Source organism: Rousettus aegyptiacus, unplaced genomic scaffold (genome assembly GCF_014176215.1).
Source record: "Rousettus aegyptiacus isolate mRouAeg1 unplaced genomic scaffold, mRouAeg1.p scaffold_m13_p_6, whole genome shotgun sequence".
In the NCBI taxonomy this organism is placed as follows: domain Eukaryota; kingdom Metazoa; phylum Chordata; class Mammalia; order Chiroptera; family Pteropodidae; genus Rousettus; species Rousettus aegyptiacus.
In genome coordinates, this window is record NW_023416309.1 from 20,395,132 (window position 1) to 20,467,220 (window position 72,089).

The 72,089-nt window shown below is 34.7% G+C and overlaps 1 pseudogene; it reads left to right on the plus strand.

The window, feature by feature from the left end:
• Positions 1 to 32,174: 32,174 nt before the first annotated feature.
• Positions 32,175 to 32,293, plus strand: LOC118604210 (annotated as a pseudogene).
• The last annotated feature ends 39,796 nt before the right edge of the window (positions 32,294 to 72,089 follow it).

Sequence of the window (72,089 nt, forward strand, 5' to 3'; positions counted from 1 at the left end):
TGTTTCCTGGGATGCCAGAGTCGACTAATGGACAAATTCTCCCTCACAAACTCTTGCCACTATTTCGGCATACAAACTGAAACAGTGTATTTGACAAGGATGACTATAAGTAAAAAAAAGAATCTTCAAATGAAATTTTTAGTAAATGAAGTCTGCTCTGAGTAATAATTTTTCAGCTGGGAATATCCTAAAATAATACCCATTATTTAACCCAAAGCAGTTTTTATTTAACCCAAAGCAGTTTTTAAACTTTTGGAATAATACTGTGGCAAACACTGTGGAAGAGAAAATAAAAATGCTGAGGGACCAAATAAAGCCTTGTGAATGGAAAACACTTGCCTCTTACAGAATAAGGCTCAAGTCAAATAAAGGCAGCCTCTGAAGTGGATTTAAAAAATCTTCTTTAGTGACAAAGGGATTTAAACAAGCATAGAAAGATTTCTTAAAATGCCAGGTCTTCCCAACTTCTTATAAGCAATGGAGATTGAAGTGTTTCCTTCTTTTCTCTATTCATTGCAGGAGCTATTCATCTTCACCTGAAAGGACAGTGTATGGTACTACCTTAGACTGTTTCACTGCAATAGAGTCAATAAAATAACCTTCTGCAATTCTCATTTATCATCAATACTAAGCGTGCAAATCAACAAAGAAAGAAGGAAAGTCAGAGTCTTAATATCTTGCAGTAGCACCAGTATAGGCATAGGAAACTGGATATATTAATTTTTCCTTGCAGTTCCTTTCAAATATTTCAACAGTGTCCACCCAGGGCTGAAAATCTTGAGAGGTTAGCTACGTGACTGCAGTGTTGTCTTGTAGAATTTCATCTGGTTCCCGTATTACTATGGATGACCTAAAGTTGAAGATCAGCACTTCTATAGATATTAGCTTTCAGCTGACTGATGACATTCTGTTCTTGATAGATTTTTAGCTTCTACGCAGCCCAAATCTCCCTCCAGGAAATTGTAGGAGGAAACAGCAGCAAGAGGTATTCTTGATTTTTCTTGCTCACACACTCTCCACACTTATCTTGATAATATCCAATGCTTCACTTTTATTACCCAACCTTTCAGAAAAACCTAGCTGCTTCTGGCTCTTGCTTCATTCTTGATAGTCATTTCCTAGAGGTAGTTGGGGACAGCCAATTTATACGCAAATTGGCCTCTGGCAGTCAGACTGACTGAGCTTTACTGAGGTGAAGTTTAAGGCTGGAGTGAACCTATGGGACTCGAGCAGGGTCAATTAGGGAGAGTGTAGTAATTCATATTTCCTGCTAAGCAATTACAGATTGAGAGGTTGCATATGAACTCATGCAGCAATAGATTAAGATAGTAGAGTCATGTGCTCATATTCTCTTTTGTATAATACATTTGTGTAAAATTATTGCCCAAAATAGAATAACTTTTTCACTCTTCAAATTCAAATAACCAACCAGTTGAGTGAAGAATAATAAAACCAGAAAAATAAAATCAACATCTAACCTTGTAAACAGTTATTCAGAATCATGCATACCTAATATCAAATTCTGTGAAGAAATTTTCTTCACTGTTATCTTTTGCATTAATGTCCTAAAAAAAACAATCTAATAGGTGGATACCAAAGGAGTTTGTGGGACTCGATAATTTTAGAGATAGCTTCTAAGAGCCTGAGGCACTTATTTGGAAGTTATTAGCCCTGAACTTCTTGGCATTACAACTTCGTAGTTTTTATTTTATGTTAACTCACTTTCACCTGCGTGAACACCAGATGCCCTTAAGTATCCCAGGATAAGCTGCATTCCATCTGTTAATTTTGCTGGATACCCATTTCCCAGTCCTACCATATTGCTGTTAACTTTGGCTTTATACCTAAATGTTAACAATGAGAAATTAATCAGTATTGTTTCTCAGTTATTTTTCAAAATGGACATCTTTTATAGACAAAGCATTGTGAGATATCCTAGAAAAGTAAAGAAGATAAAACAAGTCACTTCTCTCAAAGTAACATTGAGTGTGAAAAGACAAAGAAAACCACAAATATACAAAGAGAACAGAGAATATTTGCTGAGCATGAGACATGGACTTATAGGGCAAGAGGTGCCCTCAATGTGAATTCTTTATAAATATTGAGGTTATGGGAATTTCCTTCTAAATAGGAAACATGGGGTTTTTTTTTCTCTTTTTATTCTTCAGTTATTTGAATGGGTTTATAAGCATATGATATGAAATTCAAAATGTGCAAAAAGATATTCTATGCAGGAAAAGAGTCTCTCCACCATTCTTGCTCCCACTCTCTTACTTCCTTTACAAAGATGCAACCATAATTTCTTAGAAATGTAGCTTTGAAGTTCAGTTCCAGTTTTATGATGATGAATCATCCTACTGATTCCAAGAGCCAGGGCTACATGATCAACAGAAGGTGCTAGCTAATATTTTAATTCCTAAGACTACATTTTTTTCTTTGTCAAACAAGAGCTTTTCTAGCTCCATGAATCCATGCACATTTTAAATGATTATATACTTGAGCAAACAATGTATTCGCTAGAATTCTGCTGTCTCCACCAAACCGCACTCTGATCTATACTTTAAGTATCTCAGGTTACATTTACTATGTCATCACAAATTGAATTTAGGCTAACATTTAACTTTTGTAAGACCCAAATTGATGCAACTTGTTGGATAAAGAAGCATTTATCTGTGTTTATCATGCGACAGGTATAAATCTCAACAAAATTAAGATTTATTCATGCCTGCTAATCTAATTCATTCTGCTTCAGCTGTTCTGAAAGCAGTGAATCAAAATTGATACCCATTCTGGTCCAGAATCATCTGACAAATGAAGACCCATGTTGTTAGATATTGTCATTTTCTTAATATTTATTGATTGTCGATTGAGAAGAAATGGAGAGGATATTTACTAAAATTAATATTAAATCAAATATACAAATATGAAAATCTGAGTTTCTGTGGACAATTCTATTTAATTCCAATGTATAATCATTATTCATTATTGTATTTTTAAAAAATACTTAAAAGAGTTGTTCTCAAATAGGTTAGCAATTTTTTTATGCTTTTACTGAGTTAAATTCTTTTTTTAATTAAATTTATCGGGGCAACATTGCTTAATAAAATTATACAGATTTCAAGTGTATAATTCAATAGTATGTCATATGTGTATTTTACTGTGTGTTCACCACCCAAAGTTAAATTTCCTTCGGTCACCATGTATTTGACCCCCTTGACCTCTATCGACCTCCCTCCCCCCCTGTATTTGACCCCTTTGACCCTTATCTACCTCTCTCTCCCCCCTTTTCCTCTGGTAACCACTAAACTGTTGTCTGTGTCTATGAATTTCTGTTTGTCTTGTTCGTTTGTTGCTTTCAGTTTTATAACCTACATGTAAGTGAAACCATATGGTTCGCAACATTTTCTGACTTATTTCACTTAGCAGAATATTCTCAAGATCCATCTACATTCTTGCAAATGGCAGTATTTCATCTTTTCTTATGGGTGAGTAATATCAAAAACATATCTCTAACTAGTTTTATAGATCTTGCAGTAAGTTGGAAGAGAGCAGAACATTAACAAATTTCCAAAGTCTAGAGGTCTCAGAAAAATAAAAGAATCTGTATTAAATATTTTCCACAACAAATTTGATTTTTAAATTAATTTAATCTGACAGTTATGAGAAGTTTTTTATAGTTACTCACTCACTTACTTTTATAAGATGAACATTAACATATTACATTTATTATGTTTTATTTGGGTTTTTAATGGGAATTGTTAGTATTAGTTTTTAATAACATTCTCCAAAATGAGGGTATTTCTACTAAACCATGTGGCTTGTGGAGCTAGAAAAAAGAGGTTTGCCCAACCATGATTTGTGTGAAGGGAGACGAGTGTCTGCTCAAGGACCTATTATGAACACCTCTGGGCTTGTCTTGAATCTGACAGCACCCTAGGCTGGCCTGTAAAAGCTGCACACTAATGGCCGATTCAGCATTACCTTTGAAGAATACTATCCAAGAGTTTCCAAGTCCCCAGCCAACTGCTCCTTTCAGTGGCATAATGAGGGCAGGCACCAGATTTCAAATAATGAAGATAACATTTGGAGAAAAATGTAAGTTGAAGATATTTACTTCACATATTTAGTCAAAAAAAAATGAAAAGATAAAATTAGGAGTTCTATACTGTGTTTTGTATAATATTTTATAATAAGAATGTAGTTTTATGTTGATTACAAGTTTAAAAAAGAAAAATTAAAAACATAGTTAATGAAGTTAGTGTCATATGGAATGACTCTGGCCTTGAGTTTTTAAAGATAGGAGAAGTCTCTAAATATTAGAGGGCAGAACAGAAAGAGCATATGGAGAGAAAGGAGATTTTTATGGAAACAAGGACCTAAGGAAGGCTCCTTACACTAGATCCTTAGACCCAAAAGGTGTGGAGAGCCTGTAATCTCTAAATGTCAGTTAGGATTATTGTTCTGTTGTATGTAACAGAAACCCATACTCCAGTGGCTGAACTAAATAGTATTTTTTTTCCCTTCTTACATAAAAAAATTATGGATTTCACAGTCTGGTGCTGGTGTGGTGACCACACAACAGCAGCAGTGCCACAGTACTTTCTATCTTTCCACTCCGTTCTTTACATCCAGCTTCTGCCCTCACTCTTGTCACTATAAACACAAGAAAAAAGAAAGAAGAGGAAGGAGAAATAGCTGCATCAAAGAAGCAAAATAGCTGGCAGATTTCTGCTTAAATTGCATTGCCAGAACTGTGTAATATCACCATCTCCCAGGCAGTCTGGGAAGACAAACATTATGGCTGTATACATTATTGATATCCTCTCTAAAATTCAGGTTATTTTAAAAAGGAAATGAGTGATTATATATTGATCAGATAATTAACAATAACTGACATATTTCAAACTTTTGTCTACCCAACATGGATATAGATATTTTCTCCTTTCCACAACTGAGATAAATACAGTCTTACACAGCTAGTGTATCCACATCAAATCCCAGGTTCTTTTGGTACTAAAACAGGTCTGCACATCTGGCAACTTTGAATGCATAAAAAAGTTATCCTCCCTCAATGTAACCAGTGTGAAAGGTACAAACCAAAACTTCTGTTCTAAATAGGGAAATGACTGGGAAGCAAACCAACTGGGCAACAATGGCATGTTGAATGTTCCTTCCCTATCTGTAAGCCTCTAGCCTCTCTCTGAGTGGATGATCCTCTTTGTTTACTGATCTTTACATTCCCAGGACCTACCATCCTAGAAGATCTTCCTTCCATCATCTTTCGTGGCCACATCTTATGTGCTCATTTTGGAGGAATACTTTCTGGAGGCTTCAGAAGTGTGTATGTGAGTGCCTGGGGATTATCTTCCCAGTTGAACTGTACAGTCAGGCACCTTTGACAACCACAAAGATCTTTCCAAGCTATGGTCTAAAAGCTATAGCCTTTCCATCTTCATGAAAGAATGGCTAGCTCTAGTCCAAGGTTATCCTTTTCGTTGGGCTTTTCTATGAGTGTCAAGATGAAATATCATCTAGAAACACATAAATTTTCCATTTTTCTCCTAAAACTATGGTCTTGGTCAGCCCATGGTCACCTTCGTAAGGAATAAGTAGCAGTTTGGTAAAATATTTTACAAGGATCACTAGCTCTATCCAGTCTGCACTATCGGACTGTTTGAATAGCTTTTAACCCTGTTTTCTCCACTCCACTCCACTCATTCTACAACATTTTTTTTTTTTACTTTCAAAATCCTAATTCCTGAAACCAATTCCTGTGTGTATTAAAATTATTTGAGGACAAAATAAAATACCAACTAAATATATTTTCCTTATCTAAATAAGAGGAATGTATTCCGAGTATGTTTTTCCTCCAAAAATACTTTTGCTTATAGCACAAGAAATTTGCAGGTAAATTGTCCATGTTTGAAGCTCTGGCTTCACAATAGGATCACTGTTACAGGCATTCCTCTGCTTTCCCCTCTGCCCTTATTCTCATGGGCTTCTGTCCTTATGCTGTCACCTCATTGTCATAATGGCTATTCCATTGCCAATAAGAAAAAAGGAGAAAGGAAAACACATATCTTGGGAAGGGGAGAACCTTTCTCAGAAATTTGAGCAAACTTTTGATCACATCACAAAAGTCAGAGCAGTGTGAAGTGACCATCTCTTTCTATAAGAAAACTCTGGTAAAGCAAGGCTTTTAGACAGATACATTGCTACCCCAAACGAAATGTTACTCTAATGAAGACAGAAGGGAAAACTAGATTTTGAGTTGGCAATTAATGGTGTCTACCACACCATGTACCCTACAGGATTGGGACATATGAGAAGCACACATCAACACTAATAGGACTGAATAGAAGGCCTAAAGAAATATTACCAAGGCCATGCATATACTAAGGATTGAGGAGGAATGATGAGAGGCTAGCTTCAGGCCATTGAAATCTGGTGAGAAAGTGAGAGTTTATGAAAAAACCCTCTTTATAGTTTTAATTGTCTCCATAAAATAGAAGGTAAGGAACTTACTGAGTAGACAAACCAGGTTAGAGTGTAGAAGGTACAGTGGAGTAAATATGAAGTAACTCCAAAAAGCAATGAAAAGTGGTAGCTCAAAGTATAAAAATCTGTCTCAAAATATAGACATCTTCCTGATTTGAACCTTTCTTCCAACAGCAGCAGTCTTTTCTCGGAATGAAAAGTTGTCCAGTCATACTTCCTTGAAAGATAGTCCAGTATATATGATTTGCTCACCATACTCCCAAATCCTCGCTGCTCACTTTCTCCATCTCTTTTAGGTTGTCTTTCACTTTAAGAAAACTATTTCTGTAGCCTGTTCTTCCATTCTATTGCTTTAATTAACCTTCTTCCTGAACTTGTCCCAATTATCTTCCTTTTCTTATTTCTCAGCATTGTTTACGCTATGGTGCAATGGTGGTCATAAAAACACCTTGTCAAAAGCAAAAGCATGAAAACATGGTACAAGTAAGTTGATTAAAAATGTACTGGATTGAAAATTCTGATGTCGGACCCTCATATTACAAATCTGAGCTCGCCTCATTACATCTCGTTATACTATGTTACTAGAGATCTATTTAGATTTGTAATGCGCTGTGATTTAAAAGATAATATTTCCCCTTTTAAAAATATTCCAGATAAATACCTCTCACATATGTGGCAGATGATTTCATCTGGATCTGGATATTTTTCTTTGTAAAGAGGAAACAATACATTATCATTGTTGTATTAGATTCTTCCTTTTGCCACTTAACCTTAGAATTACACTCTAATCATTAAAATTTATCCTAGTCTTCACATGCACCATATTGTTTTCTACAATGGGACCTTTGCTAATGCTTACTTCTGCTTTCAGTGTCTTCAATTAGCTTAACTGTCTTCAGCTAGCTAATTCATAGCATCTGTTCTCCACTATAATAAGGAGAATTTAAATAATTTTATATGGCCCTGACTATAAGATGAGGAGCAAACCTAAACTTTTCACATTTTTATTTTTAAACAAGAAAGTATTTTTAGGAAGTTCTTGCAATTTCTTTATGTGGAGGAAGAAAGAATACTGAGACAATTTTATTACCATACAACTTCTGTGGGGAAGCTTGTTGGTTATTTACTATGATCTTACTGTCAGAGCTAAAAATAAAAATAAAAAAAAATAAAAAATAAAAAAAAGCATGACTCTTGAGCCTGGGATCCTGTTAATGTGTTGTTTCTGAAGTTGGTGGGACTATGACTACCTTTTGAGTCTAATGTCACAATTTTTAGTTGTCCTTTTTCAATGTCTTAAATCAATCTTAAGTCACAAAAAATTTTTTTAAAAAATCACCTTTGCCTTTAGCAGGACCAGTTTTTCTGAAAAGACCTTAATCCCCTTTCAGTACTCAATGATGTTATAATATGAAGGGAGTGGGAGTACTCTGAGAAACAAAAAACTTTAAAAATACAATTATTTATTTTTTCTCTTAGGAATCTAAGAACAGCATTTATTCTTTATAATTATCAATCAATTCACCCATCAAATAAATGCAGAGAAATCATAGCTCTTAAAATTCTAGTTTCTTAGATATTTTTTAAATAGTAACATGATTGCGCTCATTCACTCTTCAATTACTAAGTAAATACTATTTTCCTCACCTTTTCTCCCTCCTCTCTCTCATTCTCTTACAGGGAAGACTACATCTTAATAATAGTACACCAAAACCAGTTCCAGTATTCATTACTATTTCCAAAATAGATCTCATTAAGGAAAGACTTGATTTCTTCAGTTGCCAAAAAAAAAAAAAAAAAAAAAAAGACTGGAGAATTTATCATCTTCAGAAGAGTTGTAATGGGAAAATTTCTTTTGGTGTGGTAAACATTTTTATGTAAGTTGCACCACTTACAGAATAGAGTACAAAAAACTACAATCATTAATATTTAAGGTGACAATTTGATACATTAGCTTAAAATAGATTTTTTTCAAGGACACTTGAAATAAAGCCTTAAAGAGATGACACACGAAAATGCGATAGAATCTTTACAAGAAAAATTCAGCATCAATGTTAATCAGCAAAGTCAACTACTTACAGTGAGTGATATAACAGTGACCTAAGGCAACCAGTGCAGACATTACTAAGTTCTTAAAAATTGTCAGAAACATGATTTTATAAAATTGATTCTAAACATAAATTGTATTATATTAAAGAAATCGGGCTCAGGTATCTGGATTTTTATGGATTTGAGTTCTCTAGGGGCAAGCATGAAAAATCAGTTGCTAATCAGTTGATCACTAGCTTTTGAGTCCCCTATGTCTACTGGTGCCTAACACCATACATTCCAAACATGAGCTCATGCAACCCTCATAGTACTGCTGGGAATTTTACATTATTTTATATTTTCCCACTTTACAGATAAAGAACTGGAATAAGACAGTCTCCAAGTCTTCTCCACAGTGACATAGCTGATAAATGACCAAGATGCAGGTAATAGATGATCAAGCTGGGATTCAAACTCAAAGACATCTAGCAACAAAACCCGTGTTTTTTTACTTTACCTATGTGTAAATTATAGAAGTGTAAGCCAAAGGACTTTGTTTTACCACGAACAATATGTAGGCTAACTAAGCACACAATCAAATTTGTTTCAATTTGTTTATTAATTTAAAAAGTATCATTGTGTACACTATTTTAGTGTTCGACTCATCTGTTAAGTGCTTTACTTAATAATACTATTTAACATTCACAAAAACCTTATGAGATCAATATTATTGCCAACATTTTATAAGCAGAAAACAAAGACTCTGAAAGGTTACATAAATTGCCCAATGTCACAGATGGAATTAGAATTAATACTCATGTTTGGTTGATTCCAAAGCTCATGTAATTAACCACTGCACTCTACTCAACTACTTCTTGTCAACAAATAAATAGATGATGATAATAAAATAATAATAATAATAATAATAATAATAATGCAGGTACGATTACAGAAAGCAGAAAAGTTTGAGCTTTTTCATAGTAATGATTGAAATATTTGACTTTATTAAAAAAATTGTGTAAGGAAAAATTCTCTCTTTATGGAATCTATGAAAACTGGGGCTATCTCTCCTATGCAACTTCATATGAAAACAAGAAAAGTCAATAAAGAACTAGCATTTTCTGATGCTCCATACTCTATGACAGGAACTTCACTTACATTATAATATTTGGTTTTTACAAAAGAAAAGCATCCTTGGGCTTATTTCTTGTTTGGTTGGGTGTAGAATATGTTATTATTTCCTGACAGATAGTCATGTGAATTTGGATAAAAAAAAATTAATTTTATGGACCACCATTTCCTCATCTGTGAAATAATGGGGTTAGAGCGATGATATGCAAAGTCTTCTCGGTTTAGTCTGGGTTTACTCCTGTTATTGTCATCAGGAGTATCCTGCTCTTTCAACTTCCTAGCTATATGGGCCGGGCTAATGTGAAAGTAGAATTTCTGCTCAAAGACTAAATGAGGTATTAAAAAATCGAATGTTCATGTAAAAATAACATTAAAAGACTAAAAGATTCTGAGTGTTGTGTTATAAATGTTCAGTAAAAACTTTTAATGAATTTCACGAGAAAATGTATTTAGAATAAGTGAGATAATGTGTTTTTTAAAATAGTGTTTATAGTCATATGGTTATTTTAAGTAAATCATATGATATACATGAGATCCTGATCAATGCAAGTATTCAAGAACCTGGATACATCTCTCAGGGTTGTAAAAGAATTTATTTTTCATTGAATGACAAGTTCCAATGAAATAAAAATTATAAAACAGTATCATGATTTTTTAAAATAAAGTCAAATATTTCAGTTAATTCAGAAAGAGGGCCTTCTTTCTGGAACTAAATTGGCCAGAACTTTGATCCCAACCTCTGGAACTGTGAAAACTAAATATTTGTTGTTTAAACCATGCAGTGTATGATATTTGTTATAGTAGTCCAAATTGACTACGACAGGTCCCCTACATGGTGAAATACATAAGCTGTGTTAGACATAGTAAATGGTATAAACTTTATTTTATGTACCTCAAGAATCCGTTAAAGAATTTTAGCCAGTCTTTTAATCAAATCTAGATTTACATTCATCACTCTGTCAACAATGTAGATGAGAACAAAACAGGAGGAAACTAGATGAATCATAGCTTTTTTAATAGTTTGGTTAAAAGTTAATAAAGCCCTGAAATAGAACAGAAGCAGTAGAAACAAAGAATTATTTAAGAAATAGAACGTGGTTTTATGTAGGGGTAAGAGAGAGGCGTATAAAATGATCCCTAATTTTTTATCTACTGTGACTAGGTGGTGAAATCTAAAACATAAGAAAAGTTTTGAAAGAGGAAGTTCATTAGGTCCTTGAGACCAGAGAACATGTCTTGTTCACTATTTTATCCCCAGCCACTAGCATAGATCTAAACATGAAGAAATGTCATAAAAAGAGAGATCATTAGAAAAGTCAGGAGAGTGAATGAAGTTCTATTCAATGTCCTTTTCTAGTATATTATTACATGTAAATAATGAGTCTTGCACACTGTAGTACTCTGATCTTCATGCTGCCCTTCAAAGGAAATGCTTAGAAGACATACTACAGAAGCTTTTCAAAAGGTCAACAAGGTGCCTCCAACGTCTGCAAAATCTTGATACCATTTGTCAAATGTATTTTAATTATTCTTAAAGCTATATTTGAAAATACTCAGCTATGAACTAGAATCATATGAGCATTTTAGATCCCACTAATGTATTTGTGTTTTTATTTAGACAACAAAAGTAAATGTTATAATTTTGGACTCACAATGTAAATCCACATATATATAACTTCTTTAATTTTAAAAAATATTTTAGGGTTTATTAAAGAATTTAAACTTAGAAACTCATTATACTATTTAAAAATACACACACACAGAACTCTTCATTTTTACAGACAAAATAATTTAGACCTAGAGAAGTAAAATAATATACCAAAGACACATAGCACATCAATGGAAGAGATAGAGGTAAAACCCGATTGTCCCAAATAAAAATACAATGCTATTTTCACTGTACCACACTGCTAAAGAGAGATGAAATTTTAATTTAGAGAATTACCTAGCACTGTCAGGTAGTTACTTTACCCCTTGTAGACAATGTGATTGAGTGATTCAAAAAGCTTTTATGGAAAATATAAAGGTCAAGGAACACCGTGTCATTTATCAGGGAAGCAAAAATTAAAGTCTATAAATTATAAACAAGGATAATGACTCTGATATAAAGAAGAGTCACAGTGAATGAATTAAATCCACATAAGTCTGTAGAAAAAGTCTGATTACAAACACATTATCAAAGTGAAGACGAAGGTAGTGAACAGATAGCGAACAAAAGAAAAATATTCTGCTTCTAATCTCTTCTATGGAAAATGCCTCTTATTTTTAGTTTCTCTTGCAACCTTTCCAGAGGTGCCTTCATTTCAACAGGCAACCAAGTATCATTCACTGAAACATCCATTGTGGAACATTAAGTGGCGGGCATGGGCCTCTGCTAAACATACTAAGTACTGAAGTCACAGAGAGAAAAAAGCAGTTCCCGCCCTTAAAGAGCTCACGCTTACAAGGAAGAAAAGATTCTTTCTTCCCTAATTATTGAGTGATTTCTATTTGCTTCTGCCCTCATCACTTTTTTTGAGGAAATAATGGGAATGATCAGTGAAGTGATTGCTTCATTAGGCATAAAAAGCTGATAACTCATATTTATTTTTATCTATTCATGGTTTTCACTTTCAATTTTGGTAAAACCAACCAGGTCCTTCATCCGCAGAGTACCATAATCACAGCAGACTCTATGTGTGTTAATCTGATTTTTCTTCACCTTAAAAAGACATACTATTTTCCTCTCTCCACAGTAAAAAGTGGTAAATTAGAATTGAGTGAGTGTACTTAATCTGTAGAGAGCCAGACAGTAAATAGTTGAAGCTTTGAAAGCTATCTAATCTCTATTAGAGCTACAACACTTTGCCACTGCAGTGTAAAAGCATCCATGGACAATATCTAAATGAGTATGTCTGTATTACAATAAACTTTATTTATGGGCACTAAAATTTAAATTTCAAATAATTTTACAAGTCACAAAAATATTTTTAAATTTTTTTCAACCATTGAAAAATATTAACTCATTCTTAGTGTGCAAGCTGTACAAAGCAAGCGAGATTTGTCTTTTAGAAGATAGTCTGCCCTCCTCTAAATTAGAACTTTAACTTCATTAACAAATTTTACCTAGAGCTATATTTTGATTTAGAGATTTCAGGGAAGCAACAGCTATCACAGAATATACATTTGGCTCCATGGAGGGTTTGAAATCATTTCCTGTTTGACCATAAGATGGTCAATAAATAGCAACTTTAGAAGAAAAGTAGTCCAATTCACAAAGAGCCCTGTACAACAAACAATCAGTGTTGATTATGTTAAAATTAACCTTCAGTAGCTCTGTCTTTGCCCACATTTATTGTCAGTGGAAAAGCAGCAGAATATTGCTCATAAGCTCACCAGTCTTGATGAGAGATCATGAGCTATGTCAAGCTTGTTGGGAAATGGTTTCCTCAAAACATTCACCTGATCAACTCCTGCTCATCAATTCATGGATTTAAAAACAAAACAAAACAAAACAATAAACAAACAAAAACTTCACTTGCAAAGTGAACAAACCTATTTATCACTCATTTAATGCCTTGGTTACTACAATAAAAAACTTACAATATGGAATTCAAATCAAATTGTTTTGGTACACCTGACCAAGATTCACAGAGAGAATAGCTTAAAATAGTTTCTAAGTTTTAATTTTGCAGGTCATGAAAACATCTCTCCAAGTCTTATGTAAGTTCCCACATTTAAGGAAGAGAGTAGGGAAATGTAGGTGTACCTAAGTTATGGCTAAGGTCCAAACTACAACTAACATCAAAATATTTTTATCATCTTACACATCAGTGGTAATTCTTATATCTTAGAGTAGAATCTCCCAACCTTTTTGGCACCAGGGACCGGTGCTCCTATGAAAAACTAATGCCTGATGATCTGAAATAGAGCTGAGGCGGTGATACTAGTTAGTGCTGGGGAGCAGGTGCAAATATAGACAAAGCTTTGCTTGCTTGCCCACCACTCACCTCCTGCTGTGAGGCTTGGTTCCTAACAGGCCTTAGACAGATACTGGGCAGTGGCCTGGGGGCTGGGGATCCCTGTCTTGGAGGAACTAACAGAATCTATTATGCCATTCTCTCTAATTAGTACTTTGAAACACCAGGTGTTATTAGCACTTAGAGGAGAAGACATAACTCCCTAAGCCCTAATAAACTAACACTCCATTGGCTCTTTGAAAGATTTATATCAACCAGCTATTCAAAATTAATGTCATGTTGCTTCTCTCATCCTTGGCTCTAATTTAGACTTTGATTATGACATCAGTTATAGAGATCAATTTTTAAATTTTGGAATCAACTCACATTTGAGTAAATACGATTTTTTTCTTCTTTCTACAGCCGCTGCATCAGAATATTCTTCTGCCTCATATAAACTAGGACCACCAAGTAGCTTATAAGTGGCAGAGCTAGAATATGAACTCAAGCAGACTGAACTATTTGATGTTCTTAACCACACTGATACATTGTCCCTCTCTCTCTGCATAGCTAATTACATATACATATAAGAAAGCAAGAACTTTTAGGAGGCTTTAATGCTCTAAGATATAATTGATGAGACTCTGAGGTTGAACTGTGATTTCAGAAATTGTGAAGAAGGGATAGTCTTGTAGGTGAATCATCCAAACTTCCTGGATATATCTGAAGGCAAGGAAAAGAAATTACAGAGACAAGAATAATGTCTGTATTGGTTATTGTTATTCTACAAAGTTTATTGACCACCTACCATGTGCCTGGAACTGTGCTAGATGTTGCAGAAGAAACTGCGAACAAAGGAGACCACAGCCCTGCCCTCTCGAAGCAAGATTGTATTATTAATGAAAATCAGATTATATATGCATAGACTGTATCTAGAAGGTACACTGGACATCGGAAACCCTGGTTGCTTAGGAAGAGCACAAGGTGGATGCAGAGGCAGGATAGACAGGAGACTTCACGGATACATTTTTATACCTATTAAATTTTAAAATATGAACATGTTACCTATTCGTTTTTAAACGACAACTTAAAAAGTATTTGAACCTCATTCATATTTAGAGTTTCTTAGGAAATTATGTCATTCTGAGCATTCTTTCACCAGAATAAGAATGCTTTCAATGTTATCTTCTCAAGTATGTTTGCCAAAACATTTCATTTGTAATACTTAGGGCATCTACAAATTGTCAGCTCTCTCTTTAGTTCTGTAGGGTACTTTCTTGCCATTTGTCTTCAGGCTGTAAAGACTGTGAAGTGACAGGGCTTTGGTCAGCTCAGATGGGAAAAATAAAACTATAGAGTGCTGTATACATGCTTCGCTGTCACCCACATGGCCAGAGTTAGGTTTCCCTGGGGCCAGTAAGAGAATGTGAAATTAGTTCTTTAGCAAGACTGTTGCCCACACCCAAACTGCTAGCAAGGCCAAGTGGGTTTGTAAAAGTTCAGAACTGAAAAACAGATCGACCAAGCCTAATACAAAAATCAGGAGGCCGGGGGTAAGCTGCAAATCACAGAATTTACAGAGACAAGATCATGAGCCAAAAGAGAATGAGAAAATGGATAAAGGACTCTCCAGTGAATTCCATGAACTCTACTAGATACTACTAGTGCGCAGTTGTCTTTAGAAGCCAATGTGCATATATTTTTCCATGTTGAGTTTAGGTAAAGCAGACAAAACAATACTACCAGTAGAGAGCTCAAGTGTCAATGGTGGAACACTTTCCAAGATCTCAAGGTCCACTGAAAATAATTTAGCTAGCTTACATATCACTTGCATTACTTAAATGTGCTACACCCTATACTGGTAGTCCCCAATCTTTTTGACACTAGAGACTGGTGCTCCTATGAGAATCTAGTGCCTGATGACCTGAGGTGGAACTGAGGCAGTGAAGCTAGCACTGGGGAGAGGCTGCAAATATAGATGTAGTTTCACTCACTTGCCCGCCACTCACCTCCTGCTGAGCTATATATATATATAGTTATATGACAGACCAGTATTGGTCTGCAGCCTGGCAGTTGGGGACCACTGCCCTTATCTCCATCCTAAACTTGTTTATATATATATATGTTACTCTTCCTACCAGTTATTTATAAAATTATTAGACATCACAAAACATCTAGAATAGTATGTCAAATGTTGTTAGGACTATTACATATTTAAATAAATACATCAAGAGTAGGAAGCACAAAGCCTCTGCTCTGTCAGAAATGCAGTGATTTTTAAAACACTTTTTAACTGAATATGGTTTTCTTTGAAAGAAACTTTGTTTTTCCTTGACTAAAGTAATAGATGATCACTAATAATCACTGGGGAAATAAAAAAGGAGAAAGGGGAGGAAGAAAAGAAAAGAGTAAGAGAGAAAACATTTCCACTAGTAAAATATTGGTGTACTTCATGTTATTGTTTTTATTAATTTTATACTCACATGCACAATTTACACAGATAAATGACAGACTGATGACAGATGATTGATAGACAGACAGACAGATAGATAGATAGATAGATAGATAGATAGATAGATGATAGATAAATAGGCATTTGAGCACTTTTTTTCACTAGACCTAAATGATTTCTCATTTTACTATAAACTTTGCTTTAAAATCTTTTTAATTTCTACATGAGAGTCCAATGATTTCAGATTTATCACAGATTGTACATATTCATGGCAGTTGGCTTCTCCAGAAAGCAGCCTCTGACTGAGTTTAGGGTGCAGAATGTTTAGGAAGAAATACCCTTGGAGTCAATACCTGGGGAGGGAGGAAAAGGAAGTAGAACCAAAAAGAGAAAAAAGTCAGGTAAGTTCTGGGGCTAAAATCTGTTCTATGCTTGGCCAAATGGCTGGCCTTTTATACTCCCAATTCTGTAAATCACGGTGGGGTGTCTGACCTTAAGCAAAGTAGCTTTCAGCAACCAACTGGAATCTGTCTGACAAAGGCACTGCCACCTGAAACTGCTGAGCTCTCTCAGCAGCAGGGCAACAAGTTCTTCTTTGCAGGGAGATTTGGACAGTGAGTGTGTCACCATGCCTATCACAATACTGTATCTAATATGACTTTTCATTTTGATATTTTTACATTCTTACCACTTTTTATTAAAAATAATACATATTTTAAGCATATATTTAGAATTATATCCTTAGTTCATATTTTCAAAACTAAAATTACTGAGTTAAACTATTTTAACTACTTAATAGGTTCTTGAAACATATGACAAATTGCCCTCCAAACAGCTGTTCCAATTTTCACTTGTGCCAGTAGGGTATAGGAGCTGCCCATTTTACAAGTTTATCAGCTTTGCAAAGTTTCATTTTAAAGTGATAATCTGACAGATTAACACATTAGTTCTTTCAAATTTGCTTTCTATGGATGTTTAGTAAATTTTAACATTAATTTGTTCAATCAATAATATAAGCTCTGTTGCAAATTTCCAGTTTACTTTCTCCTCATTTTCCTATGGGACTAGACTATTTTCACTATCACTGGATAGAATTTAAATGAGTTCACCAATAAAATATTGTAACTTTGAAATTTGAAGTTGATTATGTCTACAGAATCAATACTTCTCCTCTTCTACCCAGACTACTTCATTCATTCATTTATATTATTTTACACTATATTTTTCTATTTTCCCTTCTATGTAGTAAGTTGAAGGGGATGAAGTATAATAATGCAAAAGTCTCACCCACAGTATAGTACAAGAGTATAAGCCTCAGAAAAAAAGCCTTAGATGCTCAAGGAAGTTTACAAAAATACCAATTAATGATAATGATAGAGTAAATAGATGATAGATAGATAGATAGATAGATAGATAGATAGATAGACGATAGCTAGAAATAACTACTTACCAATATAGTATTTATCAGTAGCTAAGATATAAACTAAAATGAATGACTTTCTTTTAAATATAGGGGCAATTTTTCATTATTATTATTAACTGACATTCTCAGTGTGCTTTGGAAATCAAGAATAAAAAAGCATTATTAGATATTTATTTTCTCCCTATAAGATTTTCGTTTCTTATTTTGCCACTAGAGCCTATTTACTTGGAGCCTTTACATTTTAATTCAATCAGATGCAAATTAATTTTCCAGGGGAACAAAAAACATTCCTGAGAGATGCTGTATGATTTTATATTGCTTTTATTTTCATCTTTAGGTTTACAAAAAAAATAAAGTTAATGAATTTGATAATAATAATCTTCCTTTCATGTAGTCTTTTTAGACCACATTATGAATTTTTCAGTTGTTTTCTTTTGTTTTCTTGTTTTTTATAGCCAAGATTCACTACCATTCAAATAAATATCCACCAGAATGCCAGTGTATTAATCATGGCATATAGAAATTATGTGATAAACTCTAGGAATCGGAGAGTTTGTTATAACTCTCCATATGTAATATGATTCATGAAGATTAGAACCACTCGGGCTTGCTTTCTTTGTGTGTCTTGGGCTTTTTTCTTTCCCTTATTATCTAGCCCTCCCACTCAAAGTTAATTTTTCCTCTTTATCAATTTTTCTGAGGCAAAGTCATTTCTCCCAAACACTGTCACTACATACAATTAAAAAGGTGCTAATTATAAGAGAACTAAAACATTTTTAGCTAAGCAGGGACCCAGTTTGGTGCAGGCTTAGCAGAGGTCTTACTGAGCTCTCGTCTTCTTGTCATTGCTACACATTTGTCAATGATTCAGAATCCATCTACATGGAGCACAGCTAAAAATGCAAATTCAGAGGTCATGGATCTCCAATCCCTGACAATAGTAATTCCGATCAGTTTTTTTTTTTTTTTTTTTGGAGGGGAGAGGGGGCAAGAGGAGAGAGAGTTAACGGTCCTCTTTCTGGAAATGGAAATTGCTTATTCAAAACATTAATGTCCATTTATTTATTATTCAAGTGACATAATTGCTCATTCAAGTTCTAGTAAGCAGGATGGAGTGGAGTTGTCAGTTATTAGGAAATGGAAGTTCTGATATTCTGCAGCCAATGCAACATGTGGTTATCACAAGTGGTAGTAAAACAAAGATTACAGTATTATCAAAATCAAAAGATTTCAGGGGAGCGGTATACTCTGACTCATTCTCTTTCTCTGAAACATCTGTCCAATTTCTCATTAGCCTAGGAAATGGAAGCATTTTTTCTGGTTACAAAGACTCACTGATACTAGGATGGAAAGCAGCCTTGCTGTTCTACCTTATTAGACAGCTATAGGGCACATGCCTTGTGTGCATGCATGCACATGTGTGCATGAGTGTGTCTCATTAATTTGTTGTTGCTATGCTTCACTTGCCTGACTTTTTCAAACCACCACAGTTATATTAAACTTGTAGAATGACAGTGCTATGATAGTAGACTCTTTATTCTTCAGCTGCTCTTTATTCTTCTTGAGGAAGCTGCCTGTGACAGCCTTAACTAAGAGTTTATAGTTTTCATCCTTGAAAATATATCAGGCCTTATCCTCCTTGAAATCATAGATCAATACGACTAACTAGCCACCTCAAAAAGATGACAATGTCTTTTCTCTTTTTGTTTTAACATGGAGATTTTACTGGCTGCTTAGCATTCTGTAATCAGACATTAGTTTAAAAGCATTCAAGATCATTCTTGATATTTAGAACATTTTTCCTAACCATGCGTCCCTCGAGCATGCAAAGAGCATAAGCCACATCTATAGGGCTCTTTCTTGCTGACCTAATCGGCATACTGGTAATGAGAGAGAGCTCTTCTGAGAACCTTATGACCCATATCAGCTAATCTAATAAATGAGTATTAGTAACAAGGTAATTGATTACACAGGAGACAAGAACATAAAGCATGTCAAGCTAAAACAAACCTTTTTTGCCTTACACAATAAATATGAAAGGTACAGGGTTAATTTTAGAAAAGAAATAAGTCCATGAATATAATATATAAGCTGGCAGATGATTGATAGATCAATAGATATATCAATAGACAGATGATTGGTTGATTGATTGATCTCCCTATAGTGAAAAATAAATTTATGGTTTGCAATCTCATGGATATGGTGACTTAAATGAGAAAGGGAGGACATCATCAAAGGCCAACCACTTAGTCTCAATTTGTAGCATTGAGCAAAGACCCAAAAGCCTTGAATCCTGAGATAGAACAACAAAATAGATACTACCTCTGCCATTGTCAAACAGCAAATGCTTAGTAGATAACGGGCTTCCTTTTTGTGTCTCATCTACCAACCACAGTTCACTAATTTCTCCTTGATGCCAAGCCATATAATGTGGAGGGTGCTTATTAAGTTCTTCTGGGTGATTATGATCTTCCTTTCATGTACTTTTTCAGATAAGGAGGTAAATTAGCCAGTTGTCATCAATATTTGTAAAGTGGGTGGAGCCCTTCTCCTTTTTTCTATCTTGGTTCCCACTATCACTTTAAGTGATTTTTCCCCATAAAAACTATCTCTTAGGAAAGGATATAAAATGTAAAGGACTTGAGACTTAGTGCAATCCCTCCTTAGGACAGCTTCAATCAGGATCAAAGGAGTATTTTGGGGGTCCCTCTAAGATTACATTACATAAAATCCTCTCTATGATTAGACAATGTGAAAACCATCACAGTGGTAATGAAACTGCCACTAGTTCATAATCTGCACTTTGTCTCAGAAAACTTCCATTTTTTCCTATTTTGAAGTACAAATTGATTTATCACCACGTGCCCCACCAATGTACTCACAATGTACTTACTATTCCAGCTCATCTCAGCCCAAATGTCCTGGTTCTCTACACTCCAGCCACACTAACCTTTTCTGAGTTCTTCAGTGGAATGTTCTCCCTCTCATCGCAGGAAAAACATATGTAGTCCCCCTCCCTTCTGATCAGTGCCTTGGCTAGCTTATGCTATCAAATTTCCATTTAAATGTCACTCTCATAGCACCTTGAATTTTTGTGCATATGTTGCAGGAAGCAACACCCAATGAAGGAAATTGGATGCTCAGACAATTTTGTTAGAAAAAGGAGAATTTAATGCCAGTGGAGCGCATGGAGCATTCAACAGACCAAAGCACGATCTCCCCTTGGTTAGATTTCTTGCAATTTACATAACTTTGCAATATTCATGCAAGGAACATGTGATTCCTTTGTCTAAGTTTTCACGTGTACTTCATGACTCAGGATGGGAGGGAAAACTTCAGGTAGGGGACTGTGAGCGGGGAGGAATTTCCAGACCACTGGTCTTACGGGTTCTTTATTTTGCAAAACTGGCAACCTTGACATTATCAGCACCATTATAGAATTCTTGAACAGAGAGATGGAACTTGCTCAGTAAATTCTTATCCAAGGCTAAACTCTAATGGTAACATAACGAACAATTTTACACAGTCTTGTTATTCCTACACAACTACAAAGATAAGGAAGAACATTAGTTGATTGACAAGCCATCGATCGACAAATGTACACTGGAAAGTTTTTGAGGTGGGGAGGTAGCTGTGGGAAAACATGATAGTTGAAGAGCACTGGGAAGGCATGAGGGGAAAGGACAATTTTAACTGACTAAATTGTTTATTTCTACAGACCCTTTCCTTTGTATTTTTTCAGATGCCTCCTTACCTCTCTCAAGTGGGGGAACAAGATTACTAGGAAGATATTAAGGAAATTCTGGATTGGGAAATTAAAATGAATCAGGTTTAGTTAACACAAAAAAAAGAATGAGTTCAAATAATGAATTTAGGGTAGATACTGAAATAGGTAAGCTAATCAGAAGACTCACAGAAATTTTTATCCACCACCTCCCTCTTCTCTTACATAACGTATTGGAGTTGGAATGTGTGCAGTGAGGGAAGGGAGAGTTCTTTCTTATGTCTTCTTTACAGTGACTGTTTTTGAGATGTGTGAGACGTAAATATAGCAGTTCCCATTATACTGAAGTAATCTAATATTGATTAAAGGGCTCTAAAAAAATCTCTAAAAATGACTGGATTTTGTTTCTTTTAACAAAGACCCCAAAACACCACAGCAACTGAATATGGGAGTATAGACAAAGGTCCTGAAATGAAGAATTTTCTCTTTGCTTTTAGATATAAGAAATTTTTTTAATTGCTTGATTTCAGAGTCTATCAAGCTGAGTAGACAAAAAATAAGGGAGCAAGAATTCGCCCTAAAATCTCAAGGCAGATTCCAGTATCTGAATCTGACCTATTTCATTCTCATAGTGTCCTATATAGTGACCTTGCAGTAGGTGTAGTTCGCAGACCAGCAGCATCCAAATCACCAGGGAGCTTAGGAGATACAGAATCTGAAGCCTTATTCCAGATCTACTGAAATCAAATATGTTTTATCAGGCAGTTCATGCCCATTTAAGTTTGAAAAGTACTGACCTGAACCTATATATCTATGATGAAAACCTTGGGTTTATGTCTTAAACTATATCTTAGAATATTTTTAAGCTAAAACTTTAAATTGAGGATGGAAAAGACGATTCTTGAGACACACATAGATGAAAAAAAATCTTTTCTTAGGAAGATACTAAAATTTAGAAAAGGTCAGAGACTACATCCCGCAGCTCCAACTGACAAATTCAAACTGGTCTAACCAGAAAGAACAACAAAAGCATTAATCATTCCCTTCCAGGTCCCTAGCTTCAGATCATCTCACAGATAAGAAAGACAGAGGAAAATGTTCTATCCCCACAGGAAGTCAAGAAGTCAGATAAAGCCCAGTGCTCAAAAGATACTGTAAGAAAAGCCCAGAAATTAGAAACTGTACTCGATAAAAATAGTAATTCTATTTTTCAACTCTCCTTTTTTCCTTCCAATGTTTTTTTATATTTCCCTATTTGTATATAGTTTTGTACATTTTATAGCATTCCCCACTTTGTCCATTAGATCATAAATTCCATAAAGAAAATGACAGTTTCTTACCTGCTCAAATTAGTTTTTGATGATTTGTAAAAATTTATTAAGTATTTGACCTCTCCAAAAAATAAGGGGCAGTTACATTTTCCCAAGTGGAAATGTGTGATTCAATTTCTTTTACAATATTCACCTCCTTTTGTACATCCCCAAACCCTTCAGTACCAACTCTTATCACCATCTCAGAAAGATATTCTTTGGCTCCCTCAATCTTTCCAAGCACTTGGCCCTCCCATCTACTATAGCACTTCCATCTACTCTAGTACTGTTGTGAATCGCTTACCCTATGTATCCACACTCAACTAAAAGTCTTTGAAGCCAACACCATAACTCTTACATAGCTAGAAACTTCCAGCTTGAATCAAACTTGAATGAAATGTCTCATTTCACAGCCTATGTGAGGTCAACACCATCTCTACTTTTTCAGTAAGTTACTGTTCTTTTTTCACAATGGTCCCTCAATTTCTGGCTTACCTCCATGCATGTGGTCTCTATTCAGTATTCATGCTAATTTGTACACTTACTCAGTTTTATGGACATTCACCACAAGAAATGAATTGTATTCATTGAGGAACTTTGCTCAAGATTTGGTAACAGCGGAAAGAATGGACAGCATTGCACAGCAGGAAGTTTTTCTCTATTAGGTAACTTGTTCCTTTGTGTTCTTCTACTGTATACAGCCTGAGCTCAATTATGTGATCCAACCTCTTCCTGGAGATGCAATTCAGACTCTGGCCCCAAAATCAGAGCCCAAAATAGTCGATCTTCCCCAGCATTCAGAACATCTGTTAAAATAATTTTATTCCAGTAACTATACTTTTGCATGTCCAATTGTTCCAGTAATGTTTATTCAAAAACTTATTGCATAAAGAATTCTTACCACTGGAATCTGACAGACCTGCTGGGGAATAAAACCTTTAATCTTATGATCTCTTCTTCAGTCTTTCAAAAGGAGACAAATAGACCTACTTGTTTTTCATATGACTTCCCTTATGTAAAACTGAAAACCATCCACTCTAAACACAAGACACATGGGAAGATTGTCAGATGATGCTGAAAATATACCTCATTCATCAGGCTTCTTAGCTGCTATCCACAGAATCCACAGTATATCCAATCAGAATCAGAAACCCAGGTGGGTGTGCCTTCACACTGGCTGGAAGGGAAACTGCAAAACATAGGCTGTTGCAGATTATTTTTTAGGAAAACAGAATCCACAGTATGAAATATTAATATATGGAGTAAATATCAAGAGATTTGATACCATCATGAATAGCAGGCATTTCCTATATGTACTTAAGTTATAGACTGAAATATCTAGAATATCACACTAAGTAATGGGAACTCTCTCAGGATTGGGACTAATTAAATGATTAGTGTGAGGGAATGACATGATCAAAGCTACCTTTTCAAATAATATTTCTAGCAAAATTGACTGGATTTGTGAGAGAATATAAGTAATATATGATTGTACAGGCAAGAAAATAAAGAAAAACTGAATAAAGTGTAATAAAAAAACCCTAAAAACCATTAAACACCTTTTCTCATTTAATCCTTATGAAAACTAACAGAAACTTCTAATGCTCACCCTTTTGCTAGGGACAATGAAGCTGAGAGAGGCTGTCCAAAGTCAATCAGGAAACGTGTAGTAAAACTGGAATGGTTTTGTTTTGTAATATGGTTGTGCTATCGCTGGTTTTGTTGTTGTAATTATACCATACTTGTTTTGTGATGTGATATTTGTATGTATATATATATGCATGTGTGTATGTATGCATGTATGTATGTATGTATATATAATTTTTGTGTAAGATATATATGCAGATAATTTATTCTTTTTTTCTTTTCTTTTATAACATTTTTCTTGCCTAAGCCCTTCCAATATTTCCAAAGTGATTTCTAAAAAGACTATTATAATTGATATTTCCATCAATAATACATAAAACTACTATTTTTGCTGCATGCCTGTCACCAAATCATATTACTTTTTTTTTTGCCAGTCTGTAATAATAAAGTAACATCCAATTGTCATCTAATATGCATCTTCCTGATCCCTTCTGAGTATAATCATCTTTTCTTGTGTTTGTTAAGTAGATGAATTGCTCTTTGTTAACTGAGTATTCATTTATTATTGTCAGATTTCTATTGGGTCATTTGTGTCTTTTCATTGTCAATTTGTAAGGACTCTTTCTACATAATGTGTTATCCCTTGTCATCTCTGTTGCAAATATACTTTATAAGGCTACTGCTAGTTTATTAACTTTGTTTATGGTATCTTTGCCATTTGATGAAATTTAAAATGTATATGATAAAATATGTCTCTCCTTTAAAATTGTATTATTAAATATTTCAGACATCCATATAAATATAAAAATGATAAAGATTCATAATATCAACCTTTAAAAATAGATACTAACAGTATAGTTAAAGCCTGAGGTATACCTCTCCCCTATCGTGTCCAATCATGTCTTCTTTCCTCACTTCGGAGTAAACTACTATCATATATTTTGTGTATAACATTTCTATACATTTTCTTATGCTTTAATCATTACATTTATTCTTAAGATATATGAAGTATTATTTTTCATAATTTTCAATTTTATATAAATTGAATAATACCGTATATATTTTCCTTCAGCTTAAAATTTTTGTACTACACTGTTTTTGAATTTCATAAATATTTAACCCTACAGTTCTAATTTATTCATTTTCTCTGGAATATTTGTATACTTTAGCATACTTTGTCTCTTTTTTGTTGAGAAACACTCAGATTGTCTCCAAATTTCTATAATTATAAGTGATGTTGCCATGATCATTCTTGCGCTCTTCTCCTTCTGAGTATGTGAGAAATTTTCAAATTAATATACCTAAAACTGTAGATACGAGACTTTAGGGTTTGAACTCATTGCTTAATTATTAAATGAAGTAGTTTATTGGTATGCACTCATGCAAATTATATATGAGTTTCTCTTGTTGCACATTTCACAAACACTTGTTATGGTTAAATTTTTACATTAAGACAAATTTTATGAGTGTGTAATGATATTTAATTGTGGTTTTAATTGCATTTCCCTAAGTATTAATTAGATCAAACATTTTTCATGTTTGTTAGCTACTAGAGGTTAGCTCTTCTGTGATTTGATAGTAGAAATTGCTTCTAAATTCTGAATAGCCAAAGCAATCTTGAGAAATCATACTGTTTTTAAATTATATTACAAAGCTACAGTAATTATAACAGTATAGTATTGGCATAAAAACAGACAAATAGATCAATGGAACAGAATGAAGAGCCCAGAAATTAATTTGTGATAAAGGAACCAAGAATATAAAATGGGGAAGTAACAGTCTCCTCAATAAATTGTGTTGGGACAACTGGACAAAATTCAGAATTTTGTCAAGCCAAGCCAGAATATATCTTTTCCCATTCGAACTTGGTGCATTCTCTCAATCTACAACTGAAGTATTTATTCAGCATGAGGACTTTTTCCCCCTATGATTTGGTTAAACAATTGCCTCATCTTATATGATTCTCTCTCTGAAACAGTGGTTATTCACATGTTTGTTCATAGATATATCCTCTAGGTCTTGCTTTCATCATATCTTTGAGGTATTTCTTCCACCTCATCTTACAAGGTATTAATTTGAAATACAATTAAAAATTTATTCTAAAATAGAGCAATATTTAAATTTACAGAATTGGGTTTCTGGTTTTTTTTGTTTGTTTATTTGTTTTTTTCACTATATCCCAATCTCTGTAAATGTACTCATGATTTGTCTTGTTAAATTGTTATTAGTCTATTTTAGCAGATCTTCCTCTCTCTGGCTTCTAGGTCCCCCTAAATTTATCTTCTTTGTAAGCTCACTGGTGCTCAGGTATGGTTGGAGCATACTAACTAGTAGTAAGGAAAAAGGCAAAGTCTTCCATATCCCTATGGGCCAATAGTGTAGTACCAGAATGGCTTTCTGTTCCTCAACAGATAACATGAGGGAGCCACCCCCTTCCCTAGTTTCTTTTCATATTCCTACCTCAAGAGTAGAAGAACTCAGCTTCCCATTTCTTTCCTCGTAGATTTCTTGAGTACTAAAGAAACCAGGCAAGCTCACATGGGACTGATATTAACCTTCTGGCAAGGGTCTAAGATCTGCTACATTCAGGTCTTCTTCCTGGAACTCATTAGCTTTGGCCAATGAAGGAAAAAACTGGTTCCAGCTATCCTTGTCTGGATTTCCCCAGGGCCAAGTTTCAATTACTGCTAGCCCCAGTAGCTTCTTTGCTTAATAGAAGAAGCTGGATTAGATTTGGAAGGAAAAAGCAGAGTATAAAGCTGTGATTGGAACATATTTCATAAATGAAGGAAGGGGTGGTTGAGTTGAAGAAGCTAAATAGATTCAAAAGATGTAAAGAGGCAAAAAGAATAGTGTTTAACAATGATTGTGGGTTGGAAGCGAGGAGAAAGAATTAAGGATAATCAAAGACTTCTGGCTTAGAAAATTAGTTGGGTATAGTAATCAAGAAATAAGCTGTTTCTATCTACTAAACTCTCATTACATCTCAGAGTTCATTGTTACTAAATTTTCTATGTCTCACATATTCTTTGAACTACACATCTTCTTTGAAGGGACAAAATAATTCTAATGAATATCAAAAAGGGAGTAGAATATTTAAAAATATTGTTACCCACAGATCTACTTATAGTCAGGAGCATCTTGAACCCAGCTTCTGAATGCATTCCCTCACCATCATCCCTATTATCTTGCTGCCTATTAGGTTCATGCCAGCTGAAAGCCAGAGAATAATATTCTTGGCATAAAAATCCAAATTGAAGTTGAAAACTTTTTTTTTAACTTTAGGCAAAGATGTACACCACAGCACACTATGACACAATTGTTTGGCATAGTGGTACTCAAGAGTGCAATTTTATAAACCTAGCTCTAGCACTTCAAAGTGTACTTTCAGAAAGGGTTAATAAAGTCAATTAGAATTACTTATACCTAATCAGCAAGAAGAGCATCATTGCTCACAGTTTTAAAACAGTCTGTCTTATCTTGTTATTTGTCACTGTATGCCTGAGAAAGCATAGGATTCACAGTGGTCTTCACCCTCTAAAAGTTACAAGACTATTCTATTAGCTTACTTGAGTTATATTTTTCTATGTTCTTTTGAATGGGAACTGTTTTTGAAGTGGAAATTTATGCTGTGCCCTTGTCAGTAGTGGACTCTCAAAACAACAATAAGAATAATAACAACAATAATAACACTGTAACATCAAAAATGATAAACAGGGCAGGAGAAGATTAAAGGCTAGTCACTAAGAGACCCACCTAAAGAGGGGGGGAGATTAAAGGGGGAAAAAAGTAACTAAAAAGACAAAATTCATTCTTCACTGCAATGACTCCTGAGCTAGAGGAAGAGCTGAAATGTAGAATATAGCTCTTATTTATTTATTTACTCTCCATATTGTTCCAGAAAAAATTTAAGACTCCTCACATGAATTGAGCAAGACAACATAAAGGATAAAAAAATTTAAAAGAACTCAAAACGAGGATAAGCATGCAGAATTTAATTAGGAATACGTTTAATTTAAAAACACATATTACAAAACAAACATATTTGCCCTATAAAGTATAAGTTCGACTCTGAGGTTTTCAGTAGTCTGAAAGAAAAACATCATGATAAACTACACAATCCCAGTTTCTATTTAATAGGAACAGCCCAGTTGTTCAAAAGCCCCATAAAAACCTTGGAGGCTAAAGCCAGACAGAAATATCTCCTGGGATTCCTTGCAGAGGTGACTATGAAATATAATGACCCCTGTCCTCAAAAGCATACTTGCCGCAAAGCATATAGTAATATTCATAAAACTGTTTCTTGTCTTACCCCTCAGCCAGTGTGGGACAACTTAAAAAAGAACATTTTAGTTTTTAAAATAAAAACTATTAAAAAATAGTTTTTAAAAAATACACATATATAATCACTATGTAATCACTATGTTGCACACTTGAAACTAACATAATATTGTATGTCAACCATATATTTTTTTAAATTTTAAATAGTTTACATGGGATGCTAAATGGTAAAATAAAGCAATAGTCCTCAAGTGTTCATAAATTCTTAACACAGATAATATGATGCTACATTGCCCTACTGATTCTGGGTGTGTTCATAAATTCTTAACACAGATAATATGATGCTACATTGCCCTACTGATTCTGGGTTTCCAGAGAGTTCTCTGTGACCTTTCAGAAATAGATCATAGACCTACACTGGGCACCAGTGGTTTTGAAAAGGTAAGAAAAGATGTAAAGGGACTAAAGAGAGAAAACTTGATAGTTTGATGGTGAACTAATGACTCAATTCAACTTTCAATTTCTTTGGGCCCAGCTATCTTTGGATGTTTCTGATTTTCCTAAGATGTGAAGAAAGCTTGGGGCTGGGGCAGAGAGTAAAAAATCTTCATAAGACATTTACAATCTACAGTCTGTAACTTAGGAAAGAGGATTATTCTTTTAGAAAGAAAATTCTCGGGCCACAGAGTCATTTAACAAACAAACAAACAAAATTATGTTATCCTTAAACCATAGTGCATGGAAGCAAATTTCAAGAGAACAGAAAACACAGATCAAGAAAACAGAACAAAACTTTTCTGGATCCGAAGGCAATTTTGAATGATGAAGCAATAGCAAAAAGGGATTGATGGCAGAAAGGGTAACAGAAATTAGTTTACTGTTTATAAAAATCTTTAAAACTAGGCAGTTATAGATCATCATTCTTGAGTGAGAAAATTCATGTTAGTAAATACCAAAAAACAGAGTTGGAACAGTATGAGAACAAATAACTACAATTTGCTTTTTCATACCAGTCCTTTTAAGTATTACCACATCTTTATAAAGACTTGTTTATAGTAATTGGATATCTCTTCCTTCTTCTCTACTCCTCATGCTAAATGCATAAACCTGAGCCAAAGTTTTATAATCTAAATGAATGGAGAGCAATGCATTTTAACTTCCAAATTTCTCTGTGTCACCCTAGCTTTAATAACTTCCTCGGTCATTGGTTGAATTGACCCCATGGCAAAAAAAAGAAAAAAAAAATCATGAATAATATCATAAAACTAAGAGATTAAAAAAGATCCAATCTCCACTAAGACTAATATCAATCTTAATGTAATCATGTCGAAGGCCAGATATACTTTGATCAATGATGTATAGATAACTATCAGAGTTACTGTTTAGAACACCCGGATAACAGCAATGAGGGAGACCAGTCTCAGAGCCAAGTTTTTAAAATACTTCGAGAAAGCAATGACAAAGATAAAAGAACAGAGACTAGGGCCTGTGGAAATCTGAATTATATAATTTGAGTATCTATTTCCCAAAAGTACATTTTTATTTAGAAAATTTAAAAAAAAAAAATTCCTAGTATTAAAGAAGAGCTGTTTCCTGCATTACTACCCGATATAAAGATTCTGAAATTTCCAAATTAGAAGTCTAAATTTAAAGTATTCTAGAAGTCAAAATCACTTGCAATCCATTAAGAATGAATTGATTTTCCAATGCAGCAGCAGAAAATTAGAGCCTTTTTCTGTTCCTTTGAGAACTTGTCCTGTCATCAAATTCTGGCACTAAAGATTAAGGAACTTAAGAAATATTTAGTAATTATAAGCTTCTAATTGCACACCTGTTCTAATAAGATTACATGGTCATTCTGAAACTAAGCATTTTTAAAAGGCCTTACCAGGGATCTACATATAGGGTTTCTTTCATAATTTCAGTCATACTCCTGCCTTAGAAAATATCTTATTGAAATATTTGATAAAACAATGTCAGTGTGTTTGCTTTACCTTTTCTTAAACAACAACAAAAAAACTCATTGCTGACAATTATCTGCTACCAATCAGTCAGCTTTCCATCATGCAACTTTTTAAATATTTTCTCTGAAGCAATATTTATAAATTGGTATGCTTTCAACAAGATACTAATAGATGTTCTATGAGAGAAAAAAAAATAAGTTTACACAGTGGACTAAGCTTGAGGCTGGCTGGTAAAACAAACTTAAATAGATTTCTTAATTACAAGATTTCTCTTGAGCATTTAGCCTTTCCTCAAAGAAGAGGCAGAATTTAGCATCAGTTAAGCCCCTCCCACCTTTGTTTTTCCCCAGAACACTATTTTATCTTTCAGACTTAATTTGCATAGAACATAGTTAGGAAGACTATCTTTCAGAGAAAGTAATAAGAGACTGCAGGGTAGGATTAGTGGGCTTTGGTGAGTAGAATGTAACTGTGTTACAGAGATGTGTTACTTGAAGCTTTATTCCATAAGCCAATTCTACTTAAGGTTCAGCTTCTCGCCCACCCTGAATGGTGTCCTAAGCCTGACCTTACGGCCGTAATGACCTGTCCCAGGAGTCAGCGTTTTATGCTCTAGTATCTGTCACCTTCACCCTGTCATCAACCTCAGTAAAATGATAGGATTGCTGTCTGTCTTCATCTGGCTGTGGGTAAAAGAGTATCATTATATAGGTAAACAGGGAAATAACTTGTTAGATTGCCAATTATAGTCTGGTTGGGTTAAATAATGCTCTTCAAGCAATAGGCTACCTTATTTTGAGAGCATTACCTCCTGTAGGTGGAACAGTAAGCATGGTGAGAAGTCAGGCCTGCCTGCTTTCCCAAACTGTTCTCTGAGATCTTTACCGATAAGAACTCACTAGAATTCCAAATGCCCTCCAGAGATGCCAAACAACGATCCAGTTTAAAAATACTCAGCTTGGAAATAAAGATAAATTTTGCCTAATGGTGATAAATTTTGATTAGAACTTAATCTTCTAACAAAAACAGGTGATGGCCAATATAACCAGAAAATTGTGTCCAGAGGCTAACAAGCTTATCCAAGGTCATACCTCAGAAATTCTTTTTAACACACCATATAATTTAGTCCATCTTATCTTTCTGTTTATTCCTGTATATCACAGAGCCATATCTAACCAACTTATCTAAAGCTTCTCTGTGCCCAACAATATTCTTTTACTTCAGACCAATTGTTATAATTTGAAATTATTTGTTTATGTATTTATTTTCTATTTTATCCCATTAGAAGAGAAATATCTATAAGATTCATGATGCAATTATCTTATCTCTTTTGTTCCATTTTATCCCAAATACCTAAAACACTGCCTGGCACTTATTATATTTTCAGTTAGCAAAAATCCTAATCCCCAAGACAGGCTTTCTATCATAGTAACATTCAATCTATAAAGGGAAATTGGGATATCTTATTCCATAGAACTTCTAAGGAAATAATCGCCTGACTGAAATGATTAAAAGGCTTTTCAACTTGGAGGAAGGAAGTCGAACCTCATGGCTCTCTAGAGGGCCATCTGTTTATATCTATACTAACAAATCATTTTATATTTACCTTTTGTGACCCCAGTCTTGGATCTCTCTAATTTCCAGCAGTTAAAAGGATCCAGACATTCTTCCGAATTTTTATTCTGATGAATTGCCCAGCATGTCTAATAATATTAATGCTCATGATTTAGGTACAACATTTCTGGTATAATTAATTAATTAGTATCAGACATTGCTCACCTGATCAGTTTCAGAATATTTTTCATGATAAAAGAGATATAGCAAAAAAATAATTTAAGGTCTATGGCCATGCTACCCTGAACAAGCCCAATCACATCTGGCCTTGGAAGCTAAGTAGGGTCAAGCCTGGTTAGTACTTGGATGGGAGACCACCTAGAAAGACCAGATGCTGTAGGAGTAAAAAAAAAAAGGGGGGGCGGGATTTTAAGGTGACAAGGTTCTTGCAATCTGTAAGTTCAACTAAGGGTTGCCTCACCTAAAGAGAGAGAGAGAGAGAGAGAGAGAGAGAGAGAGAGAGAGAGAGAGAGAGAGAGAAGCAAAAGAAAAGAAAATTGAAAGAAAAGAAATTTTTAAATCACCTCAATGATTTTAAGGGTTGAGAAATGCACCAGGGTTATATCTTTAAAACCAATGAAAAGGTAAAATGCCATGTTTCTAATATGAAATCCCCAGATATTTGGAAATGTGTGCATTACTGACAGAATTTCTTACTTTTAAACTGGCTATAAGAAAAGTCAGCATGAAGTAGTGTAAGACTTTTTTTTTTTTTTAAATCAAGAGTGCTTAACATAATGACCAAAGAAATACAAGAGCGTGAGGACTTAGGGCTTGTTAGGTTTAAGAAATAAGAGTCAAGTTTGAAAAGAAAAATGATAAGAATAGACTACTGGGAAACATACTTTAATTTTACAGATGCATCCTAATGTCACCATTCAAGCTGTCTCCCTCAGTAAATGAAGACAAGGATAAATTTATAAGTTTTCATAGCTCCCTCTGCCGTTATACTTCAAGATGTGAACTTTTCTTCTAAAATATGAAGGAAATTAATAAATTTCAGTTAATTCAACTTATTTCAAATTACATTTTTAAAAAATCATTAATAGTTACATCTGGGAGATAGACCACGGCCCTGAAGGTAAACTGAGACAGACATATTCTAAGTACTAATCCAATGATTCACAATTAGAATAGCCAGAACTTACTTGGGTATTATTACTAGTAACTACTTGATCTTTTCAAATAACTTTTCAACCATGAAATCATATCATTTGTTTTACTTCTTAAGCACTTAATACACTCATGGTCAGTATTATTTCAAAATAATTAACCTTGTTAATTGTGAATGTTTTGAGTTCAGGGTTCATGCCTCATATTTTATCTGTTTCTTTCAAAGTGTCAGTAATGGTCCTGAATGTATAAAAGCCAGAGACTTTAATTTTTTTAATTGAATTTTAAAACCCCCTGAAATCACAACCTAAATGAATAGTGGTTGCTCACTCCTTGAAACGGTGATATTTTATCTTGACTGGAAATTCGCTATGTGTATATTACCATAATTATTGTTTTTCTTCCTTGGGATATTAGGATATTACATCAGGTTATTAGTAGCAAGGTCATTGTGACATATGGCACATGGACCCCAGAATCTCCCTTCACTGAAACATAAAGCATTATTAAGGTAGGCATTCAATAAAAGCTTAAAAGTGATTCTCTCTAGGTACTTTGTTTCTCTGATGTATGGGATTTCTGTATATATCTAACTTGACTGATCAAAAATTAATCATTTGAAGGCTGTTTAAGAAAGAAGGTAGCACTCCTGGAACTAATGTGCAATTATATAGTAAGTTTGCAAGATAAAAAGGTTAACATAAAAAAGCCAATTGCTTTCATATATAACAACAATGAACAAGTAGAATTTTAAATTAAAAACACAATATCATTTATATTAGCAGTTATAAATCTAGCAAATATGTACAAGATCTAGACAAGAAAACTACAAAATTCTAATGAATGAACTCAAAGAAGAGCTAAATAAATGGAGAGTATTCCATGTTCATGGATAAGAAGACTCACTATTGTCAAGATGCCCGTTCTCCCCAATATGATCTATAGATTTAATGCAATCCCAATCAAAATCCCAGCAAGCTATTTTATGGACATCGACAAACTGATTCCAAAGCTTACATGAAGACATAAAAGGCCCAGAATAATCAACACAGTATTGAAGGAGAAGGACCATGCTGGAGAACTGACACAACCTGATTCTAAGACTTACTATAAAGCTACAGTAATCAAGACAGTGTGGTATTGTGAAATAGACTGAGGTCAATGGAACAGAATAGAGAGCCCAAAAATAGACCTCATAGATGCAGCTAACTGATCTTTGACAAAGGTAATTCAATGAAGCAAGGACAGTTTTTTCAACAAATAGAGTTAGAACAACTGAACATCTACATGCAGAAAAAAAAAAATGAATCTAAACACAGACCCTACTCGTCACAAAAATTAACTCAAAATAGGCCATAGACCTAACGGTAAAATACAAAACTATAAAACTCCTAGAAGTTAACAAAGGAGAAACCAAATGATCTTGGATATGGTGATGCCTTTTTAGACATAACATGAAAGACATGATCCATGGAGGAAATAATTGATAAGTTTAATTAAAATTATAAACTTTTACTCTGCAAAAGATAATGTCAAGTGAATTATAAGATAAACCACAGATTGAACGAAAATATTTACAAAAGGCACATCTGAAAAAAAAAGAACTTATCCAAAATATACAAAAAGTTTTTCATGCTCATTAATAAGAAAACAAATAACCCAATTATAAAATGGGCTAGACATCTCATCAAAGAAGATATACAGATGACAAATAAGTATATAAAAAGATGTTCCACATCATACGTCATCAAAGAAATGTGAAGTAAAACAACAGTGACATAGCTCACTTGTTAGGATGACCAAAATCCACAATGCTGACAATACCAAATTTTGGCAAGAATGTGGAGCAATAGGACATTCATACACTGCTGGTGGGAATACCAAATGAAACAGCCACTTTAGAAGATAGTTTGTCAGCTTCTTATAAAACTAAACATACTCTTATACATAATCCGGCAATAAAACTCCTTGGTACTTACCCAAGAGTTGAAAACTATGTCCATACAAAAACCTGCACCTAGATGTTTATGGCAGTTTCATTCATAATTGCCAAAATTTGGAAACAACAAAGATGCCCTTCAGTAGGTGACCAGATAAACTTGGGTACATCCAGACAACAAAACATTATTCAGCACTAAAAAGAAATGAGCTATCAAGACATGAGAAGATATGAGGAAACTTAAGTGCATATTATTAAGTGAAAAAAAAAAAGCCAACCTGAAAAGTTTACATACTGTATGATTCCAACTACATGGCATTCTGGAAAAGGCAAATCTATGGAAACCACAAAAAGATTAGTGATTGGCAGGGGTTGCATGATGGAAATGGAGGAAGAGATGAATAAGCAGAGCACCGAAGATTTTTAGTGCAGTGAAAATATATGATGTTATACAATTAGACAATTGTCCAAAGCCACAGAACATACAACATCAAGAGTGAACAATAATGTAAACTATAAATTTTTGGTGATCTTGATGTGTCAGTGTAGGTTCACCATTGATAAAAACATAAAATTCTGGTAATGTTGATAGTGATGGATAATGCAAGGGCAGAGAGTATACAGGAAATCTCTATAGCTGCCTCTCAAATTTATTGTTAACCTAAAACTGCTCTAAAAAAATAGTCTTTAAAATTTTAAATAAAAAGAATAGAAACTATAAAAAAAAAAGATGTGAAAGAGAAATCCTACTTTTGTTTTGTCTTTCTCCATTAGCAAAGAACTGCCTATCAGCTGCAGTAAAAACCTGCATCTCAGTTCCACTCCCTTTTGACCTTCACACACTCTACACCACTCCCTGCTTGTCCAGTAACACTGAATCTATTTTACCTGTGACACTCCTTGTCATAGCATGGGGAGCCCCATGGGAGTTGGAGGCACTAATAATGATGGAGGGCCCACTGATTCCCTGTGGAAGCAGATGCTATCAATACCACTGACCTCAATAGGCTACCACTCTGCTGATTAACAAGAGAAATAACAGTTCCTCACTCAGCAGGGGGTGGAGAAGGACTCCTGAGTTAAAGTAAAACAAGAGAGTGAGCAGCAGTTGCTGCTGCAGTAAAGAAGGAAATTCTTTATTCTGGAAATACAACTACAACTTCCAGGAGGAGAAGCCAGAAGACTTGGTGAGGCATAAAAAATTAGACTGTAGTCCTGATTCCACTATTAACTAAAGGTATCAGGAGTGAAATTATTTAACCTTCTGGTGTCTCCATTATAATAAAATTGCAACTGTAACAATATAAATAGCATTTATAAAACATTTATGTGCCAGAAAATGTGCTAAACATTTTACATGTGTTTTCTCCTTGCATCCCTTACAATTACCCTCTGATATAAGTACACCAATTATTATTCCCATTTTACTCATGTGGAAACTTGAGTTTTGAGAGCACAAGAAATTTACTCAAGCTAGTAATTGGTAGAGATCTGGCTGTCAGAAACAGCTAATAACATCATCCTTGCATTCCATCAAGATTATGGACAGGATCCAAGGAGATAAGGGTGTATAGTGCTTGGAAATACACACACCCAATGGAGGAATGGCCATTATTATGTAGCTGTATGCAAGCTTTCAAATGATATCCAATATCTTTTATATTTAACACTGCTCCAGTATTTTCTCATACCTCCCTACTCCATCCCTGGCATCTGATGCTCTTGTTTAGATGATAGGGGAAATGTAAACTTAGGACAACTCTGGTGATTTGTTCATGTCTTTCCTCAGTCACAGTTGATATTTCTCTGTGATGCTGCCACTTTTGTGAAAATGTCAGCATCTATTTTGCTTTTATTTACCCCAGTCATGGGGTTGAACAAACCAGTGGAGCTTAATAATTAATGGCTCATGCAATCCCGGACATTTAGGTCAAATTTCTTCTAGATAATGTATTTAAGGCAGAGGGTAAATATAAATAGAAATGATTACTCTGTCTTGGGTTACATTATTTGTCTTTACCAAAAAGAATATGAAGGCAGAAAAAAAACACACACACCCACACACAGAGATACTACTACCTCCTCGGGAATGGAATTATTTCAGAACATGTTTACTTCTAGTTAAATGTAACATGAGGGGATCTAAGAATATCCTACCCTCCACAAAATCTCTCCTACATTCAAATAAAAACTTTTGATATTGTTAGCCTCCCCTTAAAATCAGTTATTTTGATTAAAATAGTGTCTTGCATTAACATATGGTAATATACTTAAAATGGAAAATTGTTTATCACTCATCTTTGTCTTAGTATAAAGTACTTTATAGTATTTTATTACTGAAAGGAATTTTGCCACAAAGATAATAGAAAGTGTATGAGATACCACGATAGTTAGAAGGCAAGAGGTAGAGGATTAGTCTAGGGCCAGTTTTGCTCCTCTAGAATGGTTTTCACTACCTGAAAGTTACTAGAAAAATAATCATGACCCTATTACCGGCTTCCATTTATAGTACTACAGCCTACATGTAGCATACAGGACCTCATGCTCTTCTTATCCCAGAATGTTAGAAGAGGACGTCACAGGGACTGCCTTGTTTACAAAAGGATGAAGACTCTATATAGATTACAAAGAGGCTTTCAGAATCAAGGACCCAACAGGTGGCCAGTTATACGGCTATGGCACAAGTGGTTACTTGAGTTCAAAATTTGACTATTCCATGGCCAGCACAGAAGAATAAAGTATAGATCTTGGAAACTGTGAGAATGCAGTAGAAACAGTGGCTCCGCCCTTGGTTCAATGAGCAACAAAAGTGCTTGGTTGCAAATTAGAATCCTGATGAGTAGAGGAGTGACCAAATGGAGTGATTCCATACTAAACTCCACTTTACTGTGGGCAGTGTAGTGGGAGTGGAGGCAGTGTAGGGTGACAACTGGAGAAACAGTTTATCTCTATGCAGGAAGATGAGTCCTGGTTTGGGGAAACTGAAGAAGACAAGACCAAGACACAGAAAATGAGATAGGAGTTGACATTAGCATAAGAGGCTAACCAGTTATTTTTCCTTAACACTTAAGTGGTAAGTAAAATACAACAGTTTTGATCTGGCTTGCCATTGATTCGCTGGATGAACTAGACATATTGTTTACCTCTCTGTCTCCAACTTGTTCACCTCTAAAATGGAATAGGTTACAGAAATATTTCCATAATTTTTAAATTAAAAAAACATAAATTTATTTTAAATAATAAATTTGAAAATATATGAAATGTTGTGGGAAGGACACTGGACATGAAGTCAGTATATATGAACTTAAAATATGACAAGCTCTGAGGACAGATCATTTGAGTCCTAATCTTTGCTCTACTGCTTACTAGCTGGGTAATTTTGAGAAAATGATTCTGTCTTGTTTCCTCATCTGTAGAATGGTAGTCCTATCTCATACAATAGTTATGGGGATTAGTTAGTATATTTAAAAGCTTGAGAAAGATGTCTATCACATAATATGTGTCTAATGCATATATTTTTAGGTTTTAGTCCTAGAACTGCTGTTAATTCTCTGTATGGCATTGGCTAAGTTGTTTCACTTCTCTGGGCTTCCATGTACTCATATTTAAAACAGAGGCTTCAATTTCAAATAGATGATATCTAAATTCCATGATTTTCTAAGTTATTTTCATTCATTATACAGATCAGTCGTATTGTACATTGTACATAAAGAGGTAAATACAGCACACTTCTTAGCTGATAATGAAATCCTGTCATCAATGTCTTGAAAATGTGTCAGAAACAGAAAAATAATGACTAATAAAACTGATAATGTCCATAGCAAAAGGAAATGAGACACTTAAAATAGTAATGGAGATTTTCATTGTTCTGTTAATAAATGATACAAAGCAAATATTAGTGACAAATATTAGTCTGATTCTCTTAAACAAAGAAATAAGATTGTAATTAATGCACACCATTTATAAATATAGAGAATGGAGACAATTAAGCACTGGTTGCAAATCACAGTTTAGGAACTATACTCAATCATTGTAAATGAATTGAAATCCTCACATCAGCCATGAAATTGGTCCTCCAAGCTCTCCCATGCATAGCTCCTACACAGGGAACAGAGCCAGATGGTTTTGCAACTCCTGGGCTCTGCTTTCTGTGTAGAAATGGCAATTGTAGAACTGTTTCACTGCCCTGTATGTTTCCTGGGGAAGAGATTGCACAAGATCACATCCAGTCTTCATTGACTCCACAAAATCTTTAAAACCTTACAATTTCTGCCCTGGAAATATGAACACCAACTAGATAATATCCCAGGGAAGTTAGAAACTCTCATTCTGCTAGTTAATGTTCTCAAAAACATTAGCATGAAATGAATTATAAAAACTTGCAGCACTAAGTGCAGCACTATATTTAACGATATTAATATTCGTTACTAGAACATTCTTTTTTGACTCAGAAAGCTCAAGGTATTTTGAAGTTTCTACTTCATTTGTTAGTAGGATCATGTGGGCCCCTTCTTCTACCACTAAACCTGAGCAAGCCAACAATTCCCTGACTTCTGGAAAGCCACTCCTGTGCTCCACTTCCTGGATCCTACAGCTTCCTCCCAAACATGCTTTCTATGCTCTTCTATGTCAGGTGCTACTTTAGTCAGCCCTGAATTTTTTCTGAAACCTCAACTCTCTCATCTCTGGTCCTTCTTCTGTTTTGCATTATTTTATTTCTGATTATTAAATCTCTGACTAACTAGGGTGGCTTTGGAATGCATTGTCTTCATTAGCCCAGGTACATAGCCCCTTTTATACCCAGTGACTCATATCCTATACCTTCAGCACATAAAAGAGGAAGATGCTAAATTACCTTGAAATTCATTTAAAATTTACATAAACAAAACATGAGATGGATGCCTTTAGACTGAAACAAACAAACAAAAAAGTAAATTATTACATTCAGCAAGTACTTGGGGCTCTTATCTATAAAGAGAAATATTTTAGAAATAGTCACAACTATATGTCATAAGACCAAAGATAACTTTATTTTCCAATTTGATTTAAAATATCTTACTATCAAAGCCTAATACATGCTTTCAATAATTTTTCTGTACTGGTTTTAAAGCAATAATGTTTAGTGAGAATATTAATACTTTTCTTATGCCTTCTGTCTATCAGAACACTTGTTTTTAGTCTTATAATAAAATATTAAAAATCTAGTTCATGTGCTGCAACAATACAGTTCTGTAAAAAACTGAAGGGAAATACATCTTCAGTGAGATTTCATCATCCCTTATTAATGCCATAATTGAGGGCTATAAATCTGTTTCTTATACAATTTATGCAATAAAATACTTAATGGATTGTGAATGACATGTTATAAAACTAGGCATTAAGCATTGCAATTTATATTTAAATGTGCTTCAGACATAAATAAATACTCTATAAATAGCAGGCTTTTTCAAGTCAGAAGATATAACCTTCCATTTACTTCTTACAGACTTGGGGGCAGAATCATTACAGTGTGTTGCTGTCACCAAATTTTTATTGTATCTAAAGAAGATTTTGTTTTCTGCCCTAAAACTAACTTGTTTGGTGTTAATGTTGCTGCCCGGTCTGAAATGAATATATGATGGAAAAAGAATAGAGTAAGAATGGGGCATTTGGAACCACAAAAATCTCTATCATCTAAGACTTTGTCCCTTTGTTTCACATCCTCTCTAAATGGCCATTTCCCTGAAGGATATTATTGTGGCATTCACTACTGAGTAAAGCAAGGGAGACACAGCTTCCTTAATCAACAGACTGTGAGGCAACCACCATTCTACATGGCATAGGCGGAGCAAAGTGTACCTCGTGTAAGTGCTACTGTGTGAAAATAAAGTGAAGTTTTAGATCCTGTCCAAAGTTTCATCCCATTTCTGTTTGGCATCTGGCATGACAAACCAAATTATAACATAAAGCATCTCTCCCTCCTGTTGGGAGGCTACACCTTGCTTTTGTGGTATGGGTATGTGTACGGTTCTATGTGTATATATCTGAAATCCGGTCCTGAAATTGAAAAAACTGGCAAATGCAAGCACTTCAGTGTTCAAATAACCATTGGCAAGTATTGAGATGGGAGACAAGTATTGAGTCGCTAATGTTTGCAAGATTAGAAACATTAGTTAAACACCAGTCTCACTACCCTGAGGAACCGAATGAGCCAGAAATTATCTTAACTACATTAGACATAATGTATTGTCATGGCCAGAATGCCAGATGTTGAGTCTAGGCCTGAAGTTAATTCCAAGTTAATCTCACTTGCTATTTTATGGCCAACCTCTCCAGAATTAAAAGGTGGATAGGGCAGAAGGCCCAGGAAATTAACTTTAACATTTATTCTAATCTTAACAACTCAGATCCATGAGTCTGAATGTTTCAGTCCTATCCACCTGTAGTTTACTTTATAGTTTTCATATTAGTCCTACCATACCAACCCCAAATATAAACTATTCACTTTAGAAACTGTCTAGACTGTGATTTCATATTTTTTAAGTACTACGTTCCCTGGGATTGAGCTGGAAATCTTTATTTCTGGCAATATTCTGCTCTGCTTTTCAAAAATATGACCAGGTTATCTGAGAAGCCAGTAAACAGCACATAAAGCCATCATTCGCCACCTAATAATGTCTATGCTGTTCTTTCCTGCTTTCCTTTCTCTCCTCATTGCTTTTCCCTCATGTTATTGAGCATCACTTCATGTCAGGTATGGTTCTAGGTAACCAGATTGGGGGAAGAAGATAGTATTCATAAAGCATACCACAGTTTACCACAGTCAAGTTCAGCTACAGTAATATATCCTGTTAATTACATATTATACATTTCATTTTAGAAGCAATGAAACAAATTTAGACCAATATAGTGATTTGTCCAAGTTCTGCCTACTAAAATATAAGCTCTATAAAAGTAGAATTTTTGTCTCTTTAATCCATTGTTGCACTGTAGGCATAAGAGCAACTGGCACATAGTAGGTACTTAAATATTAACAACAGTTTCTTGAGTGAATCTCACAACCAGTATATAATAGAGAAAGACTGAATCCAGGTCCTGTAAGTCAAAATTTTATAAAACATAATATATTCAGAAAAGTCCAGGAGTTCAAGTCACAAAGATTACCCTCAATTATAGACGTCAGCAGCTATTTGAGTAATACTAGTGTCTGTGCTTCAGTTTTATCATCTGTAAAATGAGAGTAATACATTTGTCGAGAGACTATAAAGAGATAAAGATTGTAGGCGCACTACCCCCAGTATCAGGCACATCATAAAGGCTGAAAAAATTTTAGATTTGTTTTCTTTGTTTTCTTTTCTTTTTCTTTTTTCTTTCTTTTTTTCTTTTTTTTTTTTTTTTGCATAATACTACCTTTTTGTTTTTCCATCCCCTCCCTCCTCCGTTTTTTATCTTTATTCTTCATTTCCCAATTCCTTTACCTCTAGCAAAGGTACTCTACTAGGTGGCTTAACTTTAAAGATAATTTAAAAAATAAAAAAGGCTCTTCCTGCTTTTCATCGCCACCATTTTGGATACATTCCCTGTGACTCCAGAACTTCTCAAAACTGTCCAAGAGATTCACAAAGACTGTGATCCTAGAATCTTATGAAAATGAGCCACTGATTCTAGATTTATTAGAGATTCCATAGAGATTTACTCTTTTTCGAACCCTTATTTCATAGTGAGGTTCCTAGTGATTTACTAAAAAACAAACAAACAAAAAGTTATAAACCCTCATACCTACTCCTTTTAAGATTCTCTGTTGATGTAGAGTTCTCTTAAGTTTTCTTGAAATCCTTAGCTTTTTATTGACCACCAGGTTCTCTGTCCCTTTCTTCTCTTTATTTCTGGAGCCCTTTGAATCGGTCAGAAGATGGAATTGCTGTTGCTATTTTCCAGATGCAGTCATCCTTAGTGACTTTTTCTCTGCTCTACTGATTTATCTCTTCCATAATAATAGCTTTCACCTTTTTGTCTAATTTTCATAACTTGTCTTTCTGCAATAGTGGCTTTATGCTCCCATGTTTCACCATTTGACCTTTTTGGTAATTGTCTTTTTATAGGCTAATAATCAATTTGAGGGGGCTAATCTGCCTTTGTTGATGTTATCATTAGATCAGCTGTTCTTTCCTTTGCCTCCATGATTACTCTCTATTTGATTATTTCATCTTCAAGTGTTCAACATCGTGTTTAAAAAACAATACCCCACATTGTAAATTCCATGTATTCTGTTTTCCTTTCATCTAATCTATAATTTATGAAGCTGTATACTAATGAAACATGCTAGTTAACTGAATCTAAAGGATCTGTTCAAAATACCACTCTCCATAAGGGTACGTGAAAAATTCCCATTTGACACATGTACATCATCTGATTTCATCAAATTTGGAGCTTCAGTTAGGAAATCCTATGAGGAACATATATTGCCAGGCCAATTTTATCAAATAGAGCAATATCTTTACTGTGATTTCCTAATCATAAGAGGGGAAATGAGTATTGAATTAAAATTTTTATTTTAAAATAAGCTTGAGCCTCTGACAAAACTGTGAAACAGACATATACACCTCAGTCTTTCCAGACTCTCTACCCTAGCCCTCTTAAACTTCTATAAGTACTCCTTGACCCTCAACTCATTTATGTTGAACAACCTCATTCTTCATCTGTATCTCCTGAACATCCTACCATAGTGTTCCATTCAAACCTGCCTTCTGGATGTAGAACCAGCTGATATACAACTTTCCTGACACCCTGCCCTCATCAACATTTATCCTGCTATTCTTCTATGTTTCTCTTTTAGTCTTTCTTGAGTTATTAAAGTGACTCAAAACTAAATTTCAATTTGATGTTAATAGCCATTAATTACTGAAAAGGTGACTTTTCTCGGGCCACTTAACCATATTTTTAGAGAGCTTCTAGTATCTTAACTTAAACTGTTATAAAATGGTGGGAATTTCAAGTTATACAGCAGGTGAACAAGAGAAAAATAGATATGGATGATGAAGTGCCTCGTGTCACCTTCCAATCACACTATGTAAGAACGCTTTTTGCTCTGAGCCTGAACATAGCTATCCTGGCTAATTGCAGACTGCAACCCAATGACTGTACAGTCAGAAGGGATTATTTCTGGTAGAATCTTGATGAAGTAATCAACCTTCTTACCTTTGGAGGCAGAGTGATTATGAGTTATTAGCTGAATTTCTGAATGCAAAAAGACAATGCTCTCTGAAGGGAAATCCAGACACTCAGGCATTCAGCAGAGCATTTTTTAAATCAGTTAAATAAAAGGTTTAAAATTTCCATATAGTTTGAGGAGCTTAAATTTCTAACTCAAATTAATTTATTGTGCAATAGCACTTAAGAAAATGGAAGGATGCAAAGGGACTTTATCAGATGATAAGTGGATAAGAGAGAAAAACACTGACAAATCAGCAGAGTTATATAAAAGCTGAGAGGGAAGCAGAGTCGTGCAGATACCAAGCCTGGCCAGGAAACAGAGATAAATGGGAAGCAGAGATCAAAAACTCATCCTTACCCTTCTGCCTATGGTGAAAGGAGACTCACAGCATGTGAGGTACCTGTCTCTAATCACATGTAAAACTGCAAAACTTGCAGGGTTATTTTGATATGAACAAGGTTAATGTGCAACTCAAGATTAATTGTGACTTTGCTAAGAAATTTATTGAAGATGAGGGAATTTGAAAGTGAAAGGAGGACCAAAAGCCTTGTTAGAGATTTATCATGAGAGGGTGATGGATGAAAGCCTTCAGAAACCAATAATAGGATTTTAAAGATTCACATAAGCAGCATTAAGTAGATCTCTGCTGCTTACCTTAGACAAACTAGGGCCGGTGGATGGACGGCTATTATGGTTAAAGCTGTAAGGCGAAACACAGCTGATTATTTTAGAGTAGACCTTGAGATTCTGTGCTTTGGTTAGGTTTCGAGTACTGCGTCTAAACATGTATATCAGCGGTCCTCAACTTTTTTGGCACCAGGGGCCAGCGTTCCTATGAGAATCCAATCCCTGATGATCTAAGGTGATTCTGAGGCAGTGATGCTAGCACTAGAAAGCAGGCTGCAAATACAGATGAAGCTTAACTTGCTCACTTGCTTGCCTGACACTCATCTCTTGCTGTGCAGCATCATTCCTAACAGGCCATGGACTAGCACTGGTTTGTGGCCCGAGGATTTGGAGGCCCCTACTCTACATGACATTTTTATAGATCTAGTTTTAAATCCATCATTACACAAACAAGAAAGAAAACAAAATAACCAACAGAAAGGCTGATGCTCATGAGCCTGGCCTTTATAATCAAAAAGATCCAGGCTGGGACCTCATAACACCACTCACTAGTTAATGAGTGGTCTTGGACAATTCACCTGACTTCTCAAATTCCCTATTTTTCATAAGAACGACAGGAAAAATAACTGTACCAACTTTTTTTTGTTGTTGTTGTATTAAGTGAGATAATGAATTTAAGTGATTAGCAGAGGCCAGAGTCCATTAGCACTCAAAAAATGAGCTAACATCATCATAACCATTTTCATTGTTGTCATTCTTAGTGATAGTAGTAATAGTAGTAGGTATAGAAATGGAACGAAGGAGCTATGGACTCAAACTGTGGTACCTAGTGCACCCATTCCCACCACCGATATATTTATTCTGTGATATAACCAGAAAATCTATGCCAGTTTTTCTCTTCCACAGATAAGAAGTCAAATAATTATCCCTCTCTTCTTTATTAATAGGTTTATCAGTCATGACAGGTGTTGGTCATTACATCAACTGTTCATTTAGAACAAGTTACAATTAATTAGATCAAGCTTTTCTTACTTTCGGAATTCGCTGCAGTTTTAGATGAGCTTGAGGAGGTAACCTCAACTCAATCTGCTATAGTAATAGTTTATTACTTCAGGGGTAATTTCCTGGAGAGATTTCCACAGCTGATTAATACATGTGTGAATACTTGTTACCTTCAACTTCAGTGAGGGAAGGTACATTAATTTTGTCCATAAATTTTTATTAAATATAGTTTTTGAGTCCTGGAGTTCATGCATTTACAAAACAATCCATTTTTTTCTGCATTATATGTTTCACAGAAAGGTGAATTAAACTATAAAATGAAGCTATCAGTAAGAATAACTAGAGTAGAAAATTGTGATCACCTTTGATTACATGGAGTCCATTCAAGAAAAGCTGCTTATTTTAGCTCTGAGGTATAAGGCTCAATTTTCCAGTCAGATGTCTTACTCTGTTTCTCTTGACTTTCTTTACTTTCCTTGACTTTCTTCTCACTCTACACTCTCTTGGTAATTTCATCATTATGCAAGGAATATCTGCAACCCATTATCTTCCTACTTCCAGACACATTTATCCAACACCAGTTGGAGATTCCTCAACTTCACATCTCAATGGTAACATACTCATTTATTCATTCAACAATTATTAAGAGCCTACCATGTGCCAGGCCATGTTCTAAGCCAAGGACATAAAATAAAGCTTACAATCTATTAAAGGAGAGAGTTATTAATTTAATAATAGCACACCAAAATAAAACTTCATTCTGTAATATGATATAAATGGAAAGTAAAGGTTGCCATAAAATATTTTAAAATGGAAATAAAACCAAGCCAGGAAAGTCTATTTATCTTACTCTATTCCTTTAAATCTCAATAAATGGTGTCACTATACCCCTAGATGGTCAAGCCAAAATCTAAAACAGATCTTTCATTCCTCCCTTTCCCACAGTTCTAACCCAGTTTGTAAGTAAATTCTCTCATGTGTAGATATTCCATGTTTTCAAACAGGTTCATTTCTTTCCATCTTCTATTCTAAGCCAAAGTTATTTTGCTAACTGGTTTTCCTGCATCAACTCCTGGCCTCCTCTAACCTAGGGTCCACCCATCAACCATATTAAAATATTTAGAATTTTTAGTGGGTTTAAGATGGCAACACAGGTGGATGCTCAGTTCACTTACTCTCATACACATACCAAATTTGCGGCTACATATGGAACAAATTCCTTCGAGGAGAAAAAAAACAAACAAACCTAAAACTGAGTAATTCTTATGTATTCGGACAAATAACAGAAAGCTCATATCCAAGTGGCCAGGGGAAGCTGAAACACTCTCACCATAAATCCTCTCATCCCTGACTCAGTGACCCACAATGGGGAGGGAACTCAAAACCTGGAGATTCTGTCTGAAGGGCAAAGGATTTGAACTCCACACAAGCTCCTCCAACTTTTAAAAAGAGCCTCCCAAAAATCTAGCTTTAAAAACCCACTGAATTCACATTTAGAAGCCCCACAAGACAGTAATAAACTGAGAAATGGCTCTGAAAGGCCTCACAGGCCAGACTCACCAGCTCCAGGGTTCAGCACAGATGCAGCTGATCAAGAAGCTCCCAGAATGCATCTTGCTAATCTTAAAACGCCAGATACCTTAAAGGGGCAGGCGGCTAATTGAGCACACACCTAGAGGCCTGCTTACTGGTGGGCTCCATCTTTGTACTGCTTCTCTGTCTTGATATAGCCACCGGCATGTTAGCTTTCCTAATTTTTTCTGCTTCTTCTTCCTGTTGGCACTGTCTATACATTCTTCCTCTGTTTCATTCCAACTTGCAGGCTCATCTTTGCACTCTAACTAAAAGGTACCACCTTTTTTTTTTAATGCTATGGGTTTTTTTTTGGGGGGGGGGGGGTTTGCAGGTGGACATCTACATGCTCTCCGTCTGCTCATTCCAGCTAGTTGGCACTGTCTTCATACCCTCCCTTTCCTGTGCTCCAGAGTGCCAGCATCTCCTAGAGAAGAACTATTACACATGTCTGATACCCTAGTTTTTGTGGCTATTACCCGGGGGGCACCCCTTGATCACCTGACTCCAGATGCAAGGGTAATTTTGATTCTAGGTTCCATGGGGCTGTCATAATCAAAGAGACAGTTCTTGGCAGACCACCAACCCCAGGTACTACACAGATAGCAGAAGAAAACACACCCCCAGTCTCGCTGATCCTGGAGCTTTGGCCTGAGGGGCAGGCTTCCAGTTTGGCAGTTAAGGAGGGGTGTATGAAATGGAAGCTGGTAGATGTAATCTTTGCATAGCCCCAGACTACTGACCCTGAAATGGTTCCAAAACTAACACACCCCTTGGAGCCTATGTCTTCTCTGCCAGTTGCCGCCTGGAGTAAAATGAAGACAACACAGCCAAGGCCCTGAGTAACCACAGCCATTAAGACCCAATTACACAAAAATCATTCTCTATAATTAGACTGCCTAAAGTATACCTTAAATTCTACAAACAGCCTAGGATTCTGCTTTTGAAGATGGAGCAGAGAAAGATGAAAATATCTTTGAAAATATTTTTCCTCTATCATTTCTGGGAGACTATGTAATGTACTTTAGAATTACTATATATGTGTGTATGTATGTGTCTGTGTGTATATGTATATATACAGATATATTCATATATATTTCCATGTACTATATATGAATATATCATATACACATACATGCATGTAACCCTATCCACTATATATATACACACTTTATATATATATATATATGCATATATGTGTGTGTATATATACTATACACAAATCATATTTAACATATATATGTATTGTGTATTGAACATACATGTATACATTTTCTAGAATGAGCTATTAATTAACAAAAAATATTAACCTGGTTCAAAATGGATGATGGCCACATTGATTCTGAATGAGCTCAGGAAAGTGGTGCAACTTAACTTTAATAAGGCACAATTTGAGATTTAAAATGTTTCCTTATTATTTCAAATCCCATATTATTTCAAATCATCAGGCCCATAACTAATTTTTGAGTCTTTACCTTGCATTTAAAAACTTACCAGAGTTCATTTTGGAGAATAGTTATTTATTATAAAAAATTATCTAAATTATTTGAGACTTCACATTAGATAGAAACCCAAAGAACTTGTAAGATGAGGTCTGGAAGAATTTCAAAATAATTGTACATATAACTGAAATAAAAACCAACCAAACAGTGCCCAAATCAGCTTCAGTGGCAAATTCACTTTCTTTTAGAGAAGTTAGAGGTTGGAGAAGGCACAGTGACAGCTAATGCCAGGTCTAGCCCATAGCCCCATCCAAGCTGCCTCCATTCATTAACCTGGACCGATCTTCCAAACAAGGTAGACCTACAGCGTTGGACTAAATCTCAACAAACTGGAAATTGGAACAACTATGAGAGTGGAAATAAAAGTGAAGTTCTCACAAAAACATGAGAGAGTTGAAAGAATGATATCAAATTCTATTTTTGATATTTTTATTTTCTACAAAGCAAATTGACTACAGTTAGCTTGGATTTATAATAACTGTTTTCTTCTCATATTTACCAGGATCTTGAGTTCGTCTAGTCATACTATTGCATAAAGTTACTTCCCCTACATAGGTTGCAAAATTCTAATCTGTTGCTAGACCTACATATCACAGGTTAGTTTACAGATCATTGTTTGAGAGGTGTAGATATAGACTAGTAACTTTTGTCCCTGGCTGTCTCTTAAAATCACTCTGTAGTTTTAAAAAGTATAGATGCCTGTGCCCTACTTGAGATCTACTGAACCACAGTACCTGGGCTTCATAATATGGGGCCCCAATATGTATATTTCTTTAAAATTTCAATGGTAATTTTAATGAACATCTGCCATTAAGAACTTATGAATTGGATGAAGTATAAGGTCCCTTCCAACTCTAAATTCTACAGTTTCTTTGAAATACTCATTTAAAAACCTATTTATTTTTTTATGAAGTCATATATGCTCCTAGAGCAGTTGATTTTGATGAACTCCCTAAAAAAGTTTTAAAGGCAGTTGTAAAAGCATCAGAGTTTATGTTTTAGGAATGTCTTCAATTCAAGTAAAAGAAAAGCCATTAGTAGTTTAAATGAATAGGAGAGCTTCTTCCCATCCCTGGACCACACGGTAAGAAATATGAAGGTAAGCAGTTGTGTTGACTCAGAAGCTCCATGAGATTGAAATGATCTTCTGGTCACAAGAGGGTTTGTAGTTCTAACCATCTTGGCTTCATCTGAGGCAGGAAAAAGAGTGAAGAGCAAGAAAGGATGGGCAACTACAACCATTTCCTTTCATCAGAAAAGCAAAAGCCATAGAAAATACCTTCTAAGTAGACTTCTGATCAGATCTTATTGACAAAATAGTTATAAGACATCCTGAGAATTGGCCTGGACCAGCTATAATCTATTGCTAGGGCTGAATACATTGCAGATGTACTAACTGAAAAAACAATAAAAAATAAGATTCCGGTTAAGAAAAAGTTAGATATTGAGTAGGAAAAATATTACAAACTATTTTAAGTCAATTCTGATGAAAAATTTGAAATAAAGTTCAATTATATTTTGTTATAAGCAATAATTATCTACCATAACATGAAAAATATTCATGACTTTGTGAAATTGCTAAAGAATAGCTTTAAAAACAATTTGACAAATGTAATCATGAATACGACAAGTGTGTATCCTATCTTTCAGGGTAATTATTTTGAAAAACAATACTTATTAGATGCATAGTTTTTGTGTTATATCATTTATACTACATATTTAATTCACGATCATTATTGTTTTATACTGTGGAGCAAAATTTTCATCCAATAAAAAATAAAGTAGGAATAGGTATGATTATTTTATTTAAAAGCACAAAAGAATTTTTAAAATAGGGATTTTAAAAACTATCAAACCCCATTGTTCCATTGGTCAACAGATATCAAAATCTTAAAACCGGACACATGTTATTACCTTTAGCCATTAAATTTTAAATCAGAAAAGAATACAAAACTTATTTATAAATTTATTTATTATTTTTAATAGCATAATTTTTAAACTAGTTTAACTGCCCAATAATAATGGATTGTTATATGAACTATACATCAGATTTCATATGATGGAATACTATTTTCTTGTTAAAATTAATTAGTAATCAAGGAGACTAATGAACTGGAGATGTTCAGAATATATTAAATGAGTAAAGAAGATACATAATTATGTACAATGTGTTCCAAATTGTTCAAACACTTTATTTATTGAGTACATACTGTATGCCAGGTTTAATGCTTTGCATGGATTTATTTCAGTAGATTCTCACAACGCTAGGAGGGAAGTTCTATTACCCTCCTATCTTACCCATGAAGAAACTGAGGTCTAGAACAATTATGCAATTTACTCAAAATCATAGCTTACAAATGACAGGATTAGTATAAGAACCCAGGAAGTCTGTTTTCAGAAGCCAGGCTTATACATCTACAATAATATATACTTAGAGAAAAAAAAATCTTGGGGAAAAAAAGCACCAAAAGTATAACAAAAGTTATGTCTGAGCGTTAAGATTGCAATATGCTTTCTATATTTTCCAAACATTTTAGAATAAGTGTTTACTAATCATAATAAAAAATATAAAAATTATTTGGTAGGCTTTCAAATCCAGTCATCAATTAATAACCTTTTTAACCTGGTTTGATAGACTATCAAATAAGTCAGTGCTCTAATCAACAATTGCTAATGATATGAACTCTAAAAAGTGTTACTTTTCTTACTCATGAAAACTAACAGCTCATGCACAGCATCCCCTAGATGAATACAGTCTTCTTTAAGATCAACAATCTTATTGCACAGACATCATAAAATCAATATATTGAAAGGAAAAAAAAATTTATAAAAGTTCATCTCTTGTTTTATGAAATCAAGAAGGAGGAAGGAAAAGGTCCAAAAAATATGTTTAGAAAGTAGATCAATTACATTAATTAACTGCTTTACATCTAGTAAAAAAACTTGGAAACATATAAATAGGGTCTTATAAATAGGTTTCTAAGATATCATCAAATAAAAAAAATCAATAATAAAAACAACATAAAGAGAAAATGCCCATGTATTTTAAAACTTCTAACTATATACATATAAATGAATAGAAAATGATCTGAAGATACATTTCCAAAATCTTAGAGTCAAAGGTCATTATTACATCCCTTCCAGAGAGTGAAGTGGAGCTAGTGGAAAAGGACAAACACAATGGGAGAGCTTTAAGTTTTTACTTTACATTGTACTGTTTAATTTCAAGTTTTTTAAAATAATGTATTAAATGCATTTATATTATGCAATTTTAAAGAAATGTAACAAATATATACAGTCTTAAAATGACTACCCCTCACAGTCATCATACTTATTATAACCAATTTCTACTGTTTCGTATATCTCAATAATAGCTCTTTTATATGCTACAGTGTGTATTTGAGCAGTACAATTTTAGAAAAACAAAGGGAAAATTAATTTATCTTCATAACTTTAATGGGAGCAAAACTGAATATATTTTACCTTGTTTTTGAAAAGAAAGAGAAATTATTGTCCCAAATGCAAATATTGCTATTAACTTTCATCGCAAAATAAATGTATTAATTTAAAGAATAAAAGTAAGCAAATGAAAAGTAGACATAATTTATAATGAAATTTTATGTTATTTTCTGTGCAGCAAGACAATTCAGATATTCAGATTGTGAAGTTAAATGCATATTTACTGAGCCCATTTGCTCCAACACATAGTTTTTATTCAAGCAGACTTTTCCTTATAAAGCATATCTTTCAAAATGAAAACTGGAGAGAAAAAAATAACATATCAAATATATGATCCTTTTTTTCTCTTTCTGAAAGATTCAAACTACTATTTATTTTTGTTATACAAACAAATGAAACCTATAATAATGATTAATCAGAAGCAAAAAGATATTATAATTATTTAATAGTCATTAAATAATTGTAAGATAAATTGAATATTATTATTTTATCCTCTGTGCTCATTTCCTAAATTCCTCTAAAAACTGTAAATTTTTCCATAGATTTTTAGTGAAAGAAGAAACTATAAATGCCATTTAACAAATAAGAAACTTGAGGTCCAAAAAATAATTGACCTAGAGGTATAGAGGTAATTATTGCCAGAACTTAGATCATAAGAGATTTTCAACTTAAAAGACTATGTGTTAACAGATGGAACATCATTAGAAATAAGCTTTTAGGAAAAAATTCCAACCTATTTTAAGATAATAGATAACTCAAATACAACAGCATACAGATATTATTTGTGGCAAAAACAAAACACTTGGTTAAGATAATCTATTTAGCATTGTTAAATCCTAAAAAGCAATATATATTCAGTTCTGTCAATAGTAAATATTGTAAGTTGTACTAAAAATATATTTTAAAGAAATCAATATTTTAAAAAATGTTGGTTTATATTGATACCTGACTAAAAAACCTTCTCCAATAAAATCTTGCAATAAATTAAAGTCAACTCCATTGAGAATATCGAGATATCGCTGGACTAAGTTTCTGTGTGTTTTCATTTCTCATGTGTGTGAGCACAATGGCTATTTATTCAGGGCTTGAGAAATATTTTAAAAATATATGTTGCTTTCAGATTCAGTAATAGTTACTATTATATTTGCAATTTGTGGTTTAATGCAAATCTTGCCTACAATATTTAAAATGGGAATGCTTACATATTAGAACAGTTCTAGGCTGGGGGTGAATTGAGAGTAACCAATGGTAAACAGTGCACCAATCAGTTATTCTGCTCAATAAATACTCGATCGATTTCTAAATTAAATAATTACCTTAAATTCCAGGTGGAAAATAAATTAGTGAACTTAAAAGAGAAATCACCAAAGGCATTTCAAAGACCAGGGAATTAACTCCTCTCCATGATGCCATTTTTAATAGTATTTGATGTGCTTATAAAGTACTCTACTAAACTATTAATTCATTTATTCAGAACATATTTATTGAGTATGAATGATTTTACATACTGTTCTAAGCCTTGAGGATACAGAAGCAAACAAATCAGTCCAAATCAACTCCCCTCATGGAGCTTATATTTCAGTGAAAGCGACCGACATAAATGATAAAAAGTAAATGACAGGGTACATTAAATAACAATAGGTACTAGAAAGGAAATAGAGTATTTTTATTTCCAACTACCTCTTTGAACCATGGAGAGTGTAGCATTTCTTGGTCATGGTTTTTGATAATGTAACAATTCTATTCTAAACCTTGCCATTTCTGAGCTGATCTGAGCTGTTATTTCTTGACTTTTTGTTAATTTATATTCCCATTATGGTTTACCCAAATTCACCAAAGCTTGGTAAGAGAGTTAGAGAATAAGAGAGTGCTTTTAAATCTCTCATATAAATTGATTATCACTATCCCCTCATCTCCCACGATTGTACTGGCATGCTTCCATGCCTTCTAAAAGGGCTCAGTAAATGCTTAGGAATATAAAGCTACAGTCTGCCTTGGATGTCCCATTATGCTTACCAATAAAATTTAGGCTGAGGAAGTCAAATTATACTATAGTTTAACCCCATCGATTAAACATTATGCTTTACCTATTAACTTGGCCACCCACTGTGGCACATGCCACATGTAGGCATCCATAACTATTTAGTTTGAATAAACAGAAACTTCCCACTAGTATAAAGAATGTGAGTCATTACCAAACATGTTTCTTGCAGGGATGCTATTAAAACAACTTTCTGGGCAAAAGAAATGCCGAGCAGTGTGTGGTTAAAAATAAGACACTGACAAACTTGGAGTACTGATAGATGCAATCCACTATTGATTAACTTGTGATTCCACTGAGAAAGAGTAAGGCTGTTGACAAGTCATATATTCATCTATTTCATATGTGAAAAACACATTTTTTTCTCTCACTCTAGGAGCCGAGAAGAATTCTAGATACTGAGTCAGTAGGATACAATGCCTTTTCTTCTAGGACTTCGCAGAAGGATTCAGACACCTAAATAGAGAACCACAATGTCCTATCATAAGTACAATGATAGGGGATAAATAGGGACCTATAGGACCTCAGAGAAGGAGCACCTAAACTAATTCAGAAAGATTCTGAGAAAGGAGAGACGTAGCACTCAGACAAGGCTTCCTTGAAGTAACTTATACCTGAGCTGGGTTATCCAGATGAAAGAAGGGAGAAATCTGAAGACATAGCAATAAGACCATGTAACTGGTGTGTATTAAGAACTACATGCAGTTCCCTATTGAGCAGCAGTAAAATTGATACTGAAAGCAATGAAAAATAAGCTTGGAGAAATGCAGGGCCAGATCCTGGAAAGCTTGAGCTTTATCGGAGGCACATATGTATCTTTAGGGAAAGAGTGACTTGTTCAGATTTGTGGAGGGTGGAAAACATGGATTTGGAGACTATTGATTTAATTCTAGAAAAATGTAAAAAAAGCCCGAAGTAGGCTGTCGTTGTTACAGTGGTCAAGAAGGGACATTGGCAGGACTTGGCAACTGATTGAGAGGGAAGTAAGAAAAGGAGATCAAATATAACTGCCAGGCTTCAACCTTCCATGTGAGTAAAGAACTTTCGAGGAATCTCAGGCAAAAAGATTTGTTTTCAGAGACAGCTGTGTGATATCTAAGCGGAGAGGACCTGCAAGCATCTGTAAACACAGCCTTGTGAGTTTCATGTCTCCCTTGTATAAATGATCATCACCTTCAAGGCTACCCAACTTTTGTTTTAATCAAATTTTATTAACTTAATTAAATTTTAACAATTTAGATACAAATGTTCAGGCTAAACAAGAAGCACAATGAGATATCCCCTGCTTCTCTTTAAAGATGGTTCTGTAGACCTTTATTACAAATAAACCTTTTTTTTCTCTCACTATATGGAGCAGAGGGCAGAATGATACAACCAATTGATTGGGTTTCTAATTATATAAATAATCTTAATAATGATGTAAAATTTTAAAAGGAGAGAAGATATATCATGTTACCTTACTTTATTCTTATGTTTCCCAGCAGGTAAATATTATTTTTAACTTACAGATGAAGAAAGTAAATTTCATAAAGTTTGAATGATCCTAGATAACACTGAAACACAGTAGTAGAGTCAGGATTTTTAAAAGAGGAAAATGAATTAATTATTATTTATGAGAAGTCTAATTTACATCTAATCCTCACACTTTATACATGCTTGTTAATTTAATCCCATGAGGTAGGTTTCACTGTTTTGATATGCTGCTTATGTACTATAAAAAAAATTGAATGCTGAATTAAATATTTGTGCTTATCAAAGAAGTTTCAATTGGGTCATTTAAATGTATTTTGCTAAATGCATTTTAGAAACTATATTTTATAACGCATGACTTTCATCTGTTTTACAAATTGGAATTTCAGATAAAATTTAACTTGACAAGAAGAAATTCTGTTTAAAACAAACAGCAACAAGTTTTAAAAGCATCATAATATACAATATTTTTCTTTCAAAAATTTTTCCTTTTGGTTAATCAACATGGCCTCAATTCTATAACAAAACTTATAACCTATTTCTGTGCAGTTAGGAATGCTCCCATAGGCAGACTATTCCAAATGCTAAAGAGACTTTCTAATCCCTGAAGATGATTTCATTTACTGTTTTTTCTTTTAATAAATTTATGTTTTCGGTGCTGCTCATCTCAACATAAATTATATAAAATCTGAAGTTTTTAATTCTAGTTGATTGGATTTTTATGATTCATATTTCCCTATAGGCACAAGTTTAATAACATTCCTATTTTCCGTAACACATAACACTTAGAATGATTTAAGAGTTCAATAGTTGCTGATAAAGTTTGTATGGCAGATTACCAAAAGAAAATACTGCTATATGAAAACAGACCTTTTCCCCCTGACAGCTTCATGGCTGGCCTTTTTTTTTTTTTTTTTAAATCAAACTAGACACTGACTTGAGCTTTTAAGTCATGTTGGCCTTAAATGTCTTAGAAACAGATTTGGATAGTCAAGAATGTTAAAAATAAAATTTTTAAAAGGCTGTCTACTTTTGTGGATGAGAATATTCAGTCGAGTTGGCTAAAATACTAAGAAATCTGCTCACCTTATAAAGGTTGTACACCAAAAGAGTTACAGCAGATGGTAATGGTGGCCTGCCTGGTATATAATTTGAAAGCGATTATGATTTTAGAATTGTCTTCAGAATACTTGAAGTCATGTGGTTGAAGTTTTTATGTAATATCTCTTATGACTTCGGCCAAACCCTAGACTTCTCAAAATCGGGAACCATCTTTGCAAACCTCAGAATGACAAAAACAGTGTCTTGCAGGTGATGAGTGGGCATTGAACATATAAACAGGAATTTGTTTATATGATTTACTTAAAATTATTTGCCTAACAGGGAAAACTTTTAAAGCCAGAGGCCCTGGGTATAGTCTAAAGTTAGCTAACCTTCAGCAATCTGGCATCAATTCAAGTTAACAAAACCGAACCTACTTCTTTGTCATTTTCAAAAGACTATTGTGGTCTTGCCAGGTAATATCTAAACCACTTCAAAATCACAACTCAAAAGATAAGCAGTCTTTTAGGGATTCACCTTCTAGTTCCTCATTTAGTCCATTTACACTGTCTTGGTAAAGTGTCTGTCACTTCCTCATAAAAAAACAGTGAGATGAAGGAAGGTGCAGAACTGACATCAGGATCAGCTGTCTTCTCTTCAGTTCCTAGCCCTGATCACCTGATGAGGGAGAAAATCATTAAATTAGTCTGGGGTGAACCAAACTGTGTGGACAGAAAATAACAGAAAAGTTTGGGAAAGCCTGGAATTTTCTGAGAAAAGAAGAATCATTCTGATGACACCAACAAAATAGTCATCTGTTCTTTAGTGATGGACTGTTGATAACACGAGTCCCTCAGGGGTCTCTGGGAAACTCCACATCTGGAACTTGTACCAGGATGTACACACTGGTATGGGAAAATGAAGATGCTGTCTTTCTCCCTTGGCATTTTGAGAAAAGAGACTCTAAGATGCTGAGACATGCATGCAGGAGGCTTAACAAAATGTATCCTCAGAAACAACTGTGAAGGACCAAGGGAAGCAGGATTGAACAGAGGAAGAAGACAAACTGAGATGCGGTTCTCACAGCCACTTTAGTTCATCACTCAAAAAGCTTTAAAGTATGGAAATTTTCCAGAGGTATTCTTATTGAGGCAAGGAGTCTGGGCCTTTGCACTACCCAAAGTGACCAATCACTGGATGTGAGCTGCTCCTATAGAGGAAGCATAAAAATGAGTAAGGTGGCCTCCTTCATTAAAGGATAATTTTCAAAGAGGGATGGATATAGCCTTGAGCTGTCAGCAGCCAAACCCCAACCAGTTAGGAATGAGTGCTTAGTTCCTTAAGGGGTATCTGGGTGACATGACATGGTATCACTCATCCACCTAGCCAGACTAATTAGTGCAATCAGTAGAAAGGATCAAGATTGATTCTGACTCTAGGACTAATTGTCATAACATTTCACCCTCTGTTGAACAAAGTTCTAACCCTGTACAAAATACATAGATTATCTTATTTTACCTTCTCGGCACTGTAAGATCTTACTTGTCTCAATGTGTGCATAGAGAAACTGGGGCTTAGAAAAAATAAATAACTTTCTCAAGTTCACTCTACTAATAAGGGCACTAGTAGGGATTGAAAGTTAGATTTTTCTGAATCCAAAGTGTTCTGAACCGATTCTCAGTGTGCAAGATTATATTTTGTTGATGGCATTGTGTTTTTATTCTTAGCAATCCCATATATATTTGAGGGTGAGGGGCAAAATGCATTTACCCCAGAGGGCAAGTACATAATCTAGGAAGTATAGGTTTCTGAAAAGTTGGTGAATGATCTCAAACCATGTGCCCAAGCACACACTTTCAAGGCCAGTGAAGTAGGAAGAGAACATCATGCCAGCCAAATGAGCTAAACCAATGTCATCCATGTGGGACTCTCATATCTGAACAAGTGGAACTGGAAATAATGGATTAACACAAGAGTGCTGGCTGTGGGATTATCTCCAAAAAGAGCATTAACAAGTTTCTCAAACTTTTCCCCTGCATTTCCTCTTCCCAATACCAAAACCCAGCAGCCTACAACAAAACCAGAGATTCACTGAAGGTCAGAAACTTGATTCGAACAGTGTTTTGGCTTGCTTTTTTCATTTATATTATTATCTTTGTAGTTATTTCCTTTTTTATCTCCTGATTTCTTCCCAGAAAAAAACTGCTATGTCTAGTTCTAAAGCATATCATAACAGGTATTTCTCATTTCAGTTACACAAAGCTACAATGTAATTATGCAATGCACTAGAAGAACTGTGAAGAACAAGCAAGATATTCACTTAATAAGAAAATATTTTAAATAGGAAACATCAAAAGAGACTATTTTCAAAATGTTTTTGAGCCTGTGTGTAAGACTACTTCCTGTAACAATTATAATTTCATGTTCCAGCATGAATTTCCAGAATATTACATGTATATTGACAGTCTCAGTACTTGATGATTGAGAACATTTTGTTCCTGAATATCTCTCTCCAGAAGACAGCAGAAGCAACTGGCTTCCTCCTTTCTCACGTCTGCCACTCCCCACCAAGACAGGTGAGTGTTGTAAACAAGTAGAACTACCAAACTGGACAAAATTTACCCTGTCTCGGGAAATAAATACTAACTGAGGACAGTCCTTTTCTTATCTGACTTATGTCAATTAATTCCATGAAACAGATGTTGCATCCAGTCCAGAGCCCAAAATACAAACAGAATTTAATAAATATTTGTTGAATTAATAAATACCCATCACTAATCCACAAAACTTCCCCATTTCCTCTGGGAGAATTAATATCTCCCTCCTCTGTGCTCTGACAGCATTTAGTGCATTTTTTAAATAACTTTCTCATATACTGACATTTGTTATACTTAGAGAAAGTCTCTGTCTCTTCTCGCCTTAAGGGCAGAGACTGGTCCTTATTCAATGTACACCCCATACTTTGTCCTCCACAGAGCAGGACTCAACATCAATGTTTTCTGATTTTGATGACCTACCATTTTAGGATCTATCAGAATTGGCTCTGGAATTGGCAAGTGCACCAAAAAATTGTTGCTGGTCACAGTGGTAGCACTTTATAAATTGACAGGGAAGGTGGATTCAATTCTGCTAAGCGCCCAAGGCAATTACATAGCACACTCCAGTGCACTCAGTCTCATTTTGGCATTTCTGTCCTCCCCATGCCATTAGCAAAAAGCGCAAGACTGTCAGGCTAGAATCCACAGGTTGCCATGCTGATGGCAGGCTTGGGTTGAAAGAAAAGAAGGAAAAGACCATTCAGGCTAAACCTAGACTTACTACTGGCATAAAAACTGCACTACAGAGACTTGACAAAGCTTTTTAGTCCTGACCTGTGATCCAGAGGCTTTGTTTCTCTGAATAAATTTAGGAACAGTTGAATGACAATTCATTTCATGCCTCACTAAGTAACCACTCTCATTCTTTCGTCCATGACTTTGCTCATGAGAAGCAGGACTATGTAGTGGTTACAGAGTCAACTCTGGAGCCACTAGGCCTGGATTTGAATTCCAGGCCCACTATTTTCTAGTTGAACCCCTTAGCTATGTTACTTAGCATCTCCGTGGTTCATTTCTCTGCTAAAAAATGGATATAATAATAATATGTAGATCAAATAATTTAGTGTTGGTGTGAAGATTAAACAAATGTGTGCCTGGAAAGCACTTGGAATAATGGATAGTGTAGAATAATCACCTAATCACGTCAGCTACAATGAGGGCACTGTGTGTGTGCCCTGATAAGGAGTCTGGAATCAACTCTGAGCGTATCAGTAAGCCATTAGAGGGACTTAATCAGGAGAGTGATGTGATATGATTTATTTTTTTAAATATCACTGACTATTCTGAGAAGATGGATTGGAGGAGAAGGAGCACAAATGTGGCAATCAGTTGGTAGACCTGGGAAGAAGTAATGATGACTTAAAGCAAGTGATAGCTTACTCTACTTAGAGATAGAATGAGCAAGATGAGCTGTGTTTGGGGGTAGAACAATGAGAAGTTCTGATGAATTACGTGTGGGAGGTGAGGAAATGGAAGAAATAAATATTCAATAATGATTCTAGGTTTCTAGCTTTAATCAAGGAAACTTGGTGATGTCATTCACTAAAACAGAGACAATCAAAAGAAAAAACACAATTTGGTAGTGAAATCAGATTTTTTTGGGGGAGTTCTAATTTTCAGATGTCTGCAATAAGTTCTGATAGAACTTTCAAATAGCCTGAATTTGAACCCTGAAAATCATATGAAATATCTCTATACAGATATACACTTGCATTGGCATATATTTATTTATTTATTTATTTATTTATTTATTTATTTATTTATTTATTTGCTTGCTTGTTTGTTTAATAATCGGCGTCGGGGGATGGATTGTGATGACTTTCATAAAGTTACGTTATTTTCTAACTTTTTAAAAAATCTTTATTGGGGTAAGATTAGTTAATACAATTATATAATTTTCAGGTGTACACTATTATTTAAAATCTGTATATTCTATTGCGTGTTTACCACCCAAAGTCCAGTTTTGTTCAGCTACCATATATTTGATCCCCTTTATCCACTTCATCCTCCTACTACCCCTCTATATTTGACCCCTTTTACTCCATCTACTTCCACCCTCCTCTAGTAACCACTAATAACCACTTTTCTATATTCCCCTGGTAACCACTAGCCTATAGTCCATGTCCATGAATCTATGTTTGTTCTGCTCATTTGGTGCTTTTAGGTTTATATCCCACATAGAAGTGATATCATGTGATTTTCAACTTTTTCTGTCTGGTTTATTCTGCTTAGCATGATTATCTTGAGGTCCATTCATGTTGTCACAAATGGCAGTATTTCATTTCTTCTAATGGCTAATATTCCATTGTATATATGTACCACAGCTTCTTTAGCCAATCATCTATCGTAGGACACTTTGGTAGCTTCCGTGACCCGGCCACTGTGAATAATGCTGCTATGAACATTGGTGTGCAAATATCTTTTCAGATATGGTTTTCAAATCTTTTGGATAAATACCCAGTAGCAGGATTGCTGGATCATATGGTAGATAAATTCTTAGTTTTCTGAGGATCCTCTACACTGTTTTCCATAGTGGCTGTACCAATTTGCAGTCCAACCAGTGGGTATGAGAGTTCCTTTTTCTCCACTTCCTCTCCAACATTTGTCATTACTCGTCCTGTTGATTATAGCTATTCTAACAGGTGTGAGATAATATCTCATTGTGGTTTTGATTTGCATTTCCCTAATAGCTAGCAATGTTGAGCATCTTTTCATATATTTGTTGGCCATTTGTATGTCCTCTTGGGAAAAGTGTCTGTTCAGGTCCTCTGACTATTTTTTGATTGGGCCATTTGTTTTTTGTTGTTGTTGTTGAGTTGTATGAGTTCTTTGAATATTTTGGATATTAGGCCCGTATCGAAGGCTTTGCTTACAAATATATTTTCCCATTTGGATGATTGTCTCTTTACTTTGTCAATGATTTCTTTTTCTGAGCAGAAGCTTTTTGATTCGATGTAGTTCCATTCATTTATTTTTGCTTCTCTTACTTGCCTTTGAGGTCAAATTCATAAAATCCTCTTTTAGTCCAAGGTTCTTGAGTTTAGTTCCTATGTTTTCTTCTATGTATTTTATTGATTCTGGTCTTATATTCAAGTCCTTAATCCATTTTTAGTTAATTTTAGTATGCAGTGATAGATAACAATCTAGTTTCATTCTTTTGCAGGTGGCTTTCCAGTTTTCCCAGCATCATTTATTGAAGAGGCTTTCCTTTCTCCACTGTATGTTTTTGGCTTTTTTGTCAAAATTATCTGTCCATATAAATATGGGTTTACTCCTGGACTCTCGATTCTGCTCCACTGGTTCATGTGTCTGTTTTACTACCAATACCATACCATTTTGATTACTGTATTCTTGTAGTATAATTTGAAGTCAAGCAGAGTGATGCCTCCAGCTTCATTCTTTCTTATCAGGATGACTTTGGCAACTCAGGGTCTTTTATGCTTCCATAAAAATCTGATGATTTTTTTGTTCTATTTCTTTAAAAAATGCCAATGGGATTTTGATGGGGATTGCATTAAATCTGTATAATGCTTTAGGTAATATGATCATTTTAACTATGTTGATTCTACTGATCCCAGAACATGAAATATTTTTCCATTTCTTTGTATCTTCTTTGATTTCTTTTAATAGAGTCTTATAGTTTTCATTATATAGGTCCTTCACTTGTTTTTTTTAAATTTATTCCTAGGCATTTTATTCTTTTTGTTGCAATTGCAAAAGAAAATATTTTTTTCACTTCTTTTTCTGACACTTCATTGTTAGAGTACAGGAACACTACAGATTTTTGAACGTTGATTTTGTATCCAGAGTCTTTACTGTATTTGCTTATTGTTTCTAGTAGTGTTCTTGTGGAGTCTTTAGAATTTTCTGTATACAGAATCATGTCATCCACAAATAGTGGCAGTTTGAATTCTTCGTTTTCTATTTGGATGCCTTTTATATCTTTCTCTTGTCTGATTACACTCACAAATACCTCCAATTGTTATATTGAATAACAGTGGCAATAGTGAAGAGCTTTACCTTGTTCCTGATCTTAGAGGGACGGTTTTTAGTTCTTCACCATTAAGTATAACGTTGGCTGAGGGTTTGTCATAGATGGCCTTATTATGTTAAGGTACTTTTCTTTTATACTAATTTTGTTAAGTTTTTGATCATAAATGGATGCTGTACCTTGTCGAAGGCTTTTTCTGCATCTATTGATATGATCATATGATTCTTATTTTTAAAATTTGTTTATGTGGTGTATCACATTAATTGATTTCATGTGTTGAACCATCTGTGTGCCTTTGGGATGAAGCCCACTTGATCGTGGTATATAATCTTTTAAATATGTTGCTGTATTCGGTTCACTAGTATCTTATTCAGGATTTTTTGCATCTGTGTTCATAAGAGATATTGGTCTGTAGTTTTCTTTATTTGTGTTATCTTGACCAGGTTTGGGAACCAGGGTAATATTGGCCTCATAAAATGTTTTGGGAAGTATGCCTCCTTTTCAATTTTTTGGAAGAGTTTGAGGAGAATAGGTATTAAATCTTTGAATGTTTGGTAGAATTCACTGGTGAAGCCATCTGTTCCAAGACTTTTACTTTTTGGTAGGTTTTTGATGATTGTTTCAATTTCCATATTGCTGATCAGTCTTTTAAAGATTTTCCAGTTCTCCTTGATTCAGTCTAGGAAGATTGTATTTTTCTAAGTACTGGTCCATTTCTTCTAGGTTATAAAATTTGGTATTGTGTACTTTTTCATATTATTCTTGTATGATCCTTTGTGTTTTTGCAATATCAGTCATTGTTTCCCCTCTTTTATCTCTGATTTTGTTTATTTGTGTCCTTTTTTTTTTTAGTGTGTCTAGCTAGAGGTTTGTCAATTTTATTAACCTTCTCAAAGAACCAGTTTTTTGTGACGTTTATTTTTTTTCTATTGTTTTTTTTTTCAATTTCATTTATTTCTGCTCTAATTTTGATTATTTCTTTCCTTCTGCTGACTTTAGGGTCATTTCTAGTTTTTTAAAATGAAATGGTAGGTTGTTTATTTGGGCTCTTTCTTGTTTTTGGAGATAGGCCTGTAATGATATGAACTTTCCTCTTATAATTACTTTTGCCATGTTCCAAAAGTTTGGATATGTTGTACTATTATTATCATTCGTTTCTATGTATCTCTTAATCTCTTTTTTTATATCTTCTCTGACCTAGTTTTTCTTCAGTTTCAAAGCATTATGATCAGAGAATATGGTTGGTATGATTTCCACCCTCTTATATTTGTTGAGGCTACTTCTGTGTCCCAGTATGTGGTGGATTCTTGAGAACGTTTCATGTGCACTAGAGAAGAATGTATAAGTAGTCATTTGGGATGGAAGGCTCTGTATATGTCAATTATGTCCAGTTGGTCTAATGTGTCATTTAAGGATATTATTTCCTTATTAATTTTCTGTTTGGATGATCTTTCAATATCCAACTATGGAGTATTTAGGTCCCCTACCATGATAATGTTTTGGTCTGTTTCCCCCCTTTAGTAATTGCTTTACATATTTTGGGGTTCCTTGATTGGGAGTATAGATATTAAGTGTTATGTCTTCTTGGTGCATAATTCCCTTTATCATTATGAAATGTCCTTCAGTATCTTTCTCTACCTTTTTTATTTCGAAGTCTATTTTGTCCGACATTAATACCACTACTCCTGCTTTCCTCTGAATGCCATTTGCTTGAAATATCATTTCCACCCTTTCGCTTTGAGTCTATATTTGTCTTTGTAGCTGAGATGTGTCTCCTTGAGGCAGCATATCATTGGGGTTTTGTTTTTTGTTCCATTCAGCAACTATGTACCTTTTTATTGGTGAGTTCAGTCCATTTACATTTAGGGTGATTATTGAAATATGAGGTCTTCTTATAGCCATTTTATTTTTTGCTTTCTGGTAGCTCAGTGTTTGCACTGCTTCCTTGTCCTTGTGTTTCTGTTTTCTTCATTTTGGTTGGCTTTTGTGGATTTTCCCTCTGGTCCTTCTTGTTTTCTGTTATATACAACGGTCCTGAATCTTTGGTGTGTGGTCATTATTATGAATATGTAAAGTATAGTTATATACATACATACATTTTTCTTCTGCATGTGCCTTATCTTCATTCCCTTTTGAGAATTTGGATCTTTAAATCCTCCCTATTCAGTCATTGTTATTTCAGTTTGTCCCTATGTATGCTGAATGTTCATTACTATCTTGCTATAGCCATTCTCTTATTATTATTTAAGCTTATAATGCCCTGTTCTTAGTAAAGGTTGTGCTTTTCTGCTTCTATTTGCCTGATAGTCACTTTATTCCTAATTTTTTTTTTTTTTTGTCATTTTATTTTAGGTGAGCTGACCCCTTTCAGTATTTCTTGTAGTGCAGGCCTCATAGTGGAAAATTCCCTCAGTTTTTGTATGTCTGAAAATGTCTTAATTTCTCTTTCATATCTAAAGGAGAATTTAGCTGGATACACTATTCTAGGCTGATAGTTTCTTTCACTTAGTGGTTTAAAGATTTGCTTCCATTCCTTTCTGGCTTGTAAGATTTGGCCTGAGAAGTCCAAGGATAATCTAATGGGTTTACCTTTATAAGTTACCAGGTTTTTTTTTTCTCCCTGTCTGCCTTGAGAATTCTATCTTTGTCATTGATTTTTGATAACTTTAATACAATGTGTCTCGGCGAAAGCTTTTTTGGGTTGAGATAATTGAATGTTTTATATGGACTTCTTGAATTTCAAGCTCCAGCTCGTTTTTTACATTTGGGAAATTCTCATCCTCTCTTTATCTGAAAATGCTTTCTAGTCTTTCTCCTTTTCTTCATCTTCAATAATGCCCATTATCCTTATGTTTCCTCTCTCAATGGTATCACCTACTTGTTGAATTTCTCTTTCATTATTTTTCGTTCTTCGGTTTCTCTCTTCCTTCTAATTTATTTCTATACTTCTGTCTTCAATATCATTGATCCTTTCCTCCATTTGGTCGACTATTTCCCAAGCTTGCTATTTTATTTTTCAACTCTTGCAGTGTGTTCTTCATCTCCAGAAGTTCTATTTGGTTCTTTTTGAGGGTTTTAATCTCCTTGTTATGCTCATCTAGGTGTCTTTCCAATTCCTGTAATTGTTGATTTGAGTCATTTTGGATCTCATTGAGTTTTTTCAGAAGTATCATCCTGAATTCTATGTCACTTAAGTCGCATATTTCTATATCTGTAAGCTTATTTTCTAGAGATTTTTTCTCTTTCTTTCGGAGATCCCTTGCCACCTTGGTGTTTAATGAACTATTTTTCTACCTGGGCATTAATGGAAGTGTATTCTGTTGTTTTTCCAGAAAGATTTATTATATAAAGGTCTGTCTTTAGCCTGTTGCAAAGAAGGCATTTTTCTTTTGGTTTCCAGTAGGTGGCGTCTAAGTCTCTTGGATCCTTGCGTTGGATCCCTGCTGCTCAACCTGTTTTACTCTGTCTTGCAACCACGGCCGGCAAAAATCTACTGTTGTTCCTCTGTCGTCTTGTCCTGCCTCTCTGCTTTCTGCCCTGATGACTGAGGCCTAATGCCGGCTGTATAGAAAAGTCTGGGCACTTCCAGGCAGGGCTGATCAGGGAAGTCCCAACACCTTCACTCCTTCCCCTCCTCCTGTAACCAGCATTGCTGGCTGCAGGAGGTAGCTTCTTTGTTTCTCCTAGTCTACCACCTCATACCTGGAATTCTGATCTGTAGTAGCTCTTATGCACACATCCCACGCTCAGACATGCTGGTGTGCAGTTGAGTGTTTTTGTTGAGTTTTAGCTTATTATTGTTTTAAGGGGAGAGATCTGGGGACAACTCTCACTCCATCATGTTTCCAAAAAAGCTGGCATATAGATATTTAAATCCACAAAAAGAAATTATATCTGCTATGGCATTTGGGGTTGTTTTAAGAGAAAGGAAGACAGAGTTCTAAATGACCCCAATATTTTCTGGTCAGAGAGGGAGGTTATCATGTGAAGAGGATTGAGAAAAGTAATTAAAGAGATAAGAGAAAACCTAGTGAGTATGGTGCCACAGACATAGAGAGAGGAGAATTGTATCAAGAAGAGTGGAGTGGTCAGATGGGTCAAAGACTATGGATGATCTAGTAACATGACCATGGAAAACTGAATGGATTTGGTGACGTGCAGGGCATACGTTATTTTGACAAGAATCTTTTTGATGAAGTATTGAAAATTAAATGACAATTGGAAAAGAGTTCAAAAGTAAGTGGTGGTTAGACTTTTTGGAGAAGTTTTATATCGAAATGGAAGAGTGAAAGAGAGTATAGTAATGAGAATGACTTTGTTTTTAGTGTTTGACCCCTAACAGTTTTTATGCTCCAAGTCTCCCCCTGTTCCTGTTGCCTGGGCAATTGGACAAGAAAGCTGTTGGAGAAGGTCATCAAGAAGACGTGACCACTGGATTGGCTTGAGAGTTTAGCCCAGGCAACTGGAGGTTCTCCACTCCCTCCACTATACTTGGAATGTGTACTCCACTTGTCTTTCCCACAGCAGATGCTACCCAAGAACATAGCCTTGAGGTAGAAATGTGGTGATGAGAATATTTGGGTATGTGACTAAAATCAGTTAAAGGCTTCCTGTGCAAGTGACTGAACCTAGTTATAGCCCCTATGTAAACTTTTAAGATTCGGCAGATGGGTGTTGAAAGCTACTAGTCTTATGGTCACTCATGATGAGCCTTGTAAGTTCCTTTGCTTATTAACCGTGCATCTGCCAATGTGGAGTGGTCTTTTTCTTCGGTCTCTCCTTGTCCTCAGTGTGGGGAGTGGGAACGGTTTCAGATTACAGCTGAGAGGCTCCTGAGAAGTCTGCAACCCAACAAAAGCCCATATGCTTCCTTCCTTGGTGCTGATGGGGAAGTTCAATCCATACGAATCCCACCCAGCACTCAAGTGTCTCCACTCCACCCCACTCCAGGCCCCCACCAAATCATTATGCCAAAGCCACCTATCCTGCTTTACTCTTGCTTCACTCAGACCGAACCTGATACCTTTTCCTTGGGGAATCCTTTTGCCGTTTATTGTGTGAATAAACTTTATTTCACATCGTATTGACACCCATGTGTCATTCATGCCAAAATCTATATAATTTCCTGGCATGTTGCCCAGCATCCAGCTGGGAACACAAAACACCCAAATGAAATAAAGAAAGAAACAGGACTTGAGGTTATGGGAAAATCAGGCATTCTGTTTTTATTGAGGTGGAAGACATAGAACATGTTTTTACATTGACTAGAAAAATCTCATAGAGGATGAGAGATTGATGAAGCAAGAGAAAGAGAGAGTAATTGCAGGAGAAAAGTACTAACATAAATAGGACACTTGCTGAACTGTAACAAAATACAAGAGAAGATGAGATTTTGATTCAAATCTCCCATATGGAGGCCAAGTAATGTAAATTAGTGCAGCAGTAATGTGGAAGACAGGGAGTGATTGAGCCTATGGGAAACTGGAGAGCAAATGTGTGTCATAAGACTCAAATGCAAGATTTTACAAAGAGCTGTTTGGCTAGTCGTTTAAAAATCCTGGAGCTGCACACAGCTCTCCGGAATTGGTAATACTCCGCCTTTGATCCCTCTGATTTACTCCTGCCATTCACTTCCCATAAAAACATAAGACTGGTCAGAAGACAAGGGTTATGCATCTGAATATTCAACAACAGCTTCAAGATGGTCATCCAGATTTTCACTGCAACTGCCTTAGCTGCACTTTTATCCTCATACTAGAAAGGATGTGTTACTAAAAGAGTGTAGGAATTTCAGTAATATCCACAAATAACAAGTATTTTAATTTTCATTTTTTTGTATTCTTTTTTTTCATACTGTTTTAACAGTTGTCTTGATATCTAATGATAAACTATTAGTTATTGTTATTGACTCCTTATATGTTTTTTTTTTTTCTCTTGAGATTCATGAACTACGTGTTCAAACTAGAAAAGCAATTCATAATTCCCCTGGGAACCACCAAGCTGAATAGAAATGAGTACATTTCCACAGAAATGGATTCATTACTCTACCAGTATAATGTTGGGCTCTACGAATAATTGTTTTAAGACATGAGGGTCTTACAAAAAGAAAACTTTTGCATTTACCTTAGATTATATTTTCATGCTGATTATATTTATCCACTTGCATTTAATTTATTTCAGTGTCGAGTTTGCTATTTTCCTTCTGCTTAAAAGGCAAGCAAAGTCTAAAATTTGCAAACATTAAGGGAACTGAAAAAATGTATAGTATAAATTATATTAATGATATAAAATCAATAGCTAGTATATTTTCAAAATATAATTTCTGGGTTTTTTTTCTTTAAAATGTAATATAAATAATAACAGAATAAGTTTGGGGCTGAGGGGGGGGAAAGGAAAAGAATTTAACATGTCTGCCACATGATGAGCACTAGCTTTGGTGTGTTGAATGTGAGAATGTGAAGGGGACCAAACTTTTGCCATCCTAAAGCTGTCCTCTGGGATACTGATTTTAAGCTGCTTATTAAGAAACACAAGACCCAGAACAAACCTTTGACTTTCCCTTGTTTCCTGCTCAATAGATTCAGGTAGAAAGGCCTCCTCTTGGAAGGGAATCTCAGGATGTTGCTTTAGCATAATTCAAATTAAATATGATAAATAGGAAGGCTTCTGGCAGGGGCCTGTGAGCTAGATACCCACTGTGTTTCATTGTTTCCGAGCTGCCTAGCAAGAAATTGCCTGCCATCCGTGTTCCAGTCTTTCTCAACTACCTATAAATTGCCCATTCTCACTTCTGAAATCTAAGCTCCTAATCCCCTGTTTTTCTGCTTTGTCCAAAATGATGTATATACCCAATGTTACCTCACTGTCTTTGGAATTTCATGCATATATGAATTTCCCATGCACATGTATTAAAATTTGATTTCCTCTGTTAATCTATCTCTATTAATTTGATTATTAGCTCAGCTAGAAGAACTTAGAAGGTGGAAGGAAAAGTACTATTTTAGCCCCACAAATGCCGTACTCTTTTGAAGTGGATATTATCTACACAGATGAGAAAAGTTTAAATAATTTGTCCAACCAAAGTAAAAAACTAAATTGTGGCAAAGCCACAATGTAGATATAAACCTTATTTTGAAATTTCTTTTGCTATTTCCCAAGAGGTTAAAGGAAAGGTGAAGGATTCCCATTAAACTCAAAAACATATAATATCAAATAATGTTAGACAATTGACATTTAATGATTGAAAATACAGAGTTTTCTCCTTTTAAATCACTGGAATCTGATATGGCTAATATTCAGGCAGAAATCATGAATCTTTAACTGTGGTGATTAATCAAGATTTCCTTCCTTTAAACTAATCGCTGTCTTTATATTTGGCTGGTCAGAAAGTAGAAGGTTACAAAAAATAATAAAAATAAAAAAAAAAATGAGAAGGCAGCTGAGGATTATAGGAATCCCAGAGCATACTACACTCCAGATAAGCACACCCAAGGTGTAACAGTACAGAGATTAATACACTATAGGAAGTCAATTTAGGACTCTAGAAAGAATGGTTTGTATGATGAATTGATCCAGTATCTTTAAAAAATAATAAAAAATATATTTAAAAAAAAAACAGAGTAAAGCTATCTTACACAATTATTTTAAAGGAATATTCACATCTGTGTCATAATGACTCACATACAACAAAATGTCAATGCAGTTCTTTCACCTGTCTGTTTTTAACTGACCAAACAGCATTGAACTACTTTTAACCCTGGGAGGTTACTTTGAAAGTTTTCACAGTTCTAATTAACAAGATGAGCTTTGTGTTTGTTGTTGTTATTTGTTTGTGGGGTTGTGACATTGTGATTTATAACAATATGTATTTGGTCTTTTATCCCAGTCCCAGAACTGAGCTCGTAAAACCCTTGGAATTTCCTGAGATAAGAAAGACAAAGGTAGCTCTTGTTATGTAGATGAGGTGACTTTTGGAAAACCCATAAGTAACCTAAGGATAGGGTTGGTTTCCAGGGGAACCAACCAAGCAATTAGAGGGTTAGAATTTGCCTACCCATCCCCAAGCTCTGGGAAGGGAGAGTAGCTTGAAAGTTGAATTAATCACCAATGGCTAATGACTTAATCAATTATAATTATGTAATGAAGCCTCTCTAAGGATCCAAAAGAAATCAGAGAAAGACAAATATGTATGATTTCACTCATACGTGGAATTTAAAACAAAGCAAAACTCATACAGACACAGATTAGTGGTTATCAGAAGAGAAAGGGGTTGGGAGTAAGACAAATGGGTGAAAGGGTCTTTGTATGGTGACAAATGATAACTAGATTTATTGTGGTGATAACTTTGTAGTGCATACAAAGATCGAATTAATGTGTTGTATACCTAAACCTAACATAATGTTATACACCAATATTACCTCAAAAGAAAAGTATGAGGTTTAGAGAGTTTCCAGACTGGTGAACACATGAAAATGGGGAGAAATGGTATACCTAGAGAGGGCATGGAACCCCTTTCCTATACCCTGCCCTATTTGTCCTATGTATCACTCCCATCTGGTAGTTCCTGCATTATATACTTTTATAATAAATCAA